A 70,338-nucleotide genomic window follows, 5' to 3' on the forward strand; every position below is an offset into this window, starting at 1 on the left:
ATGCAACGACATAAAGCCAAATATTTTATGCCCAACAATGCTAATTACGAGAATACCTGTGAGTGAGAGAGATAATCAATGTTGAACTCAGTGAACCGAAGATTTCAAAGTTGAACTCAGTGAAAAACTGCGAGAGAATCAAATGAGAAAACAATAACGATTTTTGAAACCCGAGAAATGAATGGCGCGCTCAATTTATAGTTGCCGATCCGACTCGAGAAGGGAATCTTGTTGATTTTCATCTAAACACGCGACAAACAACATCTTATGTTTGTATTAGGTATACAAATGAGTTCCATCAAAGTTGATCACCATACGGTGATAATTGAAGTCATCGACACACCGTGAACTTTAAAAAAAAATAATAAACTTTGTAAACTTGAATAAAAGTGAATGTCAATGGTAAAATTTAATATTCACGAATTACCTACTTACCATCTCATGTAAAAACAATGAATCATTTATTCATTATCAGCGTATGTTTGATCATGTTTGTATTCGGAATACAAATGAGTTCCATCAACTTTGATCCACGGATTATCAACACACCGTCAACTTTTTTTTTTTAAATTGACAAACTTTCTCACTTATATATATATATATTAATTTCAGAAAAAAAAATCCGAAAAATATTTGTGTTAATTTCCTAATTTTGAATTATCGAGTTATGTTGTAATTTTGGAATTTCATGAATCTTGGGACTCAAGTTAAAGGTCCTATTGGAAGAATGAAATTAGGGTGAATAGTGAATACTATTAATTTGCGTGCGTGTGTGTATTTTACGGTCGGATTGTGAAATTCCTTTTTTTTTTTCTCATCTCTCCTCCAAAATATAATTGAATAAGGTGAATGTTTTTCTTATGTATTTCTTTTGTGGCGCTTTCGATGTGAGAGAGAGAAGCATATGATGTATATGCCAGTTTTTGGATCTTATTTTCAATTCATTTTGAAGCAAGAAAAATTGGAAAAAGAAGGTAATTAATTAATCGTTTTGCTAAATTTACAAATCTTTTTTTTTTCTTTTTTTATTATCATTTTTATTTATTGATTTTATTACAAATTAAACAAGATGATAAATTTATTTTTAACAAAAAAATAAAAATGCTTTTAACAAGATGTACGACATACATTTGGTGTCTATATTTAGTGAAGATATTTAATCCCGTTTTTTTTCCCTTCTAATCTCTTTGTAGAGTCGAAACTGAAAAGTTTAACGAACGCAAATTCACTGCCTCTTTAATGAGAGAGTACTCGAATCAAATGCGTGTTTTCGCCCATGAAATCATGGCCGGTATCCCAATGCGGAGCCTAAAGTATCGTAACGGCAACCAAGTGAGTATCTGCAGCCTCCAAATGTGTTCATACGCATCGACATGATTTATTTGCGGGAACTTAGATACAGATTGCACCCCCGAAGCAAAGACCAAGGTTGAACGAATTAAACTCGAAGAAATTAGGGTTAATCTTGAAGAATGGAGGGTTAAGTTTGAACAAACAAGGGCTCGTATCGAACAACAACATCATCAACACGAGGATGAGGGGACGAAATTCACCAACACCCCCTTGTGTTAACAAAGTCAGGGCATCGAGACCCCTGGAGGCAAATCGTGTCACTCACTCACCGGTTTTGCGATTTTTTATGGTATTTTTACGGTGAAATGTCATAAATACCCCTTTATAAATTAAAAAAAAAAATCTGATTGGTTAAATTATGAATAACCTACATCCCGTGGACCAAATTATAATTTCCAAATTGTAAAATAATGAAAAAAAACATAGAAAAAGAAGAGTTATCGCGTCTTCTTCCTCGTTCCAGTCCGCCGGGCACTGCCGGCGTCTTCAGGGCCGGCTCTAGCATGCTGGGGGCCTAGGCGAAGCGAAAATATTGGGCTTCTATAATTAAAATATAGTTTTTATTTTTTTATTGATGCAATGCATTAATTAATGCAAAAAGAAAAATATAAAACAAAAATAAATTTTACCAAACTAAAATAGCAAATGAAATTATTCCTTATTGTAGGACCAGAAAATTATGTATTAGCGCACAAGTAAATTCACAAGGTTGCGGTTTTTGTAAAAATATTTACATAAACAAATTCAAATTCATCAACAATTTTTTTTTAAATAATAGAACAAATAAAAAAAATTGAAATTGATAAATTTTAATTCAATATTAGAAAAACGAGTGAAATTTTAGTAACAAGTATAAATTTTTGGGTGTTTATTGTATAATTAAGTAATTAACTAACAAAAAAATGTTTAGTTTTAGTAGTTTGGGTTTTTTCATCACATTCGGGTCGATCTTAGGATAATGGGTGTTGGGCGAAGCAAAACTTGGGTCCTAATATTATATACATATGTTTTATTTTGTATATTTTTTTTATAAATTATCAAAGAAAATTGAAAAATGAAATAAAGATCAAATGTGCCTACCAAAAAAAAATAGTATAAAAATCAATAAAAGGCAAAAAATAAAGAAAAGATTATAATATAGTACATTTTCACCTATTGGAGTGAGGTGGAAAAAAAGTGTTATAATGATTAAGCGATAATATTTAGGTTAAAGTAAACGAGGACCCACATAATTAAATAAACATATATTATTAATTGACTGTTATATTAATTAATTGAAGGACCTACAATAGATATAAAATTTATAATATAAAAAATTAATGTCTACTGTATACAGATTTTTTATATAATATATAATACATATTAGTATAAAAAAAAAGAGAAAAGAAAAAAGTGTACAGGTGGGCCCCCACTTAATGTGGGGCCCTAGTGGTTGAGCCGGCTCGGCGTCTCGCACCACCGCTATCCACTCCTTCAAATTTCTCTCACTCGACATCGCCGCCGTCTGGAACCACCAATTTTTAGCGACATAGATGAAGATGGTTAAAAAAAAAATCCTGCATTATTGCCCGCCGCCGTCGCCGCCTTTGTTCCTGAGATCGGGGCTGCCACCGGAAGAGTGAAACTGGGGAGAGAGGACTTCGCGAATTTTAAAAGCTTACGGTTGTTCGTGAGTTGCGGATCTGGAAGGAAATGTGGTGGTGTAGGAGGGGTGAGCTAGTGGTGGGGCAGCGGCAGGGCGACTATCTCAAGAAATGGTCGATGAAGTGTTTAGTTTGGTTGGGTGGGTTTTCGGGTGTGTTGTACGGGGGAGAGAATAAGACTTTTTTTGGGTCTTTATGCAATATAAATGTAAAATAATTAAAATTAAGAAAACATATAAAAAAATTTAATATCACAAAATTTAAAAAAAATGCTTATAAAATTAAAATTAATTATGTTATAAAATTTGGTGAAATTAAACTAATTACATATTTTTAAAAAAATAAAATAGAAATACATACTAATTGTGAAGAAAAAAAAACCTAGGGTATTTTTGTCATTTACTTACAGTCAACTCCTAAAAGCACAGTGGGCACGGGGGGTTTTGGTGAATTTTTTTGACAAGAAAGTATTTGACAATTAGAGATAACACAAATGTGGTATTTGCAATTAACCCGGTATTTATAATTGCTGAAATTACAAAGAGTGTGTAAGTTATTTACTCACACCTCAAGTATCCCCGTAATTTACCCTATTATTTATAACACCGGATTGTGGATATTTTTTTTGCTCTGTCCGAAGTATAATTGAATAAGGTGAGTATTTCCTATTATGTTCATTGTAAATTTCCTAATTTTGAAATATCGAGTTATTTTGTTATTTTGGAACTTCTTGAATCTTGGGACTCAAGTTAAAAGGCCCTATTCGATGAATGAATATTACTTATTTATTGCTCTCTTCTTTGTTCACTTTATTTTCACGCCTCTCTCTCTCTCTCTCTCTCTCTCTCTCTCTCTCTATGTGAATTCTTTATATTTTTCGTCATCTCTAACCGAAAGATAATTGAATAAGGTGATGCTTTATCTTTATTTTCTTATGTATGTGTTTTAGGTTTTTCTTTTATTTCTTTTGTGGCTTTTTGGATGTGGAATTACGTTTTAATCTTATATTTCTCGAATCGAATTTTGTGGTGTTTAAGAGATAGAGAAACATATGATGTATGGGACCATATTTTCTGAAAATATATTTTGAAGGGTCAAAAATAGGGAGAACATTATTTTGAAAAACAAGTTAATCTTTTCAAATTTATAATTTATGTTTTATTAATATTTTTATTTATTTCAAATAAGTTGGTAAATTTTACTTTTAACACAAAAAATAATATAAATTTTGAATTGTACAAAATAGATTGAATCTTACAAAAGTCACAGCAAATCGTAATAAATCGATAGACTTATGTAAAATTGAATTTGTCTTAAGATTGGGTTGTGAGGTTATTTTTTGGAGTACATGTTGAAAAGTTTAACGAACGCAAATTCACAGGAGAAATGGTGGCAAGGTCGTTACTAGAAGGCTACGTAAAGGAGTTCGAAAACATAGTAGAATCTAAGAGAAGTAAGTTGGGTGAATGTGAATGTATCGATCTCTCTGAGACAAAGTACCACCCGAAATTCATATTGACTCGTGAATTCAAACTACCGGACGATCTCCCGCATGGAGATTTGTGGGCCCAACTAGAGCATCATGTTGTACATATGCAGAAGATGATGTGGATGACTGCCTCTTTAATGGAAGAATACTCAAGTCAATTGCGTGTTTTTGCCAATGCAGTGCGGAGCCTAAAGTATCGTTACGGCAAGCTCGTGAGTATTTACGGCCTCCAAATGTGTTCATACGCATTGATAGGATTTAATTGCGGGATCTTAGATACGGATTGCACCCCCAAAGCAAAGACCAAGGTTGAACAAATTAATCTCGAAGAAATTAGGGTTAGACTTGAAAAATGGAGGGTTAAGTTCGAACAAGCAAGGGCTTGTATCGAACAACAACAACATCATCAACACGAGGATGAGGGGACGACTACTACTACTACTGCTACTAGTATCGGTACCTTAAAAAAAAGCGTTTTTATTTTTTTATTTTATTTAAATGAATGGTTAATTCTTTAAAATTTATATATGTTTACTTATTTATTATTATGCGTCGGGCGTTGACCGTTTGTTTGTTTGTTGTCTCTATGTTAGCGTTGCCGCCGCCGCCGCCGCAGATCCCATATGATGAAATCCTGGACGATGGTTTGCTCATGATCCGCAAATTGCAGTCCATTAAAATGGATTCTGGTTTTTTCTAGTCATCCTATATATATAAAAATTATTCAAGTAATTAATACTTTGTTTTATTCCTTTTTCCTTTGATTTTTCCACAAGAATATAATGGATGTTGGTTTAATTTTGCTTTATATTATATTATTCGTACACGTGATTTATTTTAATGGTTTATTTTATTAGTTTATTATGATTTACATATCTTCATGCACGTGATTAATTGATTACTTATATATGTGTCATAAAATATAGGGTAAATTACAACCAACCTCTGAGGTATGGTTAAATTACGAAAACCCCCTCATGTTTGGGTAATTAATTACAACCACCCTTTAACTATAAATCTTCTTCCACACCCACTCTTGCGGTTTCAAATTTAGTGGAATCTTCTAAATTATAGATAAATTATCACTTTTGTACCCGTTTTATCCCATTCGAGTTCCACATTTTGAACCAAGATAATCATAAGATGTGTTTTTTGTATTGGGTTGTATATATCAGATTTTGTGACGCAGAACGGAAGCATGGTAAAAATTTAATTTCTACGAATTGATCTTATAGAACAAAATAACATTCGGAATCCACCAGAAAATAGAGAAAACTCTAAAGATTTTATTAAAATTCGATTTTTTTTCAAAATAAAGTCGTAAGGCAGCTATTTATAATAATAAAACTGAAATCCCTAATTAAACTAAGAAAATACTAAAAATTATCAAAAACGGCAAAAACGAGTTAGATGCTGATTCTATTAGATCTCGTAATTTTGGGAACAACCCAATTTACGGAATCCTAATCCGATTTTTCTATGATTTGATATTAATTTTCTAAAACTTGCCTAAAATAGCAAAAAAGAACTTTTAGGAGTCTCAACGATGTTGGATTGCTGAAATTTGACGTGATTCGTGAGTTTCGCTCATGACTTTTGTTCCTTGCGCCGTTTCACTTGAGATAGAGTTCGTTTCCTACTCAAATACAATTTGAGTTCGTAGAAAACCCTTATTTTTCCATAATTTCTTTCGATATTTCCACCAATGCCCGCCGGCGGGCAACTTTATCAAGCACTCCTTTTTGCTCCCAACCACCACTTCCTCCACCTCACCACCACCTCCAGCACCTTATATATTTTACTTATATATTACTATATTTTTCCTATTATTTAATTAATTAGTTGATAAATAGCCAATTGAAAAAAAAAACAATTATGAAATTTCCACGGCCAATCAAACAAGCTTAAGTTGTTGAATTTTCAAATAAAAATAAAATATGTTTTCAAATATGCCACATGTAATATAGATGGCCATGCTTATTTTCACAATTAGAAGTATTTCTAGACTATATGGAAGTTAAGTGATAATTAGCAAAAAATCAAGACTATGTGCAATTTTATGGCTTATATTAATAGAGACAAAACTCGACATTCATCTGGGAAATTAGATGCTACATCTGATTATTTATACCAGGTGCTTGTTAATCGTAAATTTGTACATAATCACCACACATCCATGTGTATATGCGTGCTTACTTGGTGGTTATTTAAGTTCGTATACAATTAACAAGAACCCGATGTATATATTCATGGTGTAGCATCTAACTCTCTCATTCATCTGAATCGTAGTACAACAAAATAACACCACAATTACGAGCACGCGCACACACACAAAAGTCACATATTTAATTAACCAGCTAAATAGAAGAAACAAATAAACAAAAACCAGCTTCGAATCATCCAATCTCCCAAAACAGTAACCATCTTCAACTTATACGCTTCCATATTTAACTAGAATAAAATTTAGCAAATAACGATAATGCCATAGAAAAGCTTCAGACTTGCAAATCCTTCTCTTTGTTAAGATTAAGGTTTTTACTAATGAAGTTGAGTTTCGAAGAAAGTTCGGTGGAAGTCGACTTCAACTTTGCAAGCCGAGCTTGTACACTCTTGTGCCGAGTTTCTAAAACAACGTTTAGTTCATCTAGCGTATCTCCAACATTAGTAAGCGTGGCGACATCAGAAATTTGCGTAACCGGTAGTACACCTTCCTTATCAACTCCCATATCTTTCAGTTCGAAGACGAAGATTTATATCTACAAACTCGAATCAAGAAAAAAGTTCAAAAATCTATTGAAACCCTAATTAACTAAGTATGAAGAAAGAAGATACCTGGGATTTATTCAGAATCTGCAGAGAGAGACGACTAGGGTTTGTATGAAGAGAGAGAGAGAGAGAGAGAGAGAGAGAGAGAGAGAGAGAGAGAGAGAGAGAGAGAGAGAGACGGCTATGGTTTTTTAAGATTCTACGAGGTTTGTGATTCTGAACTTTTTAATTATATATAATCATTTAGAAATTAGCAGGAAAGAAATTATCAAAAAAAAGAAAATTACATATATGGCATTATGGTCTATTAGGGTTTCTAGTATTTATTACTTTGATATATAAAGATATTGATTTTTTTATTGTGTAATGAATATTTAAGGTATTTTATCTTTTTAAATACCGGATGAAACTATTTAATTTATTAAATATGTATATTAAAAATTAATATGTCCTATACAAACTATTACAAAAAGGCCCGAAATTAAATAGGGCTAATAAAGAAAGAAATAAAGATTACTAAGCCTAAAAATACTAAATCTCGAAAATTGCTGCAAGGCCCCCAGGCAACAATACAAAGAAGTAGGGCCGGGAAAAAAATACCGATTACATATACCATGGTATACCAACCAAGGATTACCGAAAAATTACCGAAAGAACGGTTACCATTGTCTACGGTACGGTATTAGTACCGTACCATTACAATATGGTACGGTATTGATATTGTATTTCTAATACCACGGTAATATCGTACCGTACCGCAATTTACATTTTAATCCGATTAATATATTTTTTTCGATATTATTTTTTGTAATTCTATTTTGTTACTTAGAATCTTATAAATAGCAACAATTATTTTTCCCTTAAGTTAGTGGTAGTGTATTGTTTTTTTTTTTTTCTTTTTTTCTACCAAGTTGAATTTTGCAATTGAACATATATGTTCTACTAAATTGTCTTTTATGTTCCCTATAGCCAACTAATTTTATTATATATGATGTATGAATATTTTATTTTTTTTACCTACATGTATGTATAGCATTGGTAAAATATTTATTGTATGTAATAATTATTAAGTACAATCAAGTTCCTAACAAATACCTAGTTGTTCCATTAAACAACATTTACATTATTATGGCATTTGTTCTTGTTTCAATGAAGCAAATTATGTTAATTATTCCGATTATACACCGGACCTTCTTAGAAAATAAAATACAACTCATACAAGAGTAACTAGAACTATTTCCAATTGGGATATATATGTATATTTTTAACTCAATTGTTCTTTAATCTTTGATGCATCACCAAGTACGGTAGAGTACCACGTACCGATTGTACCGTACCGAAAATAACGGTATACCGAACATTGGTATACCGAACTTTTTGGTACGGTAACGGTATGAAATTTTTCAATACCGCAATGTACGGTAGGTACACGGTATTGAGCCAAATATTTGGCAACCGTACCGAATCCACCCCTACAAAGAAGTGCCGCTCTCAAACAGCTGCCTCTTTGCACCAATTCCACAAATTGCATAATAGTCCCTAGGCGGGGTATTTATGCAAAAACCAAAAATATGAAAACCTTCATCTTGGACGAAAATTAGGAACTCCCGGCTTGTCTCCAATACAAGATGCCTTGGCCTCGAAAGGAGAAATATTCTTGTCGATTTGTGAGGATAGTGAATACGCCCAATTGGCAAGACGATCAACCACCGTATTCTTCTGACGAACAACATGCTGAAAAATTCGGCAAAATTATGAATACAACAAATAACTTGTTAACCTTGAACTAATTGACGATTGCTAGCACAAAAAAATATCCCACAATAATACACCACAAATTCGAAATTTGTAAACCCTAAAACACTGAAAACAAAACCACGAATTAATATCTTTCAAACACATTCAAAAGTACAAACAATTTACACATACAAAAAATCATATTTACCTCGAATTAATTAACGATTGCTAGCTTACGACCCCTGACACATGGCGACTTCTTATAAAGCGCAGGTAGGAATATAATACCGCGTTCGATTAATTCTGAAATAACGAACAACCCTATATTTGAAATAAATTGGTCAAAGTGTGTAAAAAACCATCAACTTGTGCTCTCAACTCGCGCCTATAGCTAGAAAATTAAAACATATGTAATTATTAAATCAAAATCTCAATTCTTTGAAAACTAATCTTTACCTAACTTTAATTTTCTTAATCTTGCACTTAATTTATTCCCTCATTGTTTAAAAAAAAAACGTGAAGCAGTTGATTTGTCACCTTCATGCTTCAACCAATCAAATAAATAAACTATGCTCAAGTGTGTGCACCTATAATACAATATACATACAATGTGATTGATATAGGTGGTGTTTGCAAAAACTTATTTAAAAGCAGAAGTTAGTGATAGTGAGTTGGGTGGTACGTGTTTGCAAAAGCTTTTAGAAATAGATTGTTAACGTTTTTTTTCTCTCATTAACAGTTTTTAGGTGTTTGTAAAATTGACTTTTGTTTTTGCTTATCTTAAAATAAGTTGTTTTAAGCTATAATTTAAAAAACACTCATGTATCTGTTTTTCCTATTTAAATTTATTTCCAGATTTTTTTCAAACACTTCCAACTTCTAGAATTAAGCGCTTAATATCAACTTAACTCACAATCACTAACTTATGCTTTTAAATAAACACCACCATAAGTGGATATTAAGTGTTTATTTCTAAAAATCTGAGGTGTTTACAAATATGCTGGAAAATCAATTTAAATAGAAAAAACAGGTCTATGAATGCTTTTTAAAAAATAGCTTAAACCAACTTAGTTTTAGAGAAGCAGAAGCAAAAACTAATTTTGCAAACACCTAAAAATGTTAAAAAAAGCTCAAAAGCTATTTTTAAAAGTTTTTCAAATACCACCATATTAAAATAAGGCATTGCTTAATAAAATGAAGAATGAATGAATAAGGAAAAGGGACACTTGGCTTGTAATTAGTTGCATAGTCGTTGTGCAACCTTATCAATTAAGCACTCCTCTTTTTTTTTTTCTTTTTTTTCCCTCCAACCACCACTTCCTCCACCGCAACCCCACCCACCCCCCACCCCCTCCACCATTATGTATCTTTTACTTATATATTTTCCTATTATTTAATTAATTAGTTGAAAATAACCAATCAAAAAAAAATTAAGAATTTTCCACAATCATATTGGTGGGATTTTTACCTCATAAAGCATCTTTAAAAATCAACACTTTTTTTTTATTCTCCACAATTTCAAGAATCTTTAAATTTTAATTCTTGAAAAGATGAAGAACAATTTGAGCAACAATGGCACAAAGCTTATACTTCTTCATCCTTACATACAAAAGCAAGGGAGCTCCAATCGGCTATGGCTTCTTGTTTTTGTTTCCTTTCTCACTCTAGCTTTTCTCGCAACCTTAATCTACACCCGCGAATCCATTTCCTTCTCCGCCGCCACCACCTCCGCCGTCTCGGTGGCGGCGGCGGCGGCGCCCCGGATGCCGTCGGCCGTGGCCAGGGCGCTCGTCCACTACGCGTCGAGCTCGAACAGCACGGATCACATGTCGTACACGGACATCAAGCAGATCTCCGACGCGCTCCGGCAGTGCCCGCCGCCGTGCAACTTCCTGGTGTTCGGCCTCACCCACGAGACCCTACTCTGGCGGGCGCTCAACCACGGCGGCGGCGGCAGGACGGTGTTCATCGACGAGAACCGGTACTACGCGGCGTACATCGAGGAGAAGTACCCGGAGATCGAGGCCTACGACGTGCAGTACGCCACCAGGCTGGCCGACATGCCGGAGCTGGTGGCGGCGGTGAAGGAGCAGTCGCGGAACGAGTGCCGCCCCGTGCAGAACCTCCTCTTCTCCGAGTGCAAGCTCGGCCTGAACGATCTGCCCAACCAGCTGTACGAGATTGACTGGGATATCATATTGGTGGACGGGCCAAGAGGGTACTGGCCGGACGCGCCGGGGAGGATGGCGGCGATATTCACGGCGGCGGTGCTCGCCCGGAGCAAAAAAGGCGGGAACCCGAAAACACATGTTTTCGTGCATGATTTTAATATGAAGGTGGATAGAATAACGAGCGATGAGTTCTTGTGCAGGGAGAATCTCGTGAAGTCGAAAGATATGATGGGCCATTTTGTTCTTGAGAGAATGGACGCCGCCGCCACCCAGTTCTGCCGGAGCAGCCATTCGCCGCCGGCTTCGTCATCTTGATAATAATCCTGATAATCGCGTGTTGAATTTTGGCTTTTCTTTTTTTTCTTACTTTTGTTAATGAGTAGTCGGTATAAAGATGAAGCTTGATAATTTAATTGATTTTCAGCCCAAATAATAATTTCTTTTCTTCATCTGATTCTTGTAGTACGCTTTCTGTACTGGTACAGTATAAAGATACGCCTTTCCTTTTCTTCTTTAATCGTGTTTCTTGTGTTAATTTTATTTTTTTTATAAATTTACTATATAGTATATACTTACACCGGTCGGTGGAAATTGAAATAGAATTTTTTTATTTTCGCCGATTCCAATCCGAAACTTTCCGATTTTGAAACAATATTTTTCAATCCGAGTTCCGAAATTATTTGGATAGGAATTGGAATATGTATGAGATTCTGATTTCCGATCCGATTTTAAGTTCCGATGTTTAGGTGACCAGAAAATAGAAATTTTCGAATTTTACCAATTCATATCGGAAATTTTCCAATTTTTTAACACAAGTTTTTTCATTCCAATTTCCAAAATTCCGATTCCAATTTTGTTTGGAACGGAATCGAAATTGGGAACAAGTTTTTTCACTTCCAAAGAAACATTAGAATTTTTCCAAAAGAGCTTATTCCGATCAATTCCATCCGAGTTACACCTCCGTAAAATAATTACCCAAAATTCAGAAGGCTAATCGTTTTAAAAGCAAAATTGAAATAAGAGATAAACCAAGATCTAAAATAAACATTTGACCAACATGCGTCTTGTTATACAGCCCAACTTTATAAAGATCATACTAGTACAAAAATCTTTGGGGTATAGTCTACACAGTAAACAATACCTCAGAAAAAATTAATAATAAAATCATGGGACTTCAATAAATATGCTAGAACTTAAACTCTCACACAACATCACTAAATTTTAACCACAAAAAAATAAGCTACAAATCAAGCCGAGTTTCCATTTGCAGACACCTCGATCGAATCGTTATCCTTGACATGAAGAGGAATCTTCACACCGAGATCTCTAAGCCTATCAACCAAGCCATAAAGAAACTCAAACGTAAGCTTATACTGCGAATTAAAATCCTCCCTCACGCTCGGATGAACCCTAAACCACTCTCCCAGCAGCTTATGCACGTGCGAACGAACCATTCTCCAAGGCACCGGATACTTCTCGCACATCCTCAAATACTCCACCGCCAGCTCAGCCTGGTCCAAATCCCCCTCCCTACACACCCCAGGCGGGGCCCACTCTGGAGTTCTATATCCGGCAAAGAGAGCTGGATTTTCGAGCAGTGCCTCTGCAGAGAGGACGCCTTCTGTACCTGTCTCCTCCAAGCACTGCCACGCGTCTTCTACGTACCTTATGTTGCCGTTGGCAATAACAGGGATTCTGACAGCTTCTCTCACGGCCTTGATTATTTGCCAGTTGGCGCGGATTTTTTTCCCGTCCTTTTCGTCTCGAGTTCTTCCGTGCACGGCTAGGAGAGAGCACCCTGCTTCCTCGAGCATTTTGGCGTAGTTTATTGTGTCATGTAGATCTGGGAAGATTCGGATTTTGCAAGAAACGGGGACTGTTAGGTTTTGGGATAGTTTTTCGACGAGGGATTTTACGAGGGGGAGTTTGTCCATTAGGAAAGCTCCATAATTTCCTCGTCTTGCTATTCGCTGTGGACACCTACACGAGAGATGTAGAATAAACCAAGATTAGTTTTGTTTCATATACAAGACAATTCAATGAACCGCTTGCTCACAAATAGGTCGATAGATTTTATTATGGGTGCATGTCGAGACTTTATACACTCCAAATTTTCCCTCAAATTACCATGGATGTTTCAGAAAAGCTAACGTAGGCAAATTGTCTCAGCACTAAAACCGAACAGCTGTGATGCAGCTAAACAAGATCAAGAATCAGAACATCCAGAAACACCAAAAATTACAATCACCCCTTAAAACATTACAGCGATCAAGCGCAAAAACCTAAGCAACTAATCTTCCGTATGGCACAATTAAGAAGGCTAACAAAGTGTAAAGACCAAAGCAATAAATGCGTACAGCATATTTCGTGATTGAACGAGGAATAAAAATAGCATCTTTTGCTTTAGTATTACAGTAACAACTTGCAAGTTGCAATTGTTGCTACTCGAGATACTTCAACGAGAAAATGTCAAACAAGTTCGGTTTTCATGGGGATTAAAGAAAAAACGAAAAGGGTGCAGAGCCTTCGATAATAAATGGAGAGTATGGATAATATCGTTAACAATTATCTGCCATTAAATTAAGTTCATAACAAAATTTGTACATGATTATCGTTAATCCATAGGCTTAATGAAAAGTAAACTGGCCAACGAAGAATCCAAGCATCAGTTTTATAAGTAACACATTCCAAATTTGCACACTATAGCCCAGTCAATTTAACAAACACCTTATTGGCATCAAACAAAATACAATAAAAATCATCGAACAATTACCCGAAATTAATGTCGACGTAGTCACAGTAAGGCTCAACCTTTCGTGCCGACTCCAGCAAAATATCTGGATCATTTGCACAGAATTGCACAAACAACGGCCTATCTTCCTATCATTTCACACAAAAAAAAAAAAAAAAATCAGTAAAAAAAAGTTAAAAATAACCAAATGCAAAATCCAAAAACAAAAACACAAACACACCTTACAGGTGGTGAATTCCTCTGAACGGTATTTTTCGCTTTCGCCGAAAATTCTGGAATGCAGCATCGGCGTGTAAGCGGCTTGCGCGCCGTACTTCCGGCAGAGCATCCGGAAAGGAAGCTCGGAGTTGTCCACCATCGGAGCGACGATGAGTTTAGGGCGGCCCAAACTGTTCCAGTGTGCCCATGCCCTCTCGATGTGGGCCTCTCCGGTCAAGTACCCAATCGGACGGCCCAAACTAGCGGCGGCTTCTGGCTCGGAGGGAAAATTGGTAATTACAGAAGAGCAGAGAGTGTCGTCGCCGTCGTTATCGCCGTTAGTGGCTGGAGTTTGTGAGGAGAGGGTTTGAATTTGGGAAGCCATGATGAACGTGTTGAAAGGGGAAAACGATGGCTCCGATTTCGGGTTCAGTTGGAACTTTGTGAATAGAGATGCAGATTGAAGTGGCTTGAATCTCATGGGCCAATGAAGGCGGTGCCGGAGGAGTGGCGACGGCGGAGATTCGAACCGCCGCCGTATAAGTTTTGAGAGGTGGTGTAATTAGGGGTTTGGGGTTGGAATAAGGCCTGAATCGTGTGTAGTTTAAGCGCGAGTGGTTATTAGGTTAAAAAAGTTTTAACTTTTAACTTCTTCTTTTTTTTACTGAGCGGTTTTTTTAACTTCCTTCACTGTGTGCGTGGGGTAACTGACTGTTACTCATTCTTCAGTGACAACTAACAAATTACTAACCAAATATAATTTGCATTTTACTAATACCGTTTTGACTTAGAATAGAATTTTGACGGTTTTCTAGTTCGATTTCGGCAAAATACAAAACACGAAAATTGTATTTCTTTGTGTTAGTTTTCTAATTCAATATGAGTCAGAGAATTTGGGTGTCGGGTGATAAAGTTATGCATGAATGAGTTACGTTTTGAATTTTAGGTAACTCAAATTATTAAATTCGTGGGAAGTATTCATTGATTCATGAATAACTTTATCATCCGATATCCAATCTTGGTGATTCAATTTGGATTAAAAATCTAAATCGAAGAACTACAAATTTTGTGTTTTGAATTTTGCCTACTTCAGACTAAAAAATGGTCAAAATTACGTTTGAAGTTGAAACGGTCTTATTTAAACTCAAACGACGTTTATAATATCCCGAATTTAACTTTAGGGGCTTTTTTTTCACATATTATTAATATATATATATATATATATATATATATATATATATATATATATATATATATATATATATATATATATATATATATATATATATATATATATATATATATATATGTGTGTGTGTGTGTGTGTGTGTGTTATAAAAGATTAAATTTATTTATGGATAAATATAAATATATTTTCACATTTTGTCTACACAATATAAATTTCATATTGATTTTACCATCACATTTAACTCATTTTATCTTAAGAAAAAATGATATTTTTTTTTATCAAATATGCGAGAATTGGTGTGAATAATTTGAGTATTGATCCAATCTTCATTTTTAGGTGAAGGCCCAAATTAGCAAATCCAAACATACCTCGGCCCATATCAATAGGTAAAAACCAATCAGGATTAAGATCACTAGAAACAAATTATTGGCTCATTCATAATTAAAAAAATAAAATAATAAATAAATAATAAAATAAAAAGCTCAAGTTGGTGGTTGAAAATTGAAGTTCGTCAAACTACTTTTTTATATAAATATTTTCAGAAAAGGTAATTGATGGGGACAAGAATGAAGCCCAAGAGAGAGGCCCGCTAAGGCCACCCAAATATTCGACCCAAAAGATAGAAGCCAACAAGACCCGCTAAAGTGTGCGACCTAAAAAATAGCCAGCGCCAAAGACCACTCATTGTCGAATATGACCGATCGAGAGGAGCGAGCTGCCTAGGACCGAGCGACCATATGGTTCTTGGGAAACGCCGCGATGGCTTTGTCCAAAAGCATAATGGCCTGACAAGTACTACATAGTGGCGCATTAAATGACTTTAGCTCGTGTCTGGCACGCCTACCAGTGAAATAAACGCACTAATACCAGCATTTACTGCCCGAATGATTGGTGTCAGTCGAAAAGAAGAGGAGAGTCCAAGGAAATGTGCGAAAAGGCTACCCACCTACGAATCATGCGAGGCGGCAACAACTGATTAAATGACAATGATTGGTCAAATTACCCGGAGAATATAGAAAGGGGATGCGGGGCCAACGATAGGTATACTTCCGCCCCGATTTTCATGGAGTGTTGGGGCTTGGATTGAAGTATTATAAATGGGAGCTCCCCTTTCCTAAAGAAGGTAAGTTTTTTGGACACGCATAAGTTGGTCAGTTTGTTTCTTTCTTAAAGTATATAAATTCATCCTTAAAACTGTCCATTGTCTTCCACTAACTTGATATCGTAGTGCTAACTCTGGCATCAGTCTAACCTTCTCTTTTTGACTGTACGATTACGTCCGATGGTTTGAGATTTTTGCTTCCAGAGTAACTGTAAAGTGACTTACAACGAGCAAAGTATTTGCAGCGCGAATTAGTAATTTATCATTAATCCATTTTAACATCTATGATTAAAGACATCTAATGTTTGAACTTGACACAAAACGTTGCTTGATTTAGAAGTAGATCGAATAAAATATTGAATGATGAATACTAAAATCACATTTGAACACATTTTTCTTAATTTTTATGCAGATGCTCCACCAATAAAGGAATGTTTGTCATGATCATATGCTACTCGATATACATTATTTAATGTAACATCTATAAAATCGATATAAAAAACTCCCCCAAAAAATATCATTTCTTCCATGTCGCCTTTTTATAATATAATTTCGATCTTTGAATATAAATCTATAGCTACTAAAATTTGGAAAATAAATTGAACTTTTTTTGAAAATGTGGAAAAACAGTATAAACTAGTTTTTTTTTTTTTTTTTTTTTTTTTTTTTTTTTTTTTTTTTTTTTTTTTTTTGATGCACAATATAAAATAACGATGTTAAAGTTTTCCAACCTCCCCCATAATTCGTGTGGTCTATTTATGTTTGTCTTGTATTTTTTAAATATGACGTCTCAACTCCACCAACCCTCATTAGGAGAGTTGGTACCTAGCCTTCACCAATAGGGTAAAGGTCTAGGGTTCGAGTCCTCCCCTCCCCTACTTCCCCTTGTAATGGACTTGAATTTACTCAAAAAAAAAAAATATGACGTCTCAACTCATTTGATAATTGACCTTTAACCTAATAAAGCAACTTTAAATAGTAAGGTGGTGTTTGCAAATGATTATTTAAAAACAGAAGTTAGTGATTATGATTTAAGTTAGTTTTAAGTGCTTATTTCTGAAAGTTTTGGGTGTTTGCAAATATTTCGAAAAATGAACTAAAATTGAAAAAACAGGGTTAGGGGTGCTTTTAAAAAAATAGCTTAAAGCAGATTATTTTAAGAGAAGCAAAAGCAAAAGTTGATTTTTTTTTTTTTTAAATGAAGCAAAAGTTGATTTTGCAAACACCTAAAAACAGATTATGATAAAAAAAACCGCATAATCACTTTCAAAAAGCATTTGCAAACACCACTTAATCCCAATACCTTAATCACTTAATTAACAAGTGTTCATTATATTGCAAATTAGTCCTTAAACCCACCGTAGTAAAAACCAGAATTACCCTTCATTTTGACCAATATTCCATCCATATCCGTAATTTCCCCTTTTAATTTAAATTTAAATCCATAATTACTATTTGGAGCCCCGATTTATACGGGCTTATGTAATTAATTAATTAATTAATTTAATGACTGTAGAAAAAGGATGAAAGAAGAAGAAGATGAACTGGAAATGGAAGCTGAGAGAGAGTTTAAACAATTGAATCGTAAAATCGAAGAAATCTTCTCAATTAATTTATACCCCACCTTCAACAAATCTCACCCCCAATTTCTTCAAACCCACTCCCATTTTTCATCACTTTCTCTCTCTAGAAACTGCATTTGGTAATCAATCAGTAGCAGTTGTTGGTTGGGGGTTTTTGTTTGACGGAGGAATGAAGCAACTGACGGCGTTGCAGCAGCAAGCCCGCCGCAGCAACAGCTTCCGCAGCGCTGCGTCGCCGTTGGACGCCGCAGTTGACGGCTCCGTTAAATCGCCGGCGAAGATTTTCTGGCTGGTACTCCACGGCATCTGCTGCTTGATTAGCCTAGTCCTCGGATTCCGATTCTCCCGCCTCGTGTTCTTCCTCCTCTTCGCCACCTCCTCGTCCCCTTCCACCACCACCACCACCACCATATACACCGCGCTCCGAGCAACTCTACCTTCCTCCACCGCCGCCGCGCCGCCGCCGGAGAGGAATGTCTCCGCCGCTGGGGACGGTAGCAGAGTGGTGGTCGGGAGGCACGGGATTCTGATTCGGCCGTGGCCGCATCCGGATCCGGCGGAGGTGATGACGGCGCACAGAATAATCGAGAGGGTTCAGTTTGAGCAGAGGTCTCAGTACGGACTGAAGAGCCCTAGAACTGTAATTGCCATCACTCCAACTTATGTACGGACTTTTCAAACCCTACATCTCACCGGAGTGATGCACACCTTGATTAATGTGCCCTACGATCTCATCTGGATCGTCGTCGAAGCCGGCGGCACCACCAACGAAACCACCTCCCTGATTTCGAATTCGGGATTGAAAACCATCCATATCGGATTCGACCGTAAAATGCCTGTTTATTGGGAGGATCGGCATAAGCTCGAATCGAAGATGAGGCTCCACGCTCTAAGGTATATCTTAATATGTGCCTTTCCTTTTTGTTTAATTCTTGCATTGATTTAGATTAAATTGCTTATGTTTTTCGGTGTTTCAAAATGCGCAGAGTAGTTAGAGAGAGGAAGTTGGATGGGATTGTAATGTTCGCGGATGACAGTAACATGCATACTTTGGAGTTATTTGACGAGATCCAGAAAGTGAAATGGATCGGTGCTGTTTCGGTTGGGATTCTTGCACAATTGGGAGGTTCTGAAGAAAACGGAGAATTATCGATTATCAACAATATAGATGATAGCCAAAAGGACGAAAAAAGTTCGAAACTCCCAATTCAAGGACCAGCTTGTAATTCTTCAAACCATTTGGTGGGATTGCACACTTTCGGCACACGGCCCTTTATCGATAGGAGCGCGAGGTATATTGGTGACAGGGCGGTTGTTCTGCCAAGAAAGTTGGAGTGGGCTGTGTTTGTGTTGAATTCGAGGCTATTTTGGGAAGACGTGACAGATAAGCCTGGTTGGGTTAAGGAGTTTGACGAGGTTGATAGAGATGGAGAGGATGTTGAAAGTCCACTGTCGTTTTTGAGTGATGATTCGGTAGTGGAGCCTCTTGGTGACTGCGGGCGAAAAGTCATGGTGTGGTGGCTGCGCGTTGAGGCGCGTGCAGACAGCAAATTCCCTGCCAGGTTTGCTTTCTACCATTTTATCATCAAGAATCTGCAGTGTTGCCGTTCTTTATATATCTAGTTTCCGAAATGCAGGTTGATTTATCATCTGAATTTGTGGATATAGTTGTAGGAATAAACATATGCGAAACTAGAAATCTATGATTATTGGATTGTGTGTAAGGTCGACAGGTCGTATGGGTATTGATTGGTAGACGGTATTTATCTAATTAGGTTGCATCTGGATAGGAGTATTTGAGGGATGGATTTAAAATCCGTAGTAACAAAATCGATTGAGCTTGTTTGGATTGATTTGGCGATGGATTTGAAGTTTTCAGCTTTCGTTTTTAACTATTTTTGAGCATATTGGAGTGGATTTCAAATTCTTGCCGTTTGGAGTCATTTTAATTACATTCATTTCAATTCCTTCAATCCAATTTAATCCAAATTTCGATTTGGATGTCAAACATAGACCCGGTATATTAACTTTGAGTTACGTCGAAGGAATGGTCTATAACAAAGAAAGCCGTATTGAAATGATCGTTCATGTTATATACTTTGTAAGGGTACATCATGTTAACAATGGCTTCCAAGAAACATAGGATTTAGCTACATGTAATGCTGAATTTCTCTTATACCCCCGTAATATGCTGCGTTCAGGTTTCTAGTTTATTTTTTTAACTTTAAAAAAAATAAAATTAAGTGATTGAACGGTAGTTTGAATTTCCCGTTCGCAGTAGCCACTTATTCATCATCGTTGATCTTCATCTCAATGCCCGATTCATTATAAATAAATATAAATGTCTAAATTGACGGTTACCTTTGGTCCGGCTCTAATTTCCGATCATGACTTATTGACCCGGTTATTCCTACTTTTACGTTTCAGTCATGCTTTGCTAGCTTTTGACTGATCTATTGACTAATCTAATATAAACCGAAAGACTACCTATGACATCCAAATTTAGGTTACAATTTTCGTTTGCATGTTATACTGATGATTCCCGTACTGAAATCACGAGTTTGTCTCGAATGTGCTAATTACTCTTATGGTTAATTTGTAATTGGTACTATGCACATTCATAAATCACATTTATAGTCTAATTATTAATAAATATTTTCTTGAAAAATGAATTTCTATATATTCTCATATTGCAGATGGATAATAGACCCTCCTTTAGATATAACTGTCCCTGCAAAACGAACTCCATGGCCAGATGCTCCACCCGAACTCCCATCTTCAGTCGAAAAATCAATCACCATTCAAGAGAACACCGAAAAACATTCAACCAATCGAGGGTCGAGAAAAAAACGCAGTTCAAAAAGCAATAAGAAGAAGCACAGCACTACTACTACCGCTAAAGTACTAGTAGATGGCGAGCTTGTTTCCACAAGAGATTCCAGAAGCTTCTAGAATCCTCGATCGACACAACCTCAGGATTTTATTACCACTCTGTGAATTCGAGATTATAAGCAAGCCCTCCTCAACATGGTAATAACACGAAGACAAAAAAAAAAAAAAAAAAAAAAAAACTGAGACGAATGAACCTTGTTCGGTAAATACACACATCTCGATTTTTCGTCACATCATTTTTTTTAGGATTGATCAGTTTATTTTGCTGTGAGGAATTTTTTTTCTTTATCAGTTTCTTCATTCTTGGTGGTATTATCTGAAGCATTACTTACATATTTGTTGTCCCTATTTTTTATTTTTCTAAATATATATTTGATTCTATGGAAAATTAAATAGAAATGAGAGATTCCATTAACAGTTGTTGCAACGAATCCGTGATGATCTGCTCTGAAAGAAAGTTGATATTATTAAATAAGAAATTTCAGAAAACTGTGTCTGGAGAGAGAGAGAGAGAGAGAGAATTCATAACTATGCCGCTTGTATTTGCCAATTGGGTGAAGTTACTCTCTGTGCCAACAGGTTTTTATGTGATTTACTGCTGCAGAATTTGCAGGCAAATCTCGTGCTTTTCTGGGAGTTTAATGAATTATATTTACCTTGTCTCGATGAAAAAATATTATTACGGTAATTATTTAATTTTCTGGATTGCAAATTTTCATCTCCAAATTGGGAATCAAATTGATAGTTATTTTGATATTCGACTTTCCGTAAATATAGAAGTGCATCCTAAGAAATATATTTATACTTATATTTAATTGATATACAATTATTGCTTATGGCTGAAGTAAATGTGTATCCAAATAATAAAACTAGCATGTCATGACATTAATATCTGATGATTCGTTTTAATATTTTATCGTTAAAGTTGCTCTAAGTATATTATGTGTACCCGTATGCACAAATTAAATGAGATGTTTAAACTGTACTGAACTGGTTTATTCTATGTTACACCTAGTGAAATACACCAAGTAGATTTTTACTGTTTATATGCTACATTGGTGAGCGTAGATGAACGTAAAAACTCACTCAATATAATTTTCAGCATAGAAATAACGAAACTGAAGTAATCATGTTAAATAAATTTACTTAAATAATTCGGAAAAGATATGATTGGATAATAGAAGAGGTCACATAAACTTTCGGTGGTCTAAATAAATATGATGACATGAATACATTATCTAAATTCTCAACAGCGGTGGCACTTACATCTATATACAGACATCAAAAATAGCTTCTTCCCGATACAAAATAAAAAAATGTTTTAAATATCCACGTGGCAGATTCTGATTAGTATGGTTTGGGGCTCAATAAATGTGCCTCCTAGATTGTAGGCAGAGCAAGTGGGAATCGGAATCTATGGGTCAAAAAAAGGATAAGTTAGTTTGGCGGTTTGGGCTTTCAACTACCTCATCAGGCCTGAAAACAGGCCAGGTTCGTTATTTCATTAATCATCATCAATTCATTACTTTCCTTTTTTGGTAATAACCAACCTTTCTTATGTGGTAAGTTTCTCTACCCAATTTAGAATTTTGTCCAACTTATTAATCGGTTTATTACACATATACATATTTAACCTGAAATTACGGTTACCTTTGAAATAACGTCAAATTACGAAAAAAAATCATGTTTTGATAGTTACAATTATTTTTACAGTGTCAAATTTAGGGGGGTCTTTAGATTATGTGTAATATTATCCAGTTTGTACCCGTTTTACTTCATTGGAGCTCCACATTTTGAAACAAGACGATCATAAGATGTGTCTCTTGGCTTGTAAATATCAAATTGTGGTGCATTAGAAACTGCATTTTTGCATAAAACGAGTACAAACTAGAGAACATTTCACGTAATCTAAAAGATTATGTTGGATTCGATACCATAAGGGTGGACAAGTAAAAAGATTCATAGTTAAGGAGTTGTTGTAATCACCCAAACACGAAAGTTTTTTTTTTAATTTAATCTTACATCAGGGATCTTTGTGGCATAATTTACCCTATATTTAAATAAAGATAGGGTCGAGTCTGATACATCAACACAAAAATAATAATTTCACCAACTACAAGTCTATAACATCACGTGATCGTGTTTAATTTTATAAGTTTTCTTAGTATGTGCGCAATGATCTCAGACGACACTTATTTGAAGAGTACTTTTGAGTGTTGGAAAAAATTATTAAATCATCATGTTAAAATAAAAATGCATCTAGAGTATATGTATGTGTTACTTTACATGTTAATAATGTGTTAATTGGACATATACTCAAAAGTATATTTATGAGTCCAAAAAATGGAACAATTATAAAAAAATAAAAACAGCCTTAATACGATTCTTTTACACGTTTACCGTCAAGTTTATTCGATGCTTCAGTCGATGAATTTCACATGTATAATCTTACCATACACTGTATTGATTTTTAAATACTTTGCACAAACCAAATGTATCTACGAGTGACTGTATTTACTATTATTTTTTTTTTTTTTGAGTAGGACTGTATTTACTATTAATTAGATGCAAAATTAACTCTAACATCTACTAATGCATAAAAAAATAATTAATTCTTCAAAAGAATATACTAAAGAAATAAATGCAAATAAATTATTTTTAGAGTAAATTACAGCCACCACCCTGAGGTAAGATCTATTTATAAAAATACCCCTCATTTTCACATAACTACATCAATCCCTCTGTAATTTGTAGATTTCTACATTAACACCATTTGTAAGGGGTTTGATGAAGAAATTCACAAACTCCAGGCGTTGGATGTAGTTTATCCAAAATGAGAGGGTTCTTTTGTAATTTACAAAATTTATAATATTTCATGGCTATATAAACCCCACCATAGAATCTCAAATTTCTTCAATCTAAAGCAAACAGATAAAAATATTCTCTCTCCAAAAAAAAAAAAAAAAAAAATCAGCCATGCCTTCAGTTACAGCCACCCTTCTCACCATCTTCACCACCGTAGCCCTAATCGGCGCCACCCATTCAACACACCAAAACGACGGCGTTCCAACGCACGGCCGGCGTACCGACGAACAAGTGAAGGGACTGTACGAAAGCTGGCTGGCAAAGCATGGCAAAGCATACAACGGAATTGGAGAGAAGGACAGAAGGTTCGACATATTTAAGGATAATCTCAAGTTCGTCGACGACCACAACTCCGGCAATCGAACGTACGAGGTGGGTCTGAACAAGTTCGCAGATCTGACCAACGAAGAGTACAGGTCCACGTACCTGGGTACGAGGAGTAACCCCACGCGCCGGTTCGTCAAGTCCAAGAACGCTAGCCGCCGGTATGCTCACCGCTCCGGCGAGATGTTGCCGGAATCCGTCGATTGGAGGGAGAGAGGCGCCGTCTCTCCGATCAAGAACCAGGGCACTTGTGGTGAGCTGATTTTAACTCTCTTCTCCGTTTTGATTGGGCCATTTTTATATTATATACATTTTATATAATTTAACAAATACCCCTATATTTTCAAAATATTTACATTTGCCCCTCTCATTATCACTTTTTCATTGATTTTCTTGACGGGAAAATTATAGTTTTCACCCCTCAAGTTTGCACTTATTCCACATTTGGTCCTCATGTTCACAAAAAACACATTTGGTCCCTCCTCATGTTTTAATAATTTAACACTTTTGGTCGTTTCCATCAATTTACCGTTAGTCTGTTAGTTACGACACTTATAGGCACAATTTCAGATATTTTCTTTTATTTCTCACCTATTTAACAACGTCTATAGTAGACTTCCGTAAAAAAATTGATCAACAGTTAATCAGAGGGGGATTTTGGTTATTACGGATATGTGGGGGTGTTTTTTGTTATTTAGCCAAAGTGCAGGGGATTTTTCATAATTTTACCCTAACAAGTAAATAGCAACATATATACATTTTATATAATTAAAAAATATCCACCTATATTTTTAAAATATTTACATGTGCTCCCCTTATTTTCACTTTTTCATTGATTTTCTTGATTGATGTTAAACGTTGTGTTGATTATTTATATATAACAGGAAGTTGTTGGGCTTTCTCAACTGTGGCTGCTGTGGAAGGTATAAACAAGATTACTACAGGGGAGCTTTTAACTCTGTCCGAACAAGAATTAGTCGACTGCGATAAATCCGAAAACGCGGGCTGCAGCGGGGGCCTAATGGACTACGCTTTCCAATTCATCATCTCCAACGGTGGAATGGACACCGAAGACGATTATCCTTACAGGGGTATTGACGGAAAATGCGATTTCGCTCGGGTTCGTATTTTACCAAGTTTTTTCTTTAGCCGATAAGAAAACATTAGATTTTTTTTACGATGATTTAAATTTGTTCGATATTATTTTATTGTTGCAGAAAAATGCAAAGGTTGTAAGCATAGATGGGTATGAAGATGTGCCTCAAGACGAGAAAGCCTTGCAGAAGGCCGTTGCTCATCAGCCCGTTAGCGTCGCTATCGAAGCCTCCGGGCGGGCCCTCCAACTCTACTCCTCGGTAAATTAATTAGGTTCTAATTATTCGTTTCCGTGCATCAATTAGTCCAAGAATCACTAACCAAGAATGATTATGATTTGACGTTAAATTTTGTATAAAATGCTAATAATGCAAGACTCAAAAAATTAGATCGAAATAGAAGAAATATCTTACATTTAAAAAAAAATGGGAATTTAATTTGGTGGTTATATATTTAGGGTGTATTCACCGGCGAATGCGGCAAACAGCTCGACCACGGTGTGGTGGCCGTTGGCTACGGTACGGAAAACGGGGTCGATTATTGGATCGTGAGGAATTCGTGGGGCCCGGATTGGGGTGAAAACGGCTACTTTAGATTGGAACGTAACGTTGCCGGTGATCCATCGGGCAAATGTGGGATTGTTGTGGAAGCTTCTTATCCTACAAAGAGTGGTCAAAATCCAGTTAAAAAGTCAAACTTTGGTTATTATGGTTATGCTGCTGAATGAGATATGGAGAAGCTTCTCAATTTGTACTTCTTTTTTATTTTTATTTTTTTTAAATTTAAAAAATGAAGAATCAGACTTAGTTTCAGTGTCTGGAGCAGTTTGATTTGTACATATGTTCTGAAAATTTAATTTCATGTATTGCACTTTGGTAAACAAACCAGTTTTATTTGAAGGTTTTTTCTAGCATTTAGCTTCCAAGGTTGTCTTATTTTATTTTATTTTTTTAATTTAGTAATAATTTTTCATACTCGGTCGTCTTTCGAAATATCAAGATCCAATATACAGCTAGTTATTTATCTAAAAAAAACCCGGATAAACGACACAACAAGCAGTATGATAAAAATTAGAGAGTATATAATATATATATAATGCTCTTAAATTCCAATTTTCACCGTTTCACGTTCATTCTCGCTCTTAGCATATGTCATATACCTTTTGAAAAAGAAAAAAAATCCTAGTAGGTGTCTGATATTTGTTCGATACGCTACGAAGCCAAACGAGGAATCTCCAAACTCAGCAGCTGCAAGTGTTTCAAAGCTTCGAATTAGGCAAAGATATTCGATATTCAAGAAATCCTTACAATTCGCAATTTAAAAAAAAAGAAAAAAAATCTACTAACCTCTAAACTTCAGACTAAGGAAGCAAGCTTTCTCTTCCTCTCACCTCCCCAGAAGATTCTCTGTTTCGATCGTACCGCTGAAAGAAATACACGATTTATATTAAAGTTGAATAATAAAGAAAATAAATAGGCATGCAACAACAATGTCAAAAAAAACTCGGAAGTATATTTCGGAAGAATACCTTCTTCCCAAAGGTAAATGGAACGTAATTATATTTGATCATGCGTTGAATTTGCTTCCTCAGAGTTAGAGTGCACAAGAAAATCCAGTATACAAGTAGAATTGGCCACAAAACAGGTGCATTGAATATTCTGAAGCATGTCAATAGTGTAGCAATGCACAACGCAGTTGTGGTCGCGAGCCTACACGTAAAAGACAACAAACAAAATCGAAAAATTTCAATTACATAAATATTTCTCACTCTGTTTTCCGAAAATACATCAACCAAACCTCAACGACGTTTAAGTTTTAATCCTAACTAAAAAAAAATTCTCGAGCTGTGCTCTATCAACGAAACTATACGATGGTTATAAATAACCGAATTTAAGCATATTGAGCCAACACACAAAAATAAAATTCCCAAAAAATATCATATTTTATTCCCTTGCACCCTCGGAATTAGCGCATAATTCGATCCGCGTCACCGTTTTCCGGAAAACTTCTGCCCGATGCAAAGACTTTAAAACCATATTTTCAAACAGATCATATTAAATTGGGGGGGAAATTGGAAGTGCCTTTAAATATTTCAAGTTTCATACATAGGTAAGCATGTTTTAATACTAAATTGAAAGTGAAAAATCAGAATCCTATCAATTGAAAAAGTAATTTATCAAATCAATTGAAAAAGTACCAATTCGGTGTTAAAAAAATACCAGGTTGATTTTAATTTTTTAAATCACAATGACCTAATTCGTAATTTGAGGCAACAATTGGAAATAGGAAAACGAACCAGAATTGGAACTCAGGGAGACGGCGGACGAAGGGGCGGAACTCGTCGGAGCTCCGAACGGGGAGGGTCGGGGCATCGGAGAGCTCCGGCGCTTCGCGCGGCGAGATGAAGAGGACGAAGAGGACGAGCAGGTAGACGCCGAGGAAGAAAGTAATCATGCAGAAACCCCTAACTAGGTAAATGCGAACCACGTACGTGAGCGCGATGCAGAGGAGCGCGATCCACCGGTAGAGCACGTACGGCGTCGTCCTGTCCAGTAGATTGTGGAAGCGCCGCGAAGTTGCGGAAATACGGTGCGCCGCGGTGGCGGTGGGCGGTGGTGCATCTTCCGCCGAGGAGGGGGTTATTGCGTTGGCGGGAATGTTCGTAGTGGAGGTGGAACCGCCTGCGGGGGGTTCCATTGGAATTACAGTGGAGGGAGCGTTTGGGTCAGAGTTGAGTTTCAGAAGTCGGTCTTATATAGGGTAAAAAGTTTATTTTAGTTTGGCCCTTGTGGTTTGCAAAAACTCATATTACGCGTATAAGTTTTCGTAAATTATAAATTTACCCCCCAAAGAGTTTTCTTTGTTGGGGGAGAAGAAGAAAATCCTTCCATAAACTCAAAGCTGAGTTTAAATTCTTCTATTTATTTTCTCTTCGAATTTAAGATAACTCGGATGTGCTATTGATGAATCCTAAAAATAATAATAAAATAGAATGAGCTTTGGGGGGAGGGGGGCAAGACGAAGGAAAATCTGACCGAGACAGAGACCAGTTGTTCTGAAATATATGCAAAAAGGAATGTCGGGGAATATTTTCCCAGTGTTAGAACTCCGATGGTCAAGTCAATTCTTCTATTTATTTTCTCTTCGAATTTAAGATAACTCTGCTGTGCTATTGATGAATCCTAAAAATAATAATAAAATAGAATGGGCTTTGGGGGGGGGGGGGGGGGGCAGAGAAGCCCAAGACGAAGGAAAACCTGACTCAGTTATCCTGGAAGATATGCAAAAAGGAATGTCGGGGAAGATTTTCCCGGTGTTAGAACTCCAATGGTCAAGTCAATCGAAATACTAAAAAACGATACATCTCTTAGGGAGGTAATTTTAACGAGGACATTGTGTACGTTCCCTTTTTTTTTATAATAAAAATTTCCAGAAAGAAAAATATTAATGCATTTATCAAGATGTTGTATCAAATAGAAAACTTAATTTTTTTTAATTAACAAATAAAAAAATTTATATTCAAATTTATGTAATAATTATATGCTAAGTTTGAATCAATTTATGATTATAAACTTATTATAAATAAGGGGTCATTAGCAATACACCCCTCTTATAGATAAAAAATAGGGATAAGTCCATACCATAAATCTTCCTTTGTGAAAATCCCCTAAAATATTTAATTCCCATCTTACCCCTCTAGTAGCATCTCACGTTTATTTTTTTTATTTATATATTATTTTCAAAATCCCTATTAATAAGGCACCTAATCCCACTATTTATGGTTAATTATTTAGTTTCTCTAATAAACTGCTCTTAATTAAACATTTAAAAAGAAAAAAAAAATTAAACCGCAGCATCCTTAAGAAAGGAGACGCACATATTGGGATTTTTCCCCAAAATCAAAAACTGGCAAAAAAACCAAAATACTCGTTGCGAATTTGCAGTCACATTCTAAAATCGAAGACAGTTGCTACAAAATCGTCCACCCACTTTCCCCATTCACAGTCGTGTTTTATTTCAGTGGTGTTTCGGTATTCATAATCCCGTGAATTTGAGTTGCGATAGTCATATACGAATCTGCTTTTTGAAATGAAGAAGAAAGCATCACAGAAGCGTAAACGAAGACCCAATCCTCAGGACATTATGCATCTTGATGCCGGTTAGTGTGTATACCTAAATCCTTTGTTTTTGCCAATCAATTTTTGTACCATTATTGCAAAAAATATAGTATTTTGTGCCCGTAAATCCAATTTAATTTCACTTTAGGGGTTTCTGGGGATGATTTATGGTTGCATCATGACTATATGTGACTATGCTACATACACATTGAATCTATAGTTGTTCGGATTTCAGTGAAAAGTGTTCTGTATGTATGCCCAAACTGCAATTTAACCAATGTTAATAATGTTCTGACTCGTTAACATTTGCAGCAAAAATATGCTCTGATTTGAGTATGTTATAAAAATTTGAAACTAAATTAGTGTATTGTTATAGTCGTTTTATGTAGTCATGTTGATATAATGTATAACATATGTCTGCATGTTAATGTAATTAGTTGTATTCCAATGTTAATAATGTTCTGACTCGTTAACATTTGCAGCAGAAGTATGCTCTGATTTGAGTATGTTATAAAAAATTGAAACTAAATTAGTGTATTGTTATAGTCGTTTTATGTAGTCATGTTGATATAATGTATGGCATATGTCTGCATGTTGATGTAATTAGTTGTATTCCAATGTTAATAATGTTCTGATTCCTTAACATTTGCAGCAAAAATATGCTCTGATTTGAGTATGTTATAAAAATTAGAAACTAAATTAGTGTATTGTAATAGTCGTTTTATGTAGTTATGTTGATATAATGTATGGTATATGTCTGCATGTTTATGTAATTAGTTGTATATGTCTGCATGTGTGATCGTAGATCCAGATTAGATCCATTTTGTTGTTTCAGATGGGATTACTTTTGTACACACAGAGTTTTTGGGGCAGCAGTCATGTTTGGTATGCGTTGATATATTAGTTCACAGCAATAGATGTTGTGGTCTATTCATATGGAGTCATGTTGTAGCCCTGTGTTTAAAGACCTCCACTGGCATGGATGAATAATGTTAACTAAGTTGGTAATTTGTTAATTACAAGACCGTTTCTGATTATGTAGTTACATAGTCACATTACCATCATAACTATATGTGACTAGGCCAGAATATGTAGTTATACAGCCACATTACCACATTACATGCTATAATTGAGTCATATTGAGTCCTATTCTGCCCATTTGTTAAATGTGTAGGGTCTACATAGTTGTAGTAATATATAGTCATGTGCTGATATATTGCTGATAACTCTGTTAATTAGTTATTATTAAAAAGTTTTTTATAACAAATTTACATGCCTCTTTTTACAGAAGAAATGCGAAAAATGGCGCAACAGACACGTAAACATGGTAAGTGGACTTCACAATTCAGAGGGAGTTTGAAGTCAATTGTGTCTTTCTTTGACGGCGTAAACCTTGCACCTGCCCATTACGAATGCCTACGACGTACGCCTTTCTACAACTTTGTGCTCCCATTCGCAAAACACAAAATAACAAAGCACATTGTGATGGGGGTGCAAAATGCAGCATTAATCATCCTCTGGACATATAACAAGGCTGATCGAACATACAACCTTGGTGGTGAGGCCATTAGAATCACACCCAACAATTGCCAACTGATATTCTAGTTTTTCTGTATTTTTTTGATATGTTGACAGCTACTTTTACCATCTATGAACCTTGATTTGTGCAAATACAGTAAGATAATAACTACAACGAGACTTCATTGTGACTACAAAATTCTCTTCCCCCCCCCCCCCCCCCCCCCCAAGTAGTTTATTTAACAGAACATGAATTAATACAACTACAGTGTGACTACTGTATCAACAATGTGACTATTGTGTAAACAATGTGACTATTGAATTTAATTACACTTAGACATTAATCATGCACCTTGCATAGTTTGAAGATTAACTGAGGCAGTAAGAAAATAAGTACAATGAGACTTTAGTATGACTAGCCCCCCCCCCCCACCCACCCACCCACCCTCCAAATAATGTATTTAACAGAACAAGATGAATACGACTACAATGTGACTACTGTAATAACAATGGTATATGGCTGGCCACAACAGATTCTTCTGTACATAGATACCCAGCCGAAGCACGTGATTCTGTCAAAGTATTCCAAAGAGGTAGTTCGTTTTATGCTGGCAATTTGTCGTTTTCAAGTGTCAGGGTTTCACTAGAAGGTTCCACGCCTGTGAGTAACTTTTTTTTTGGCGGAACTAAATATTAGTTGCATGCATTTTTTCTTAAAAATCGTGTCCAGCTAATTTTCTGATTCAGTTAATTCTTTTTTCTATTAAAAAATTCAGATCCTATTATGACTCCAAGGTCTGCTGTATAAATTTGTTAGAAGGATTATTAGGCAAATAAAGCAATTGACCAAATCACGCATGTAGATAAAGGAGAATCACGTCCGCCTATAATAAAGGGAAACGGTTATGGAAAGATATCGTGATTAAATATTTGATTTATTATAAAAACAATTAATAAGGGTACTTATGTCTTATTATGTTTAATTGAGGGGGTTTCACTAATTAAGTTTGGGATGTGGGTTTGTGCAAAAGTCTTAAAAGTCAATCGGATTTTACTCATAATATTTTCCATTTGAGGTGATTGCATATTTCCCCTATAAATAATTGTATGTAGGAAAAGAACAATTGGGTGCCCAAGCCATCGAAATATATGATTTGTCTCTTATATGGGCCGGGTCAGGTTATTTAGGCCCATTTAAAATAGTCATTGGGCTTTAGACATTCATATAGTGACTTCTAATATAATTTAAATATTTAATATAAAATTAAATAAATAATGAAATGAAAAATAAAAAAATGATGAAAGCAAACCAAACGGTAGGCGTTAACACCCATGTCATCAGTCTCTCTCCTCAAAAGCTCAAACGTCGCCCCACCCCCACCCCACCCTTTTTAATACAAGACAAACCCAGAACAAGTGGTGTCAAACGTTAAACCCACCTCCCATCTCCACGTTATGCGCGTGTACGCCACTCTCTAGATCTGTCCGTTCGTTTCTTCGCATCGACGGTCGGTGTGCCGAGCGTGGTTATGTGAGAGTGGAGTTTATTAGAGCATTTTTAGCACGTATAATTGCCAACGAGGTGGTCGGAATACGTATCTGCTGCTTCTTTTTCTACTTTGAGCAGTGTGTAAATCTTGGTGGTCCTCTCAATTTATTGCATCCCACTTGGAGATTATTAATAACCCAATTTTAATCACATTTTAATTATTTTCCAATTTTCTTTTTTACTAACCAAGAAATCTTTAGCTTAGATGCATTGAGTAAACCTACACTTTCGTATAATAATACGTAAACCATATCAGATATATGAACCACTATCGGTTAATCATGTGTGAAAATCCAAACCCAACTACTGCTGACAACGCGATTCGAACTTGGGCCAGTTGACACAAACTCTCTTGTTCTAATTGCTAATAAATAAGAGTATTCTGGTCTAACAATATTTAATTTCTTAAAATTCTTATACATTTATTGAAATTCTTAAGATTTGTGCAAACGATAGAGAATAAACAATACATGGAGTGTATAAAAACTTAAAAACTAAGTAATAACAATAATAAATAAAATAAATAGAGAAATAATATTTAATGAGCTATTATTCAAGTAATTAACTTCTTTTTAATAAAGCTCTCATTGAATTGGGCTAAATAATTGGACCCTAATTTAGCTAGGTCCATCATTATGATTAGGCCATGAAAAGTCATTACAAGAAAATTGTTGGTCATTACTTAGTAATATTTTGGGTAAATTACACCCACACCCTTGAGGTATACTTAAATAACTTTAAGGTCCCTATGGTATCAATAATTATACTCACCCCTTGAAACATAGTTTGAAATTCTAATGGGATAATGCATTGGATAATTTATTCCGAAAGAGTTCTAACGGAGTATTACTTTTAGCTAGTGGTAACTACAATATAGAGTTAGGGGGTGACATGGCTCCCCCACCATTTCTTAAATCACCCAAAGCTCTTTGTTGCCTCCACCGCTTCCTGAAACTAATAGTTCATTAAAACTCTATCGGAATAATGTATCCAATGCATTATCCCTTTAGAGTTCCTAACAATGTTTCAGGGGGTGAATGTAATTATCGATACTATATGGACCTTAAAATTATTTAAACGTACATAAGGGGTGTGGGTCTAATATACCCTAATATTTATTACAAATTCACAAAATATATTATTTCTATTTAATTAATACACAATCTAAATTGCTTCATCTACTCTGCGCATCAGCCTTCACTCCCAAAAAAAAAAACTCAATTAATAAAAACCCCTCCATTGCTGTGTTGGCTCCCCAATCCTCATTTTCTCTCTCTTCAGTACCAGAGAGAGAGAGAGAGAAAGTATAAGAAGATATGATCCTAAGCCCAAAGATTCAATCTTTCGAGCTTTACATTCTTGTCCTAAATTAAAAAGACAATGAGCAAACCTCTCCAAAATCCAATCTTTGACGCGCTTTTCTGCGACGAGGAGGAGCGTTTCGATGACGACGATGAAGAAGAAGCGCGTGGCGATTTCAACGAGATTCGCGAAAATCCCATTGATTCTCTGTTCGAGCACGACCTTTTCTGGGAGGACGAAGAGATTACCACACTACTATCCAAAGAAAAAACGCAACCCGGTGCAATAAATTCCGACATCCCTTTCAATACAGCGCGAAACGACGCCGTTTCATGGGTTCTTCGGGTGGTCACGCGCCACGGGTTCGCCGCCGCCACCGCCGCTTTGGCCGTGAACTATTTCGACAGGTTTATTACAAGCATCTTCTTTCAGAGAGATAAGCCATGGATGGGTCAATTAGCAGCTGTGGCCTGTGTTTCTGTAGCTGCAAAAATGGAGGAGACCCAAGTTCCTCTCTTACTAGACCTTCAAGTACGATGATGTTTCTTTTTTTTCGATTCGATCCCTTTTCGTGAATTTTAATGTTTTTCCGAATTTTAATTTGATTTTTTTGTTTTTTAGGTAGAGGAATCGAAGTACGTGTTCGAAGGAAGAACGGTTCAAAGAATGGAGCTTTTGGTGCTTTCAACCCTCCAATGGAGAATGAATCTTGTGACTCCAATCTCTTTCGTTGACCACATTGTAAGAAGATTTGACTTTTTCACTAATCTACATTTCAATTTTTTTCGGAGGTGCGAGCGTGTGCTTATCTCGATTCTCACCGGTACGTAGATCTCTAGCTATATAGCATCTTTGTTTTGCCGATGATTCTTAGTTTGATTAATTGAACTCTAATTCCATCGAAAAAAAATCAGATTGTAGGCTTGTGCATTATCTCCCTTCGGTTATTGCCGGCTCGATTATGAAATATGTTATCGGGGAGTTTGAGCATTGTGATGAATTGGGTTACCTAAATCAACTTATGAGTGCCCTTCGAACTACCGAGGTTAGCTTAATCTCGATTACATACGATTTTGTTTAGAAATTAAGATGGGATTAAGAAGTAAAGAATCTTGATTATATGAATTTTATTATTACAGGAAAAAATTGAAGATTGCTATAAACTAATAATGGAGTTGATGGATCATGATGATTATGATTATGGCGATAAGTTTTGCCACAAGCGTAAAAGCGGGGCCTACGTCCCGAGCAGCCCGAGCGGAGTTGTGGACGCGTATTTCAGCTCGGATAGCTCGAATGACTCTTGGGAGGTTGCATCGTCGATGACATCATCATCGTCATCGTTATGGCCCGAGCCTTTGTTTAAGAGGAGCAGAGCTCATTGATTCATTTGATATTGGAATTCGGTACTTCGTAATCGATCTTTTTTGATATGTTTTTTATTTTTATTTTTTTGGGTTAGGATCATGATTAAGTGAAATTTTTGCGGTGTATAAAACTGCGTTTAATTGGCTTCGGATCATGATTAAGTGATTTTTTTGCGGTGGATAAACTGCGTTTAACTGGATTAAACTTCTTTGATTATGGATGGAGAGTGAGATTAGTGGTGTTTCTTCATTGAGTAGCATACATAGGCATTTATGGTCTCTATATATATATATATATATATATATATATATATATATATATATATATATATATATATATAGGGGTGAAAGTCGGATGGATCGGATCGGAATTAGCCTTTTCGGAAAATTTCCAAAAAATTTCGGAAGTACAAAATCAATTCCAATTCCAATTCCAAAATTTTCGGAATCTAAAAATTCATTCCAATTCCAAAAGGACCGGAAATTTCGGAATTTCGGAAAAAAATCGGAAATCACATAAGCTTTAAAATTTCAAAACTTAGCCGAAATTTTCTAAAATGATCATAATTTTTCGAAAATAAGAGCATCTACGTCGATAAAAGTAAAACTAATAACTACTAAATTTCATTTCAAAAAAATAAATAAAAATAAACACATCATAATATCCAATAAAACTTCTAACAACACTTCACTATGTCAAAATCCTAAAACAAAACTTCTAGGTGCATTTTCCGGAAAATAAGTATTGTATAATATATACTATTTATAGGTGTATTTTTCGGAAAAAAATCGGAATTTTTCGGAATTAATTTCGGAATTAAATCGGATCGGAAATCGGAAATTCCAAATTTATTTTATATAATTCCAATTCCAATCCAAAAAAATCGGAAAAATTCGGAAATCGGAATTTCGGAAGTCGGAATGAAAAAATTGTTCCAAAATCGGAACTCTTCGGATTGGAACCGGCGGAAATTGGAAAATCCGTTCCAACTTGCACCCCTATATATATATATATATATATATATATATATATATATATATATATATATATATATATATATATATATATATATATATATATATATATATATATATGTTCAAGACAACATTTTAATGTGGGAACTATGTTTTGTTCATTTGCATACTCTAAATAAATAATGGCTATAGTATACATAGGTTTGATTAAACATGAATAGTTTAAGGACAATTAGTGAATATAGAAATGTTTTCAATGTAGTATTACAGGTTGGCTTAATAGATTGCTATTATTATTATTATTATTTATTTATTTTTATTTATTTTTTATTTTATTTATATAATGTTTGGTTGGATTGTAATGTGGAGCAATGCCGGGACAGATTGTCTGTCAGTGGGATTCAAAGTTGCGGTTTCATAGACTTTTTGCATAACCTAAAACTTCAATTAATTGCATTTTTAATCAAGACTTTTAGCATGTGAACATTTGGATATGATTTTTTAATCTTTATATTGTATTACATTTCACTAATTCACTGTAACAAATTTGGTTTGAGTTTTAATAATATTGTTTCAACTTCAACTTCAAATATGATTTTGAACGTTTTTTAGGTCTTTGAGTTAGCTTTCTTATCCAATTGAATTATCAAGATTTTGATATCGGGTGAAAAAGATATACATGAATGAATGAACATTGCTCACCAGTGTGATGTTTTGAGTTATCTAAATTTTAAAATATAACTCGTTCATGCATAACTTTGTCATTCGATATTCAGTCTAGTTGATTCAAGTTGGATTACAAAGCTATTTTAAAGCGCTAAAGCTTTCATGTTTTGAATTATGCCAAAGTCAAACTATAAAATGGTCGACACAGTGTTCGAATTCAAAACGATATTAGCAATATTGAAACGATATTTGACATTTCAGTGCACTAGTTGGTGGTTTATCTATGCACAAATTAAAACAAAATACATTTCAAATTAAAGTCAGCACATAAAATTAATCTCAAATATAATGAAATCAAGACAATTCTCTATCTAAACAATTTTTTTTTAATCAAACATCCATCGACAAATTATAGATACAAATTTTCTACAATCAAGATCCGTTTATCATCATCGCTACACTAATGACCGTAACAATACGGTGAAGATGGAAACCTCTCGAGTTCTTGAAGAACCTCTTTCATCGAAGGTCTCTTTTGCGGCACGTGAGACACACAACCGTACCCTAATTTCAGCATCGCAAGCAAGGCATCCTCGTTCCCCTCCACCTCAGCACGGATTGCCACGTCAGCCATCCTCAGCACTTTCCCCATGTCCTCGTCATCCGCTGACGTGGACGATCCGACCGCCGAAGCGGGACCGGCTTCATCAGACACGATGACTTTTCCGGTCAACAACTCGAGCAAGACCACGCCGAATGAGAAAACATCCCACTTAGGGCTCGGCCTGAGACTCCGGAGAGACTCGGGCGCGTGATAAGGCGATATGCATAGCGCACTCTGGGTCGACCCGGTTGAGTAATCGTGGAAGCTTTCATGCGAAGCGGTGGATCTCTTGCTACCGAAGTACCGGGTCGACCCGCCCGCTTTCGAGCTATGGTCGCCGGTCATGAGCCTTTCGAGCCCGAAATCTCCTATTTTGGGCTCCATATCCAGGCCAAGTAGAATGTTGGTGGGCTTTAAGTTTCCATGCACGTGCTTCTTTTCATGGATGTAACACAGCCCACGTGCCACGCCTTTTGCTATCTTGAGCCGCATTTCCCATGTTAAATGACAAGGTGATGAAGTGCCACCAGCTTTCCCTGCAAATTTCACACCCATAGTGCGCATGTTAGTATGTCTAATGCAATCTTAGATCAATTTCTTTTTTTTTTTCTCAACACACTTTCCCTAAATAAAAATATATTTGTTAAACTTTTCAATAATGATTCTAAATTATATACTAAAAATATACATTTATTGAAAAAACATATTATTTTATTTTTCAAATTCCTTTTCTAAAATATGTTTTCCCCAACAACTTCAAATTAATTGTATGATTTGACTGTTACAATATCTTCGGTACCCAAAATATAAACAAATATTATATATATATATATATCATGAAATTAAATGTCCCTATCCATGCAGAAGACTCATACAAGATGACATTTGACTTATATGATAATACACACATGCTATTTATTCTCAATGGGTCGAAGTTAAAGAAATAAATCCATGGGCTACAAGACAAGGTTGACTTGTATGCATTATCAAACCCTACAAATATAGACTAACAGATAAATAATACTCCATCCGTTCCCTATTAAGTATCGTTGTTGGCTTTGCACAAGGATTAAGAAGTTGAATAAATGTATCTTGATTTTAGGTAATATATATTATAAAGACTAAAATAACCTTTATTATTTAATGATGTGATAAGAGAGAGTTAATACTTCTAGTTGAATTACTAAGGTTAAAACAGGAAAAAATGCATTTAATGCAGTATTGGAAATCTAAAGTGACAGATAATATGGAATGAAAATATTTTAAAAAAGAGACAATTATTGTGGAACATGGAGTAATAAACAACAAAATAGAAACATCATAACTCAAATTAATTAATTATATTATAAATCATGTGTTAAAATTAAATTAAGGAAACTTACTGTTACGGCAATTGGCAAGGCTGCCATTGGGAACAAAATCATAGATAATTAATTTCTCTTCACTCCCCCAGTAGAAGCCACGTATCCGTATCAAATTCGGGTGGACCAATTTGGCGATGACCCGGACCCGGTTCTGGAAATCCCTGAACCGGTCCGCCCCATTTTCGCCGATCCGCCGAACCGCTAGGGCGGTTCCGTCTTCAAGAACCGTTTTGTACATTATGCTTGAACCGGACGCCCCTAAAATGTAGGCCGACGCTTTGAGCAGAGTTTCTAATTCGAGTTCTTTTTCTCCGTCCATGGTTACGAGGGCCCCACTTTTCTGCTCTTGGGGTTTGTGCTTTTCGTCGGAGTTCGTGGATTCCGAGGTTGTTGACTCTTCGTCGTCTGCCACGTGTCTTTGTCTCTTCAGACAGGTCCAGTAAACGTACACGAAGACCAAAGACAGGATTCCGAGTCCGGCGATGTCTCCGGCGACGATTCCCAGGATTGCTCCGGTTCTCAGCCCGGTTGATCTCTTTCCTTGAGGGGGTGGCGTTGTTGTTGGTATGACGGCTATCGCCGGAGGAGAGTTTGTTGCGGTGGCGTTAGGCGGAGTTGCGACGGAGGAATGAACCGGACACGGGTTTGTCAGCGGTTCGCCGCATAATTCCGGGTTGCCGGAGTACGACGTCGTTTGTTGGTTGGCGAAGAGATCGGTCGCCGGAATTTGGCCTGTGAGATTGTTGAACGAGAGATCTACGGTGGCGTTCGTGGGGATTTTACTTGCGAACTCCGGCGGGATTTCTCCGGCGAGTCTGTTGAAGGAGACGTTCAAGTACTCGAGATTAACGCCGCCGAAGTCCGGGGGCAATGTCCCGTTGATCAAATTGGAAGATAGATCCAAAACTCGAACCGAATTAAACCCGCCGGGAATCGAACCGGAAAAATAATTACTCTTCAACGAAACATCAGTCAAATTCCGAAGCAATGCCAAATTCACCGGCAGGTTTCCGACCAAAGAATTGCCGGAAAGATTAAGAACACGAAGATTTTGCAGATTTCCGACAAGCTCCGGGAGCCCGCCGGCAAGCAAATTGTCGGAGAAATCAAGAACCCGAAGCTCAAAAGCGCCGAATATAGAAAAAGGAATCGAACCATTTAACGAGTTGTTAGAGAGATTAATGCTTCGGAGGTTTTCGAGCATGCCAATAGTTGCCGGGATTGAGCCTGAAAGCCCGCAATTCGGGAGCGACAGGCTCGTCACCCAGAAATCGGCGGCGGCGGCGGCGGCGGCGCCGCCGGAGAACGGAGTCTCGCACGAGACTCCGTTCCACGAGCACGGCGACTCGTCGTTGTAATTCCAGGTCTGCAAAACTCCGTAGGGATCGTTTGTAATGCTGAATTTGAAGGACAATAGAAGAAGCCCGTCATTGTTGAGCCCGAAAGAGCGGGCCCGAAAGAGGAGAAGTGATGCGAGGATTATCCGCCGCCATGAATGTAGGAGATGAAGCTTTTTCGTGCTCATGGTTTCTTAGAGTGATGCCGCATTTCTGGTTCTAGAGAGAGAGAGAGAGAATGTATATATTAATAGTTGACTGAGATTTTATTTTGTGATATATACAAAGGGACCATGTGAGGGGAACTTAGGTGCTAGAATAAATGAATAGTAGGGGTGAAATTGGAATAAAATTTCCGAATTTCACTACTTCCGATATGGATTTTATTTTTATTTTTAGAAACTTAGATGGAGGTAAAAACAACAAAAAAAGAAAATGAAGAAAGAACGAGACTCCGATTTCTGATATGACAATTTTAGAAAATTATACTTACAACCTATGCAGCACGAAAACGGAAACGGCGATACGGGGCGACAAACACCGGGAAAAGACATGTCCCTAAAACGGTGACACATGAGCTTGGGGGAAACGTATAAATATTAAAAGTATTAGGGTATATTTATAAATATGATATATATATAAGTTTTTGTATATTTCATACAGTATATTCAAAATAAATTTTACAATAAACTATTAATTTGCAATTGATCATTGAATCTTGTGAATAATTACGGAAATAACAAAAGTATTTAAAAATTTGTTATTCAAACATGTTTTTTATGTTTTTAGAAATTGTAAAATAGCCAATAAGGTGTCCGACATGTGTCATTCGAGTGTTGGACACGAAAAGTGTCCAAAACGCGAAAACGTTAAAAAGTTGAAGTTCACGCTACGTAGCTTATAACATCTATATTGTTATTTATTTTACTTATAGGTGAAAAAAAAAAACTTGCGGATTTTAGAGTTTTTATTCTAATTTCAGAAATTCAACTTTGGTTTTTCTTTTTTCATTTTTTATTGAAATTAGAATTAGTATTTTTATTTTCAAAAAATAAAAGATAAAAAAATGATGGTGCAAAAAAACTGAACTTCAAATACCTTTTATATTATTTTGAAATATGTCGCTTTAATTAATTTATTTTATATTAATCTCATTTTAAAGTTTTAATGATGCATTAAATATATTTTTCTTTCAATTTTATTCTTAATAAATCAACTTTATCAAGCAATAATTCTTTCTTACCCCTTTTTTAAATAGCAAAGGTTATATAAAGAGGAGAATATGTTGGCCTACAATAGTAAATACAGCTTTAGGAGTTGTCTCAAGCTTAATGATTGGGATTAGGGCAGGTAATTAGTTGTTGATCTTGGATTAAAAGAGGAAAATAAAAATAAAGAAAGTCTAATCAAAGTATAAAACCAATTAAAAATTAGAAAATAAATAAATTGGATTTAAAGAAAGAACAAATGAAAAAAAATGAGATTTCAATTTCAGAAGTTAGTTAGTGAAGAGAAAAAGGTGACACAACTAAGACAATTTAGTATATCCAGATCAGATTAGCTATCTCCAGTCAAATACAGTGATTAAATGTTTATTAAAATTTAAAACCAAATAGGACCATAGCTATTATTAGCTGTACTGGTTTGAGAATTGATCTAATTTGACCCTAAATCGACGGATCATGTTTATTCACACTTCAATTTTAATTGCTATTTCCAGGCACATTTGCCTCGTACCAGAAACCTAAGTACAAGTATCCAATTTAAATATAGTACACAAAACACACCTTCTCTATAAATCCTCTGATAATGACTTTTTAACAGTGAAAATGTAATATATCGATAAATCAATGAATAATAAAGTTATAGTTCAATACTATTATTCATGGAATTAGAAATTTATAGTAACTCCAATTTATTAAATTGAATATTTATATTATTATTATATAAAAGTAATAAAGGTTGAGACAATCAAAGAAATCCTAACATCTTTTTACTTATTATTTTTAATTTTTTTATGTGAATCCTTTCGGCCTCAATCTTCTATTTTTTAGTTTTTTTTTCTTTAATTATTCAACAAAATCTTTGGCTCTATATTTTCATAGCAAATCGGATAGCAGATGATTATGAAATCATAATCTACTACCAAAAAATGATTTTTTTCCCTTCTTCTAATTGTACTTTCTTATTAATAGCATTAAACCAACGTAAAATCCTTAATCAATGATCAGAAAGACAAATTAATGTATTCTACATCGATACATTTTTTTCCTAAAATTCGAGAAATTTAATGTTTGAATTTTTTATTTTATTGTCGATATTTATATATGTAAGACGGTAATAATAATAAATAAATAAAACCCACGAGCTTCCTCTTGAACTATTACAAAGTGAACACAATTTTGTCTATTACAATTGCTATTGTCGTGTGTGTAAATATTTTGTTTTTCAATTTTGAAATGTTATTACGTACATCGCACGGGAAGAAATAATAGTTCAATTAATTTGGATTAGAGAAAAGCAAAATTGACCTAATAAAAAAGGAGTAAAAAGAAGGGGAAAAGAAAAAACAGAATCATCTCTTTAGATAAAAAGGTTAAAAACCAAAAAAATTGGCATATGGAATCTAATTCTTGGGCATCGAATGAAGAATAATATCATAAATAAAAGATGCTCAAACGCATTTATTTTTTTACTTTCAATCTTCTAAATAGGTTGGGGGTGGGGATAACACGAATTTATTTCATAAATAGTTTTTTTGTCCTTTTTTACTATTGATTCAGAATTATTAATTGCGGTGATACAGTTTATATATTATTAGATGATTTATTTAATTGTTTCTTTTGAAAATTACTAGTCGATACTTGGAGCTAAAATTCAGTTTAGAAAAGCTCTAATATATCGCTAAACCTTTATAAATTTACAACTAACACTACTAAAATGCTCATTGTGGATGTTTGTAAAATATGTTGGAGCTCGTTCGAGTTGAAGCTAAGTATGAGCCCGAAATGATCAACTGGATGGAGCATACAGTTAAGATCGCATGCACAATACGTGGAGATGTTGAGGTGGCATAAGTTGGTTGTCTAACGACTTGGAGAATCCAACTCATGAAGATTCTTCTGACGTGGGAACACTTAGTAAAGAGTGTATATATATATGAAAAAAAGTTGCGTATCTTTAAAGAGTTAGGTTTAATGTTGAGTAGATAATTGAGAGCAATATGAAAATTGATAAAATATAATAAATTTGAAGATGATAGTTCAACTGTAGAGCATTGTTTTTAAAGTGAAACTCTTAAAGCGACAATGATGTTAGATAATTTTCATTGACCTGTTTCAAAGCTATACTCCATGTCAAAATAATTCAAGGATGAGATTCAAGGTGACATCAACTCAGTGAGAAAGAAAAGGCGATAAAATCATATTTTTATTGAGAACTCATAGATTAATAAGTGTATTTTTAATTAAATTGTCGAGGTTCTACTATATATGTATTTAGGATACCAAATATAAATTTAATTACATATTTATGGGAAAAAAAAAAAAAAAAAAACACTAATGGATCGGACCAAAGTTTCAAATGTAATCGATCTAGGAGCGAATTGGTAAGGAGAAAAGCATAAGCCCAAACCGGGTGGGCCAACTCTCTACGTGGACACTTTATACTTCAAGCCCAATACTTTCAATTATTTATTTTTAATTTTTTTTATAATAAAAGTTTGGCTTTGTAGATTGACCTTCAACCGAACTCAAGTGAAATGCTTTTTGGGGTTATAACTTTGCTATTTTGCAGTTCCTATCCCATAAGCACTTCTCTCATTACAAACCCTCTCTCCTCAACTCCCCTCTCAAAACCGAAACATTTATAAATAAAGAATTCAAAAAATTCGAATTCAAGCAAAAATAAGTTAAATTCATCGAAATTTTAAGGTATCTTCAACTCCTAAAAGTTTTTGTTACATTGGGTAGGAAATTTCATGTTAAACAGCCCTACAAATCGATTTGTAGGGCTGTTTATTTCCAAAATTGCTTTCGGTGAATGCCCAAACCGGGCGTTCACTAGCATTTTTCACGTCCGGTTTGGGCGTGAAAAATACTGGTGAACTCCCGGTTTGGGCGCCCGATCTGCGCGTTCAGATACAAGTAGCATTAGGTTTGAACTACAAATAGCAATTTTTCAACCGTAAAGAGTATGTCCCCAAACTCAAACGGAATAAAACTATTTGACCTAACACTAATCTCTTCACTCTGATACTACTCGAGCAATGCCCTTACATCTTGCAATATAATTGTCAATAGGTTATACATTTAGCGTTAAAGAGAAGAGAAATCCCTCGAAGGAAAAATTACGGACAATCTATCGAAACAAAGAAAGATAGGGGCGAAGGGTATCGGAGCAGGTGGAAAAGCATGCATACATATTCCATCGCTCTACGACTACACCTAAAGATATGAAGACTAAAACAAAGTTCACAGTAGTGCAACTAAAAAAAGTTTACATTACGCTATTCGACTGTCTCTTCTAACTTCACATCAATATTTATGTAGTTTCAACAATATAAAAAAAAAATTATGGGAATGAATAAATTTAATTATTTCCCGTTCAAACCATTTTTACTAAAACTCCAATATTTTTTCGGGAAAATTCGATAAAAACCACATGTTGAAAAACTGATAAATTAATTAACTTTCAAATGAGATCTTGGTAAGAGATTGCTATTAACAAGATTTAAAAGATTTTGATAATTAATTCAAAGTATATAATATTAAAATCAATTTATTTTAGAAATACTAAAAGAGTAAAAAATTAGTTGGAAGATGACAAAATTAGACCGGGCGTGGCCCACAAAACAACCGACCCATTGATGTATTTGACCCGGGAAAAATCATTGCAACAAGACGATTCGTTGGCCGGTTTTCCCATTGACCACATATATTTATTTTTATTTTATTTTTAATTTGGATCAAGGATTGTGAGATGTGGATTATAAATTTATATACCTTGTATTAGTATTTTCATAGAATTTATTTTATGATAAATATTAAGTTACTAAATATAATGAAAAATATTTCTTTAAATCTATTCTATTTTTTTTTTGTTTCATAATATGTTTTTTTTAATGTTTGCAAATATACAACATGTTTTTTATAATAAAAAAAAATGGCTATATATTACACATATCTAATATATATTTGTGTAATTGTGTGTAAATTAAAAGGAAAAACCACATAATATATTTTCACCAAATATAGCATTTAAAACATTCTATTACATAAGCCCAAAGTATTAAAAAAAAAATTGGTAATAAAAGAACATGCGGTCAATCATATATGTGCGCTGGTAAACCTACACTCTTGTATAACAGCATGCAAACCATACGAGAGACGTAAACCACACTAGACTAACCATGTATGATAAGCCCGACGTAATGACCATTGACAAAAAAATTCGAACTTCGATCAATTGACACTAATTCACCTGGTCTAATCGCTAGATAATTCCTTGCGACATACCAAAATATTAAATTGCTCCAAAAAAAATCAAACTTCAATCACTTAACATTAATTCACCTGGTCCAACCGCTAGACTATCACTCCAATCGCTAGACCATCGGTTGCGACGTACCAAAATATTAACTTATTATAATGAGTGGTGGACGACCTTTTAAAGCAAAGACCACATACTTCAAAAAAGAATATAACCTAATTAATGAGACCAACTTAGCCAACTTGCCCTCAATTAAGAAATTTCAAAAGAAAAAGGCAAGAAACAACTTGCTATATGTTAGATTTGCTTTTTAATTTACAATACTTTATGCAAAGTTCAAACTATATAACCATTATAACTAATATATTATATTATAAATGCATGTTATTATTAATGTAGCTTTGAGCAAACATCATACAACATTGTATTATTAATATTATTTCACCATCATCTAGCCTCTTTATATATTCATGTGTACTCAACAATTATTGACCGAGACTAAAATTAGTAAACACACATAATTAAGTATGCATTCAACTCCTAAAACTATAAATAATATAAAAAATGTTTTTTGCCAAGGAAATAAAATAATACACAGGAAGTATAAATTTAAAACTATAAACGCAAATTACAGCCACTTACTGTGGTATAGTTAAATTACGAAAAAAATCTTATTGTTTGGGTAATTACAATCACCCCTCAGCTATGTATTGTTTCACAGAAAAACTCTTCATTCAGTAGGTAAATTTGATAATGTAAGGGTGGACGTGTAAGAAAATACAAAGTTGAAGGATAACTGTAATTACTCAAACAAAAGGGTTTTTTTTTTTGTAATTTGCCCTTACCCTCAAGTGTGGATGTAATTACCAATTCATAATTTGACCTTTTCTAAGGGTGTTGGCCGTAATTTTCCCTATTTATTTTTGGTGGAATAGCTAAAACATAAAATCAAAAGCATATTCCATTATTTTAGTATGGGATTATTTTTTTCATTTACTTTTATTTTCCCTCTAATTTTCTATATACATAAAGGAGTTAGTTGATTGGGCAAACACCATATGATATCATGTGTATGTATCTATACCATAAAACAATGGCTTCTTATGTCTGGTGGTTTGGGGGTATTTAAGGTGGATTATGACACTTTTGAATTAAAGATTGGCTTTAAACATTGTGCCACTACTTTTACATCACTAAGCAAAAATATTACCAAAATAATATGGATATTCCTATTACCTATATAAAGTTTAAATTTTGTAATATTTTTTACATACTTTAGAGATTACACATGTATGCAAATTGCAATTATCAACTAATTTAATTATTGGAGTACATTAACATAACCGGTGGCGAAATTACAGCCATCCCCAGAGTTATGGTCAAATTACGAAAATCCCCTCATGTTTGGGTAATTACAATCATCCCCTCAGCTATGTATATTATCTGACAAAAATACCCCTCAACTAAGGTAAATTTAGGAGTGATAAATTGGTAAAATCGAACCGAAATTTCGGTACGCCAACATTTCATACCGTTTACCGAACTGAATATACGATTTAGTTCCGTAAATAACCGAATTATATAAATTTTATGCAAATATATTTAAAAGGAGATGGGTCGCTGTAATTATACAAACAATAGAGTTTTTTTCGTAATTTGATCATAACTCAAGGATATTTAAATAATAATAGTTTGAATAATCTAGTTAGTTAAATAATTAAGTAGTCGACATTGAGTTAGTACATATTTCAATCAAAAATTGACCCGTGCAAACAAAACCACACGTACTAAAAAAAATTGTCGGGAAAATAATGGTGAGAATCGCCCAACAGCGGGAATCATGGGAGGGTGGTACCTACTGCTACATCATTTGTACCATTATTATATATTATATAGATATAACAAATCTGTATCTACATCTGCTCTCCTTTGTGTGTGACTTTTTAGTAGAACAAAACACTAATTATAATTGGACGTAGCTATTAATTATTTGCAGTATTAGCTGTCACACAATTCCAATTCCTAATTCATGGCGTGGTGTGGACCGTCACTTTGTTTTCTATATCTAATTATTGACGCTTCTAAATGATAGAGAGCCACAATTTTATTATTTTTTGTTTTCTTTAGGGCGAAAATAAATATATGAAAATGAACTCATGGGATTGTATCGGAATTTCAGTACTTCGAAAATTGTATCGTCTACTGTACCGAATTATTCGGTTCGGCACAATTTTTTTTACAGAATTAATTCAATTTTTCGGTTCGGTGCCGGTAAACCCGAAATTATATTTCAATATATATATATATTGAAATAAAGAATTAATTTGTTTCATTGTATATATTTTTTACAATTTTTCTTCTATTATCAAAAACTGATTATCAATAGATGTTAATTTGTCAATTCAAAAAATTATCAATCTAAAATTATTTATAATATGTTACAACCTTAAAGAATTTAAAATAAAATAAAATAAATAAATATTTGTTAAATATTTCGACATTCAGTACGGTTTGTTATACATGACATCAATACCGCATACCATATCGAATACCGGAATTCTAACAAATATTTACCAAATACCGAACCAAATTTTTGATTCGATATTTTACATATCCCGAATTTTCGGTTTAGTTCAATCGGTTTACCGTCCAAGTGAATCAATATAAACGAAATTGATGTGTCTAATTCAGCCAACCCAATGGACCAACAATTTTTTTATCTACTGGGCCACAAGGCCAATTTTGAAAACCACTACAACGAAGACCCAATTACCATTCAATAAGGTTTGGACTCGACAATCTCAACTAATTAACTTCAGCCCACTGAACAAGTTATAATTTATAAATAAAGATTTTAATTCATTTGTTAAGGTACGTTCTAATATTCGATCAGAACGACTTCCAGCATCCTCTCTACGACTTTTGCTATCCACATATGCCTGATTTGAGCGTTGGAGGGATTTTCGTCGGATCGATCCCCCAAAACTGAGTTTACGTGTTCTTTGATCAACATGTATCTCGAGACCATCAAGCTCGTGATCCAGTGATCCACTTTAGCAACATCAAAAATATATTTTGAAATAGAGATATATCTTGTTAATCACATATGTTAATTAATTATCAAAAAAAAATCACATTTGTTAATTAATCATTTTTCTTCCTCATGCCACGTCACAACAAAACGACAAAAAGAGTTGGGTTTGGGTCTAAATTTAACTACCAACGCTAAGTGGCGCTGAATCAACAGCGGTGGGCCCCAAAAACTGACTGAGGTGGACGGCTTTGTATAATGTTCAACAGTGTCAATCATTTGACACGTGGACATTCTAATCATCGGTCATCTGTCTTAAACCAACGGCTATACGACCGCTTATAGAAATAAATATAATATTATTAATTCGTGACGCCCGCCCATTTCTTTTCCTTTATTGGTGGAAAAGATGCTTGATTTCTTTCACGTGCTATAAATGTTTTTTCTTCAATAATTGAGAGGCGAAGATAGGAAATGGATATTACCAGACCATTTTTCCTTTTACCAGAACCAGAGAGTAGTGGATTTTCACAAATTTTTAAGAACATTTTATTGTGTGAAATTTCAAGCCGATATAAGAGTTGTAAACGAGTCGAGCTTACAGATTCGATGAGATCGAGCTCGAGGTCAGGTTGATTATATTTTTTTTACAATATCTTTTTTATAATAATTAATATTATTTCTTTATTATTTTATATATAAAAAGAAAGAAACGTTAAGATCCCCGTACTGTATATTGGTAATTATTTTTTAAATATTTATCTACTACTTCTCTAATTATAAAGAGTTCAAAATCAAAACCAAGCCGTGTAGAACCCTTTCAACATCAATCTCTTATTATTCGATCATACAACTCTAATTATATTTACAAGTTTCTTTCTTTTTTATTTTTTTCTCTAAATTTTGCTTTATCAATTGATTTATAATAAATTTTATTATAATATGGTAGTACATTTTCTTACTATAATTGTTATTTTCATATATTTAAATAATCATTTTTTTCAAATTTATATAATATTCCTTGTATTGCACGAGAAGTAATGCTAGTTAAAAATGAATTACGGAGTTATTTTTAGTTAGATATTGGTTTGGTGCATAAATTAATTTATAACAAAATAATACTACGTTAATCCCAACTTTATACTGGCTCCGCAACTATTTATAATCGTTTAAAAAAAAATATATATATCTTTATAATATATATATATATATATATATATTATTATATATATATTATTATTTGACAATTTCTTCTTTTAGAAATTCCTTTTTCTTTCAAAATGAAATTAAAAAATATGACAATGGTAGTTGGACAATTGCTCTCTTTTGTTTGGGATGGAACCGGCCCGGAACCGTGAACATGGAGTACCGTCCGGTTCTGATATCAGTATTCTCCGACCCGTGGAGTTACACACTCGAGATTATTAAGACCCGGACCAGCCCCGATATCAACATGATTAGCATATTAAAAACAATTCAACTTTTTTTTTTTCCTGAAATTGAAAACAAATTCAAAATTTTGAAACGAATTTCTTTTGTTTTTTTTCTCGGTATTTTCGGTAAAAACCGGCGACAACTTTGAAATTTTGAAGGGGAAATAGGAAACGAAGGAAATCTCGGATTACAACAACAAATGCCTGTTGATTTTAAGGTAAAAAAAAAGCCTATGGAAACTAACAATGTTGTTGCTAGTTGGTTCAGATAATATTCTATACCAATAATACACTTTGTGCTATTATAATAACCTGATATTATGGTACATAAATTCGGTAGAGTCAGTTATCCTTATTACCTTTGCTACTTCCCTCGGTTACTTTAGGGCCATCATATACAGCAACGAAGAAAGTGCTCTCGTTATTTTGCAGAAACCTAATATCGGACCATAAACCACAAGTTAGTTCTAATTCATCGGTTTAAAAATTGAAAGACGTAGTAGAGCCAAATTACTGTAGAAAAGTAACCGGTGTAAAGATTATTTTTCTGCATCGATCAATATATAATAGCCAGAACCAGAGGAATAGGCAATAAAAACATTTTAACAGAGGTTCATACTTGAGAAAATCGAGCAATTTCTGCTGCAACCGAATCAAAGTCTCCTCTTCAACTTTCACATATCCCAACAACTCTGGCAACTTCACTGCATACGATAAAACCAATAAACTAATTTCCACTATTGCAATAACAAGACAAGATATAAGGTTCATAAACGACACAGGTCCGTGAAAAACGCTATTTCCTAAAATAAAACAGAAGATAAAGCATACCAAAGAGGCGCAACAAATGTTCGGCTCCGTATATACTTGATGGAGATGTATTATCTGAAATTGCATCTCGGTATTGTTGCCGCTCTTTTTTGTACAAAAGAATGGTCGGTAATGCTTTGTCGAAATAGCCTCGTAACCCGTTCAAAATTTCCCCAACTGCCTCAGTCATCCTTTATTCATGGAAAAAATATTATCAAGGATCATCAATTATTAAAATATTAAGAGAAAATACACCGCAAAAGTTGTTCATATCCAGGAGAAATTTGCAAAAAGAACTTACACGCCATCCTTCTTGGACTTGAACTCGAGATATTTTGTCAATATATTATCAACAGTTGGAGATCTTGGGAGTTTCACAAGCTGCATTAAAAAGGGACATAAAAAATACCATTTAACTTGTGCTATAAGACAGACAAACTAATTTACAAAATCTAGGTTGGGGGAAGGCGTAAAATCTCTAGCAAATTAAATAAAAGTACCTTGTTCTGCTGAGTAATATGCTCCCAATCATCAACCAATTGCTTCTTCAGATTTGGTGGGATATGGATCTTGATGAGTTTATCTGTTGCTGGGTTTTCCTAACAAAGCAAACGCCAAAACATGGGCCATCAATACAACATAAGATTCTCGTTTTTAGCATTTGACAGCATCTTCAATGGACAGTATTAAATTAAAACTTCTGTTAGAGGGCAAATGATGAACATAACAGTTGAAAAAAAGAAAAAGAAAACCAGAATTTAGCAAGTGGGACGAAGCAGAAAAAACTACTAATTAAGCTGCAGATACATAGCATCATTAACCATATGGAGACAATTAGGCACTGTAGGGAAATCAACTTCCCACAGTTCAAAATATATATATATTACTTTCGTATAATAACTCTCTTAGCTTTTACCTAAGCCCTTATTTTTCAAAGTTAACAAATATTGATCGTGAGGAGGCATTGAAGAAAACTACGCATGAAAAAGATAGACAATTAGACAAACCTCAATGCCTGAATCAGCCTTTCGTTTCTTCCCCTTTGCAGCTACAGTATCACCAAGAAAAATATGTAAGTTCGTTTACAATACATGTTCACTAGAAAATATATATGGTTTATGACAAAAATGTTGTCGTCCAATCAAGACTATGCCTAATACTACTAAGTGAAATATGGCCACTAAAAAACAAACCAAGGAAATGTAATCATTTATGTCAATGCTAAGATGACCCCAAAAAAAACAAATAATCACTTGAATTTGCTAGATTATTGGTGCAAGTACTGAAACCTACATGTAGTCTTCGCCTCGTCTTTATCAACTTTAGCATCTGCAAAAAGCCCACAACACCAAATAGCGACTAAGTTAATACAAGAAATACCAGCTGTCAAGAATTGTACAGAGTTATTATCTGATAAAGACACACACCGGCTGAACTTTTTGGTTTTGTATGCGCTGAACGCCCAGATTTAGTATTCTTGTCCACACCGGCTTTCTTATCAACAGCCTGTTGCTTCAAAATATTCTCTTCAGTATGTTTCATCAAGCGATCCTTGCCTACCCATTCATCCCAACTAAGCGGCAACATATTAAAGTTAGTCTTTCTGTATGATTTCCAAAATAAGTACCAATCTCTTTCTTTGAAATTGTTAACTGTAAAGAGAGTCAAAAAAAAAAAAAAAAGATTAAATAAATGCTGCTACGGTGTACTCACTTTTTATTCCAGCCCTGTAGAAAATAAAGAATCCATTTAGATATAACCATACAACAAAATGAAAGCAGTAATGAACTACAAAAACCAGACGGTCTGTTGTTAAAAAAATGAAAAGCTGGTTATCACACTTACAAGGTAATGGACAAAATATCTCCATTCTTTCTTCCGGATTTCTGCCTTTTGAACCTGACATACAGCAAAAAGAAAACAATAAAAAAATTACTATTTTGAGCGAAGAATGTGCAGCGTAAACGGCAGATCAGTGTTCTAAATATCGGTTGTGGCGGCCGATATATCGGCCGCCATATCGGTGGCGGGCATAAACCTTTACGATATTTGTGTGGCGGTTTTGAAAATCGGTTTTTTGACGGTGAGGCGGTCCGAGGCGGTCTGGGGCGGGTCAAACCGATATATCGGGTCAAACTTCGAGCGATATATCGAAAAAATATTTTTTTTCTAACTTTTATTTATTTATTTTTTATTACAAGGAAAATAGGGTGTTTATTATTTTTTTTTTCAATTCCAACTCATTATCTCTTTCAATCAAACCCAAACTCAGCGACCCCGTAAGAAAAACCTAGCCTAAAAAAAACAAAAATACAAAACAATCCAGACACCGCGGCGGCATTCTCTATCTCACTATTAATGTTAAACTTTTGTTATGTGATTAGAATATATAAACGACGAGGAGAGAATCAAGTTCAATTTTGTTTTATACGTTTTAAGTATTTATAAAAAATATTTAGAAATATATTACACTAAATCAAAAAACCGATTTATTTCCGATATATCTCCGATTAATCATCGCCGCACCGATTTATCGTGTGGCGGTCCCGAACCGCCTCGGACCCGATAACCAATATTTAGAACCTTGCGGCAGATACATGCTGAAACAGAGTGAGATCCTCAATAATGATCCCATTAATAAATGATTCATAAATTGATATCAGTGACAAAGATGCACAAATCATATACCACGTTTAAGCCTATTTGGTGCTGCATAACATTCACACAAATTTCTCGCAGAATCACCTTCATGGCATTGGAATAACATCACATTGCACGAACATGTTTCCAAATGCTACGAAAAGGGCTTTTTTATCAAAGGGATAATACTTCAGAATATATGGACAGTAAACATTTAAGGGGATAAAAGTCACAGAAAATTGTTTTGGTATATATCCCTTCGAAAACGAGGCAGCATTAAATTGGATAAGTACATAGTATGGGCAAGGAAAATATTCATGTAAAACACCTATAAACACATGTCGGGGCGCAAATGCAGATGACATGCAATGCAGTCATAGATATACACAGATCATCGATCAATATATCCACATCCCCATTCACAAAATTAAAAGGACAAATATTTTCAAGTTAGAGATGCAAGTCTAATCCCCTTCCCTGTATAGATAAATCATATTGCTATAGTGAAACAAAGAATCCTAAAAAGAAACTCGAACATCTATTCCACACTCATCATTCAAAACATGCCGTGCTAACAGAATATCAGCCTGGAATTAGACACATATAATTCATAAAAACGTGCAGATTAACCTCGTTACTTAAATATGAATCTTTAGTTCATGGACCCCTCACATTTTTCTACACACACCAACACACATTCAAACCACCAGGCCGCACACCTAATACACACCCACCCGAACAAAAGGGCAATCGTCTCTGGATTGATATGTATCCCTCATTTTATTTTCTATGAACAAAAATCGACATCCAACCACAAAGGCAAGAACACTAGAAATAATTTCGTTAAAATGCTAATGTTAACATAAACAGAAATACAAATCCGACATTCGAAATCAACTAACCACTGAAAATGATTGCCAACCAACACATCAGAATCAAAGTTCCTAGTCATGGTGATTTAATTTCAAACAAACAAAACGAACGAATTTCCCCACGCCAGTAAATAAAATCAAAATAATTGAAACAAAAACAAACAAACTAGAAGTATCTTAATCAAACAAAAAAACCCAAAAAAAACCCTAAGATGAAAGCATAATTTAGGGCATGCCTTAGCTTCGTAGATGCGGGGACCGTGAAAGGCGAGAACCTTCTCGCCTTCGGTGAATAGTCTCTTGGAATCGGACTCTGGCGCATCACCGGAGGAATTCTCGCCGTCGCTCGCCGACTCACCCTTGGAACTGCTAACCATTTTCTTCGCCGGAACTTTTCTTCCTCAAATCCGGGAATTAATTTCTCTTTCTAGAAATTAATTAATTAATAGTAAAAAAAAATACAAAAACAGAAGCAATTGAGGAATACTGTGCAGATTTAGTAGGCAAAATTGTTGTGCTGTCGCATGTTTTGAGGGGAGATTTATTTCCCACTTATTTGCTGGTTTCAAAATCGGAAACGGGTCGAGCTGATGCTTTATATGCCATACGGGTTATACCCGAACCCGCTTCTCCGGATCTCGTTCATATTTTGGACCCAATTGTTTTTATTTTGAAAAAGTAATATCATATTTTTATGGATCTAAGTTTTCTATTCTTTTTTTTTTTGTTTTTTTTTTTAAATTTGGATTAGAATGTATATGAGATTCTGATTTATGATTTAATGTTAATTTTCAAAAAATAATTTTGAAATTTTGATTTTTTTTTCTTTCCCAAAACACGTTTATGATAATATTAAATATTTTTTTATTGTTAGAAAGGTTTTACATTCCAATTTATGAGTTTCTGTTTTCGATTTTTTTCGGAATTGAAATTAAATTATAATCTTTTTTTGATAAATATCCTAATATTCTTATTAGGCTCGTATAAATATACTAGTATTAGTGCTAAATTTAATATTATGGTGCCGAGATTCGAATTGATGGACTCGAATAGATTCAAACAACATATCTCATTTTGGACCAAGCTCCCATCTAGGCTCGGCATCTATTATTTAGTTAAATCGGCGTATGACGAACTATTTCGTAAATTGTGAAAAATCGAATCAAGTCTAATAGCATAGGCCGACATGAAATTAACGAAATTGAGAATAGGGTAAAACTTTAGGATTTCTATTTCATTAAAAGAACTCAATGTATTATTTATAACTCTAGATTACACAATATTCCCTTGAATGGGAGTGCATGTTTACATACAACTCCTAATTAAAAAAAAAAAAAAAAAAAAAAACTAGATGAAGAAAAAAAATTCGAAACGAATATATAGCTACATAACCGCATGCAGCTGGAAAATTAAATGTTACACCTGGTTATTTACAGTGGGATTTGAACCGTAGATCTACACATAAATCATACACACCTATGTGTATGTGTGCTTAGTGTATTTACGGTACAAATCCACTCAATGTAAACAATCAGATGTAGCACCTAACTTCCCAATCCGGCTGAAGATACATCTCCCATTAGCCCTATTATCCAATGAAGTAATATCTCCAAAGCATCAATGGCTCCCCCCAAAAAATCAACAAATTAATAAAGAATGAATATAATAAAAAACAATTAAAAAATATATATATAAATAGTAGTTAGGAATATCTAGTGACCCTCTCCAGGGCTTGGACCAGATTCTTTAACTCCACCAAGTGTTGTCTTAGTATCGGTAAGCTTATGTCCTTCCCCAGGGCTCGGACCGGACTCCTTAACTCCTCCGAGCGTCTCGACATTTGTAAACTTGTGCCCTTCGCCCGGGCTGGGCCCCGCCTTGACAGCACCTAAGTAGGAAAATCCACCAACAACTTCCGGTGCTGCATTGAGCCTACGGCCCTCCGTTGCTAAGAAAACCGAACCAATCACCAACAATACGATCAACAAATCAAGAACCCTCATATTTCTCATCGACATTATATATATAGACGATGCGATTTCGGAAGTTAATCGAATTTTTGTTCGAAAAGTAGAGGATTTTTATTTTATTTTTTATTTTGGTTGTTGGGAAGCTGAATGGATTATTTTGTTGGAGAAAAGGAGGATTTATTTATACTAGAGGATTTTTGTGGTGTCTATTTGCAACATTCAAACTGCAGATGACGTCAGAGTTGGAACGTGGAATATATATAATATATATAATAATAATATATACAAATGGAGGTATTATATATATATATGAAGTTGCATGGGAGGTTCTGAAATTCTTGAAAAAACAATGGTCGTGAGCTGAAAATTAATATAAGAGATTGCGAGTCTAAGTTGGGTAGCATTTTGAATTCTTAGAGGCTGCATGAATTTGTAATTCTTCATTCATGCACCATAATTCTATTTTTGGGACCACGATTGTATATTTATATATGCATGTGTTTGAATTCAACAAAGATTTTGTTATTTCAAGTTGTTTGCTTAGTTTAAATGTTTTTTTTTTTTTTCATTATTAAGGTTCAATATCATGACATCATTTTTAAGATTTATTTTTTATTCAATTCATTGGAATCAATTACAAAGTCAAATATTTCTTGTGATAAATTGGTCAATACATCTTTTAAGATTAATTTTCAACCTCTTAACAACAAATAATATTATATGCCCACTTGCCACGGGGAGTTAATTAGATATTATATTGGTTTTGAACCGTAGATTTGATCAAATAACTACCCACTGAGCACACATAAATTCTCAATCTAACATATCGAATTTGGTCGATTAAAAGTATTTGGCAAGAAATCATTGCCCTTACCTAATTAGAAAGGTCTTTCTTGACGACGGCATTGTCTAAAGTATATAGCGGTCGGAGTCTTTTTAGAAATTCGAGCGATTCAGTCGAGTGCTTTATTTGAGAGGTCGAGTATCTAATCAATGCCCAATTTCGTCAAACTCCGAATCCGACAGGTGAGACTCTTGTGTTGGTTGACCAGTCAAACTGTATTTGGATGAGGGATGCCTGCGACTAAAAAATATGTCGACCCGATCGAGAAGATCATTCGAAAGTTTGAAGAAGTTCGTCAAACGTCATCGTCTCCAAAATTCAGTCGGGTGGAAGTTCGTTCATCGGAGTCAACTTCGACCTCCCACCCCTGACGTATCGGGGTTCAGATTCCGATTCAGATTTTGTCGGAATCAATTATGGCCCCTCAGGGTCAGAAGAAGCATATTCAAGAATCGCGATTTTCTCATCGTAATGGCTTTAGGGATGAGAGTTGAGGGACTCAATGAGTCGATAGAATTCATCCAAATTCATATCGAGAAGTTCTAGAAGTAGGTTGATCGCAAGATTTCTTACAAAAGCCCAAAGCTCGTTCAAACTCGACTCCAGTTTTTTCTACGATCGTAATTTTCGGGTTATTGTTTTCTTGGTGATAAAAAATAAATTATGCGTACAATTTTCTTAACTTAAAAAACGTTCGGAATTTGGGTTATGTTTTTTTTGTCGGAACTGCTCCTTGAATCGGATTTGAGGGCGTCAATCAACCGATCATTGCACTAGATGTTGGACAATTTCAGAAAATACCACTCTCATTGTGTATAAAAAGTGTGCATCTTTCTATCTCTCTCGTACTCAATTTACTCACAATTTTTTTTTCATGGTTCCTCCTTAATTTTATTTTCCACACCCTAGAAATTTCACCTAAAACTTATGAATTTCTTTTATTTTGGATAAGATTTTTAAATTCTTTTTAAATTTCTGAAATTTTATAATTTAATTTTTCAGCCCAAAAATTCTCGATTTTAAAAATACTTTCCGTAGTTCTAATTCTCAAAATTCATTTCATTTTTTACATCCAAATGCAACCTGACATATTTTTCCAGAACCACTTGTCAATATAACCGGAGTGCTACGTAATAGTACGCAAGGATAGAAAAGTAGCTACACTACATAATTAACGGTGTTAGCAACTCGCGCGTTGCCCCTTAAGTTAAGGGGTCATTTTGTCACATTTTCTATTACATAGTAGTAATAGTAAGTGGGTGCAGTTTATATTTAAGCCAAATTAAAATGAATAACGAAAAAATCATTTGTAGTAATAAAATTGAATCAAACAACTAATTTTTCTTCCTTAATCCTACTTAAAACACCATGAAAAGCAACATCAAAAGCATCATTAAAATCCCCTAATCCAGCATTAAACAAACCATAAATTAACCTCGGAATAATCTCAATCACTTTCTCTCTCTTCCTCCTAATCTCCTCTTTGCTATACGTCATCAATACCTCCTTTATCGTACAACTCCCATTCCTAACTTTTTCATGGTCTATAAAAACCGAGTAACTCTCCGGTTCGACCGGCAAGAACCACCGATACTGGTCGTAAGCGGTTCTCTCCCAGAAAAAAACCGGAATCGAACCGGCCACCATGCAGTCGAAAACCGACCGGCGCGTGAAGCTATCACCCCTCGGCTGCAGGCAAAACTCCGACCCTAAAAGCGTCTCCAGAATCGCTGACGAGTCGGTCGAGCACTGAGTCACCGAGCAGTCAACGACTCGGCACGAACCCGGTTCGCTGTAGCAGTACTTAACCAGCAGTCCTCGAAAATCATTATCAACCCAGCCACGTGTCGCGCCTATGAAGGTGAAGAGGCTAGAGCGATTGTAGCCACGCGCAAAGTCCTGCCATTGGTTGAGAGTTTCTGCGGAGCTGGGGTGGAATCCGGTGGGGTAGGGTACACTGACGTCGCGGTCATCTGAGGGAGCTTTCTCTATGATGAAGCGCGTGACACCACGCATCTCTGGCATGTTGAGGAAAGTGGAGCCCCATATTTTACCCGGGTCGGTTAGTCGCCGGAAATCCCACGTGATTCTTCCGATCGTGGTGAAATGATCCGAGCCGTTGGATTTCCGCCAGTGATTCTGTTTCTGGACCCACTGCAGCATCTTCTCGCAGAGGCGGTCGCGTACGGAGGTGTCGTTCGTCCATAAGTACTTTCCGACGGCGAGTCCGGCGTAGAACGGGATGTAGAACGCCGTCGCCGATTCAGGCTCCGGCGTCCGGCACTTGTGGTTCAGCATACGGTGGTGGAAAATTAGCTCCAAGCTGAACTGATTCGTTCGATACCATGATTCTGCAAGATTCTCCGGCAGGATGCGGCGGAGCTCGGCGGCGCGTGCGCCGTAGCCGTGGTTGGTTCCGATGCCGCATTGCCAGTTCCATGGGTTTAAGTCGGTGCAGTTATGGAGTAGCAAATCTTCGTTGAGAGTGGAAGGGAGGTCGTAGACGTACACTTTGCCAGAGGGGCATTCTTCTTCTCCGGCGACGGCGGATGTACGGACGGTTGGTAAACAGAGGCGTGAACTTCGGGATACGAAAATTACGATAATTTGAATAAGGAAGAAAATTACGAAGAGGAAGAAACAAATTCGGGTCTGTAAAAAGTTGATTGTTTTTGTTGGTTTCTTCTCCGGCGAGTTTGCTGTAAACATAACTGAACTTTTTTCAAGAAATTTTTGCTTGGTCTGAATGAATGAAGAAGAAGAAGTAATGGTTCTTACAGAAGATAGATGATCGCCGACAGACGACAACGTGGGGTTTTATTATTTATTTCTTATATATTTGATCTGTTTATTGGTGGTGGAATTGAATTTTAACCAGAGGGAGATTGGTGCCGACGATTTTTTTATTTATTTTTATTTTTAATGAATGCGGTTAATTTGGAAGGAAATACTTTTTTGGAGCAATAAATGGAAGAATTATAATGGAAAATTCAAAAGTGCCAGATATTTATTCGGGTAATATTTTAATTTTTCTTTAATGATATTTATTTACTTTAATAAAGTGAAGAGAGAGGTAAAATTTCACTTTACCGTTGCTTTGTGGATGATTTTGAGGAAAAGCAAATTGATATCTTCATTAATTGCGTATCTTGTGGAATTTAATTGGATGTTCCAATTAAGGGTGTAGACGAGCCCGAGCCGGGCTTGACTGTTTCGGCGAGCTCGAGCTCGAATCCATTTTGACGAGCTCGAGCTCTTCGACTATTTCTTTTCTGAACTCGAGCCTGAGTCACTTTGTGTATTTTTTATTAATATTTTTAGAAATGTATTATTATAAATTATAAAAAAATGGAAATATTAAAATAACTAATTTATTTTTTTAATTATTAATTATTTTATATTAATTATATTTAAAATAAAAATAAAGGAATAAAATTAAATAAAAAAGCTCGCGAGTAATTATATTTAAAATAAAAACTAAAAGAATAAATAGAAAAAGGCACAACCGGCTTGCGAACTCACAACTAACTAAAAATGAGCTCACGCTCGACTCATCAGAAAGCTCGAGCTCGAACAATTCGAGTTTGAGTTCGAGCTTTTGTCGAGCCGGCTCGAATCATTTACACCCCTAGTTCATATTAATTGAGTTGTTTGGTTGGCCTTCATATATTTTTTTTTTTATTATAATTTATTTAAATCTTTATTTTATTTATTTATTTATTTGTCTTCAAGTGAAGAATATACAAACAAATACTGGGCCGTGTACCTCATAATGGGCCCATTGATTCAAACTTGCTAATGAGCCAAAGGGCCCATTACGGAGCCCATAATGGTGTTTGAATTATTATTAAGGGGGGTGCTAAATCCTACACTAAAAGTTACTAAATCCCGCACATAAATAAAAAATATTCTCTCTCTACCAAAAATATTCTCTCTCTACAAAATATTTTCTCTGACTTCTCTCTAACTTTTTCTAGGGTTTTCCACACAAAAAGTTACTAAATCCCGCACATAAAAAAAAATATTGTCTCTATACAAAAAAATTATTTTCTCTCTACGCTCTATTTTTTCGACTTCTCTCCAACTTTTTTGTAGGGTTTTCAAAATACTAAGAAGTCGTCAAAAGTCATTTTTGTTACGTAATAATCATCAACTAATGAGTTCAATACTTTCTAACGACAATCCATTTCAACCGAATGTACAACTTGGAAGACGAAACAGATAGCGCGCACATGTTGGGCGCGCAGTACACTGTATTCGCGTCCAAGGTGGGCGCCATCTTTGATGCTTCCGCTTCTACTTTAGATGCGATCCGGTGTTGTGTTTTTTTTTTTTTTTTTTTTTATATATGTATATATTTTTTTTTTATTTTTTTTTCAGGATAATGGGGAAGTTGATTATTCTGAATATTTTCGAGTAGTACAATTGTTTAATTGTAGAGCCAATTTAATACAGTGGGCGAGAGACACATTTGAAAGTCATGGCATTAAGCTAAGTATAGGTCATACTTTTTGTGATAGAGTATACGTCACTCTGATCGGTTTGGGAAAAAGCATGTGAAACGAAAGAATAGATGTGTAGAAAGTACAAAATGTACTGGCACAGAAAAATATGTAATTGTGGTTTCCAGGTGACGGGGGCTCTACAAGCAGAGGATAAATGGGAACTCTCTATAGTTTACGGGAAGCATAATCATCCTCCGGCTTCGAAACATGGTATTTATAAACAACTCTCGCAGAAGCAGTATGAAGTTACCGAGATGTTGACGAGAAGTCACGTGAAGCCTAAGAAGATTTTAAACCATCTTCGACATGAAGATCCAAATATTACCACTTCGTTGAAATACATTTCTAATGCAAGACTCAAAATCAAAATTAAATTGATGGGCGGAAAGACAGTTATTCAACATTTGATGCAGTGTATTGATGAGAGCAAGTATATAGAGCGACACCGCGCCGATTCAATGACGAATGAGGTTATTGACTTTGTGTTTGTTGATCCTCGAATTCCTGATATGCTCATCGACGAGGCATCTGTAAAAAAAAAAAAAAAAAAAAAAACAACTACAAAACATATTTATTAAACATTTAAAAAAAACATTTAACATAAATTAAGCATTTATTAAAAATTTGAAAGTTATTTAGTATTTATTAAACAAGTTTAAATATTTATTCAATATTTTTTTAATTATTAAATATTTATTAAACATGTATTCAATACTAATTATTTAATTCTAAAATATTTATTCAGTATTTATAAAGTATTAAAATTTTATTAATCATTAAATATTTATTAACAATTTAATAAATAATTGAATTAATATGAATTAAAAAAAAAAAAAAAAAAAAAAAAAAGAACGCATCAGCCCTTGGCTTCCAACCCAGCCGCGCCCCCCCAAAACCCCACACCTGCCATGACGTGAATTTCATGGCAGGCACCCCACCCCCTCCCCACCTCCCCCTCCAAAAACCCCACACTTGCCATGGACTCGAATTTCATGGCAGGCCATGAACGTGAATTTCATGATAAATAATAAAATTGAATTGAGTTTAAAAAGAAAAAAAAGAGAGAGAAGAGAGAAGAAAACTTTATTGTACCGTTAATTAGTAGAATTAATTTGAGATAGAATGATTACTTTGATTGTAGAATAAATTTGAGAAAATTTTCTTCAAGTTCGAATCTCGAATTATAGTATTGTTTTTATGATGTTTTTGTGCAAGCGTTGAGGGGAAAAGAACTTGTTTGGGGAGGAGAAAAAGACCGACGTTTGAGATTTTAGAGAGAGAATTTTTTTTTAGCAAAAAAAAGGGGCCCATTCTGAAAATAATTACTATTATATCTTAGGTTTAGCATATCAAATAATACTATTAAGACATAATTTTAGTATGGAAATACATCTATTGGAAACTAATTATAAAGAAAAACATTTAGGCTGCGGCTATATGCAAGGCTAAAACTACTTGAGCAAGATCAAATTAAATTTTTCAATGTATAAATACTATAATACCCCTAGTTGTTAAAAAAATAGAAAATTCCAAATGTGCAGGACCAAAATTCAAAAACATAAAAAACTCTATCACAAGACCACAAGACCAACTCTCATCTTCTCCATCTTCCAAAACCCACAAGACTTTTCTCCTTCCTCCTCCATAAACCCACAAAACCTAAACATTCAAAATCATCAAAACTCAACAAATCTTACAAAGATGGCAAGTATGGAGTCAGAAGACATCAAAATAGAAAATTCTATGGTGGAAGAACCCAAGAAGGTAAGCATTTGTGGGTTTTTAGCAAGAATATCGTTTTTCCAAAAAAAATCCCGCGCAAACGAATTCGACATGTACATGTCGAATTTTATGGGTAAAAATCGACATTTAGATGTCGATTTTGAGGCATACAATTCGACATTTGGCAATGTCGAATTTGTGCTATAAATTCGACATGTCAATGTCGATTTTTACCTATAAAATTCGACGCTTAAGTGTCGATTTGTAGCACAGTTTTTCGACACCTTGGTGTCGATTTTTACCAGTTTCGAATTTAATTTGTTTTTCCTTTTTTTTTTTTGTAAGGTTTAACAAAATGAGGAAGGTGGGCGTAGGTGGTGGAGCGGAGCTTGGGGGGCGGAGCTTTGACGGCGGAGAAGGTGGGCGTAAGTGGAGAAGGTGGGCGTATGTAGGGTTTGAGGACGGGGTTGTTTGTTTTTTCAATTCAGTCATTTTTTTTTCCACATTATTTGTATTTGGTCTTGCATGAGAAAAAAAAAAAAATTTAATTTATGGGTATATTTGTCATTTTATCTTAATAAAATAGAATCTTTTGGAATCTTTCTTTAATTTGGTCTTGCACAAGTGGAATTAGTATTGCATATAGCCGCAGCCAAACATTTATTCAGAACTCATATGTTATTTGATCGGTTTTTGTATTAAAAAAAAACAATAAAAAACTTATCGGTCTAGGGGATATGGACCCTCTGGGCGAGGGATTTCGGCTTTTCGGTGAAGGTATACTAAGTGAAGTCAAATATATAGTATTTGTATATTAAACAATAAGATCTCGTTTAACTGGTAAGTAAAATACATGGTTACAATTTGACTTTATTTGATATTTTGTAATTTTGATAACTTTTTGGGTTTGACCTGCAATTCTTATAAAAATATACTATTCTTATGGTTTATTGAGAAATTGTGAATTGCACCTGATTTCTTCTAAGATTGCATATTTGTATCTTCATAAATTCGTAAGTTAGTTTTATTAGTTCTATTTTTATTTTATTCTAATATAGTTAATACTATTTTTTTTAATTGAATAACTAATGAGAAATAAGTGAAATGTAGCGCCACATGAAGCTGAACTGTTAATAAAAAAAAAAAAATTGATCAAGCAAGAGATAGAATATGTTATCGGATCTAAAGCAAAAAACGACCGAAAACAGAATTTTAGTTACGTCCGGTAGATCCCGATGTAATCGAAACAATCATATTCTTTTTCGATCTTCTAGCATACTAAGGAAATATGAATTTTGTGAGAAAAAAAAATTCAACGTAAATAAATTTAATTAGAATTAGATCATCATATCATATCTACTTAATGATTGTTAATTATTCAAATTTGCAAGAAACTTATATATATATATATATATATATATATATATATATATATATATATATATATATATATATATATATATATATATATTTGAGATGTAAATTATGAAATGACCCAAAAAAAACTGCTGATGTTTACTTGCAAATTTTGTTGGCCAAATTTTGTGTAAGTTAGGTGAGTATTACTTCAAGTAATGATGCGATGCGTTGAAAAAGATTGTAGGCCTAAAATTGTTACATTCATATATTTGTTAGTTCGATTTAACTAACATTAGTTGTAGGGCAATAGAGACAAGCGATTTTCAAATGTCAAAAATTACTGCAACACCGGGACGGATTTCTCAATGTATAAGCTCCGACAATCAAGTCAGTAAAAAGCGTTTGAGACGCAAACTTTATTTGAAATCCTAACCCTTATAGACATGTCATGTCTTGAGAGGCAAAGCTTCATTAGGAATCTTAACCTAATCCACTGTTGATATGCCGTATTTAATGGGTTTTTTAAGGTTAAATACTGTTCAACTCGTTTAAAACGCAAACTCGAGGTCTCACCATGATATCTTATGGTTTTACCTCATCTCACTGTACGACGTAATGAGTGGATAATACTTTCTTGTTATTAAGGTTCCATATATTCTGTTAACATGCGACTGAAGCTTTAGTTTAATGTCGATTCTCCTTGAGTCTTTATATGATCTTTAATATAAAGATTTAAGATCATATCCTAAAACATCTTATCAAACGTGGGAGCTTATAAGATATTTTAAATATACTTAGCCAAACAGACCCTTACTTGAAGGGCGGGCAACTATGGCAACTATGTCAATTAATTACCGATAGGGTTAGTATTAGTGTCCTAAAACATTTTATCAAATTCTACTCACATGCCTAACACATGCACAAAGTAAAAAATGATCTAATTCGCCTTCATTTGTTATGTTAATTAATCTAATTGCACTCGACTAAACTTTTAAGTTTTAATGATCGATCTCAAATTATGTATCCAGTACTTTAATTTGGTTTTCAATCCTAGTTCTGCGAGCCAACAATAAATCGTGTAACTTTATCGTACCACCAAATAAATAAATAAATAAAGTTGTATTCACTATTAATGTCAAGACATCATATTGCATCCATGTGAAACAATAAATTTTTTTTAAAGAAAATGAAATTCAAATTGAATATATGACACTAAATAATTAAGAGGGCAACTTAGAGACTTTGTACATGTTACACTTATGAATAGGAATGTTAATAGGATTGTTGGCAAAAGTGGTTGGATTAATGAGTCAACTTTGTTTCCCTAAGATTGTAGCATCTTATTAATTTTAATGAAAGGGATTTATTTAATTTGGTAGTATACAACATCAATGTATTGTATAGCTATTAGTTTACAGTTGCATTAATTTGTCATTATAGCAAAACCATTTTTTCTTTCTTTCTTTATGTTATCCTTTGAATTATATAATAATTGCATTTATTTATTATACACTAGTTTTCATATTTTCATTTTACAATAACAAGGATGTAAAAGAGTTGACTCAGCTCATCATCAGTCTCGTGTCCCGATTTGACAAAAGCTCGAGCTGAATCTTGAAAATTTCCAGCCGAGCTTGAGTTTTTCGATAAACAGAACTAAAATTGTGCTTGTTTTTAATTGTTTTGAAAGCTCACGAGCCATTTCGTATTTTTTTTTTTTTTTATATTATTAATAGATAGAAAAATATTAATAATAACTTATTTCATGAGCAATTTTGTGAAAAAAAAATATTTTAATAAATAGATAGTAAAATATCATGAGCTTGAGAGCACTAAAAAATTATTTTAGCTCGATTTGAACGCAACTCGTTCACACCCTCACATAGGAAAAAGAAAAATTGAAATTAATACAAATAAAAATATTAAAAAATAACAATTTTCATTTATTAAAAAGAAAATAAAAAAAAAAAAAAATATCGCCCCCACACCCCCAAGACACACACACACATACATGCTTACCACGTGCAAAGATTAGCATCCACAAGTGTGGCAAAAAAGAAATTAATCTGGCAATAGTAGTCCATATTCGAAACGAAGACGATTACTTGAAGAGAAAACTAGTTTACGCAAAACGAATTGCTATTTCCCATCTGGCAAACATCAATGCCAAACGCGCTTATCATTAAAAGTTCGTTGGGCAGTTGCATTGGATCCTCACCCCTTTCAGTCAAAACTTTTCATTGCATACGTATAGCATGACAAATCACCCAATAATATATTGGATTAAAAATAAATAAATTAAAATCTTGTAAATATTAATTAACTAAAAAGAAAAAAAAATAATTCAACTATTTTACAATGATCTCAACTCGTATCTTATGATTTAAATGAAACCTAAACCGTCTAATAAATTAGTTGGGCATGCAAATATTGTCTTATACTTTAACTTCCATTTGCATGCGGATTTTGCGATTTTATTATATGCCACGTGTGGGGTAAATTATATTCAAGGTCGTAAAGGACGGGATCAGGTTGTAGGTGATTAGACAGGCGGCAGCGCATCACGATTAATTAGCACGGCGGTGATAAATAAGAATAAGTTGCCTTTTCATATTTAATGTAATATATATAGATATTATTTGTAAATACTCAAAACTTATATTAAATGATATTTAAACATGGTTCTATCACATCAATTATGTATTCTAATCACATAATAAAAGTTTTAATAATAATAATAGTTAGATTATAACACAATAAAAAATTAAAAATCATTACAAAGTACAAATAAAACGCAACTTATTTTTCTATTAAAAGCTCAATTGTATTTTTATTCAGAAAAAAATACACTAGATTAAACCGATTTTTGCGCCACAGAGGCCGGAATTCGAATTTTCAGACAACTACTGAATTTTCAGACAACTACGCCAAAATCTTAAAGGTATTTGATCGCCTTCGTCTCATAGACCGGTTAATCTGATGTCTCAGCCGATTTTTTGAACACTAGATAAATTTAATCCGGTTACATCAAAATTGATTACTAAAATTAGACTTACGTAACCCATCTATTTATTTATTGTCAATTTTATATTAAAAAACTTGCGAAAAACTTAACATGTCCAAAATGTTTAAAACTTAATTATGCAGTCACCACTTGTTCTAGTTTGTTCCTTAAGTTTTGCCATTTTTATTAATAAACAAATAATAGCGTGTTAAGAAAAATAAATACATTTAAAAAATATATCTTAATTAACTAAAGAGATTAACCCACAAAGCAATTCATCTCCATACTTCCATTAATCTTTGTTGACCAAACTTAGAGTCAGGTAGTTGAGAATTATTACACACACGTCGCCCCTCTCATTAATTATTATTAATAAATATAATGTGACGCATTTATTACATTGTGGTATCATTACATTTTGGTAGTTGGATCCACCCGTTTTTACATACCCAAATACCTCTCTTTAAATACTTATATCTACACTTCCCTCCACTTTCATCAATACTTACAAACCAATTTCACCCACCCACACACACACATACTTGATCATCATCATCATCTAATTCTTGATTGATTTTTTTTTTTGGTCGATCAAGAATGGGGAACGGTGACGATCGAAAAATCGAACCCGAAACGGGGCGAATTTCGGTCGAAAGAAAACTCCCGAATTTCCTCCAATCGATTAGGCTCAAATACGTGAAACTCGGTTACCATTACTTGATCTCAAACGCTATGTACTTACTACTAATCCCCTTACTAGCTATTTCCTCGGTTCATCTCTCGACTCTCACAACGCAAGACCTAACCCTATTGTGGGACCAATTGAAGTTCAACCTCGTCTCGGTTCTCGTTTGCTCCACGCTAACGGTCTTCTTGTGCACGTTGTATTTCATGACGAGGCCTAGGAAAATTTACCTAGTCGACTTCGCGTGCTACAAGCCGAAGCCCGACGTCATGTGTAGCAAAGAAATGTTCATGGAAAAATCGAGGCAAACCGGTATCTTCACGGCGGAGAATCTGGAGTTCCAGAAGAAGATTCTGGAAAGGTCCGGCCTGGGCCAGAAGACCTACTTTCCAGAAGCCCTCATGCGGGTCCCGGCCGAGCCCAACATGGCCGAGGCCCGCAAGGAGGCCGAGTTGGTCATGTTCGGCGCGATCGACGATTTGCTGGCGAAGACGGGGGTTAAGGCCAAGGATATCGGGATCCTCGTGGTGAATTGTAGCTTGTTCAATCCGACGCCGTCTCTTTCGGCGATGGTTGTGAACCATTACAAGCTTAGGGGGAATATCTTGAGCTATAATCTTGGTGGCATGGGTTGTAGTGCTGGTTTGATCTCCATTGATCTTGCCAAACAGCTCCTGCAGGTTAGCTTTTTTTTTTTTTCTATTTATTTATTTAAATTCACCATTATAATATAATTTTGTGTAAATTACGAAACCCCCTGAACTTAGACTAAATAACGAAAAAAACCTCACCTATTTGTAATTACCAAAAATCCACCGATTGATGTTTGTTTCCGTCTTAAACCAACCCCTTACAGTGTGACTTTTCAAGGATTTTTTGGACTAGACTTTATACAATTTCAGATATTTTCTTTTATTTCTGACCTATTTAATATAAGGTATAATAAACTGTACACATTTTCTTTTAAAAAACTCGATCAATAGTTAATCAGAGGAGGATTTTGGTTATTACAGATAGGTGTGGGTATTTTTCATTATTTAGCCTAAGTCCAGGGTTTTTTTGAGTAATTTACCCTAATTAATATAATTTTTAATTAATTATTAATTTTTAAATTAATAATTTGCAGGTGCAGCCTAATTCGTTAGCCCTAGTAGTAAGCATGGAGAACATAACCCTAAACTGGTACTTCGGCAATAACCGCTCCATGCTCGTATCCAACTGCATCTTCCGTATGGGCGGCGCCGCCATCCTCCTCTCCAACAAACCCTCCGACAAGCGCCGCTCCAAGTACCAGCTCATACACACAGTCCGCACGCACCGAGGCGCCGACGACAAGAGCTACACGTGCGTCTTCCAGGAAGAAGACGACACCAAACAGGTCGGCGTCGCCCTTTCAAAGGACCTGATGGCCGTCGCCGGCGAAGCCCTTAAGACAAACATCACCACCCTGGGCCCACTCGTCCTCCCCATGTCGGAACAGCTCCTCTTCTTCGTGACATTGGTCGCGAGAAAGGTGTTCAAGATGAAGACGATAAAGCCGTACATACCGGATTTCAAGCTGGCGTTCGAGCATTTCTGTATACACGCCGGCGGGAGGGCGGTGCTGGACGAGTTGGAGAAGAATCTGGAACTCAGTGAGTGGCATATGGAGCCTTCTAGAATGACGCTGTACAGATTCGGGAACACTTCGAGCAGCTCTTTGTGGTATGAGCTGGCGTACACTGAAGCTAAAGGGAGGATCCGGAAAGGGGATCGGACCTGGCAGATTGCTTTCGGGTCGGGTTTTAAGTGTAACAGTGCGGTTTGGCGGGCTTTGAAACGGGTCGACCCGGCTAAGGAGAAGAATCCTTGGATGGATGAGGTTCATGACTTTCCTGTTGAGGTGCCCAGAGTGGCCACTATTTCTTGATTCTTTACAAATTAATTTGTGTTTTTTTTATATTTTATAATAATTATTTTTCATGTGAATTGTAATTTAATTTTAGTTTTTAGTTTTTTTTTTTTTTTTTTTTTT

At 34.8% G+C, this 70,338-nt stretch overlaps 10 protein-coding genes across 12 annotated transcripts in view; 5 read left to right on the plus strand and 5 right to left on the minus strand.

Moving 5' to 3' along the window:
* Positions 1-10,415: 10,415 nt before the first annotated feature.
* IRX15-L (IRREGULAR XYLEM protein (DUF579)) lies at positions 10,416-11,676 on the plus strand. Its single transcript, XM_012985329.2, has one exon. It carries the CDS (start codon positions 10,539-10,541, stop codon positions 11,472-11,474), a length of 936 nt encoding a protein of 311 aa, XP_012840783.2. The 5' UTR covers positions 10,416-10,538; the 3' UTR covers positions 11,475-11,676.
* A 517-nt stretch (positions 11,677-12,193) lies between these two features.
* LOC105961113 (FMN-linked oxidoreductases superfamily protein) lies at positions 12,194-14,728 on the minus strand. Its single transcript, XM_012985354.2, has 3 exons — positions 14,132-14,728; positions 13,933-14,039; positions 12,194-13,139 (listed from the first exon to the last, which is right to left on the minus strand). The coding sequence occupies exons 1-3, from the start codon at positions 14,588-14,590 to the stop codon at positions 12,407-12,409; spliced, it is 1,299 nt and encodes a 432-aa protein (XP_012840808.2). The 5' UTR covers positions 14,591-14,728; the 3' UTR covers positions 12,194-12,406.
* A 3,110-nt stretch (positions 14,729-17,838) lies between these two features.
* Positions 17,839-21,290, plus strand: LOC105961109 (putative beta-1,4-xylosyltransferase IRX14H). The gene is made up of 3 exons (XM_012985349.2): positions 17,839-18,877; positions 18,970-19,545; positions 20,680-21,290. The coding sequence occupies exons 1-3, from the start codon at positions 18,153-18,155 to the stop codon at positions 20,933-20,935; spliced, it is 1,557 nt and encodes a 518-aa protein (XP_012840803.2). The 5' UTR covers positions 17,839-18,152; the 3' UTR covers positions 20,936-21,290.
* A 2,496-nt stretch (positions 21,291-23,786) lies between these two features.
* LOC105961110 (cysteine proteinase1) lies at positions 23,787-26,072 on the plus strand. The gene is made up of 4 exons (XM_012985351.2): positions 23,787-24,317; positions 24,949-25,184; positions 25,282-25,419; positions 25,617-26,072. The coding sequence occupies exons 1-4, from the start codon at positions 23,852-23,854 to the stop codon at positions 25,884-25,886; spliced, it is 1,110 nt and encodes a 369-aa protein (XP_012840805.2). The 5' UTR covers positions 23,787-23,851; the 3' UTR covers positions 25,887-26,072.
* A 148-nt stretch (positions 26,073-26,220) lies between these two features.
* On the minus strand, positions 26,221-27,915 carry LOC105961112 (protein RER1A-like). The gene is made up of 4 exons (XM_012985353.2): positions 27,456-27,915; positions 26,688-26,868; positions 26,506-26,582; positions 26,221-26,406 (listed from the first exon to the last, which is right to left on the minus strand). The coding sequence occupies exons 1-3, from the start codon at positions 27,854-27,856 to the stop codon at positions 26,520-26,522; spliced, it is 645 nt and encodes a 214-aa protein (XP_012840807.1). The 5' UTR covers positions 27,857-27,915; the 3' UTR covers positions 26,221-26,406; positions 26,506-26,519.
* Positions 27,916-33,583: 5,668 nt separating this feature from the next.
* Positions 33,584-35,230, plus strand: LOC105961111 (cyclin-D3-2). Its single transcript, XM_012985352.2, has 4 exons — positions 33,584-34,177; positions 34,268-34,469; positions 34,561-34,691; positions 34,786-35,230. Exons 1-4 carry the CDS (start codon positions 33,725-33,727, stop codon positions 35,029-35,031), a joined length of 1,032 nt encoding a protein of 343 aa, XP_012840806.2. The 5' UTR covers positions 33,584-33,724; the 3' UTR covers positions 35,032-35,230.
* A 1,790-nt stretch (positions 35,231-37,020) lies between these two features.
* On the minus strand, positions 37,021-40,254 carry LOC105961080 (putative LRR receptor-like serine/threonine-protein kinase At4g37250). Its single transcript, XM_012985318.2, has 2 exons — positions 38,641-40,254; positions 37,021-37,794 (listed from the first exon to the last, which is right to left on the minus strand). Exons 1-2 carry the CDS (start codon positions 40,145-40,147, stop codon positions 37,115-37,117), a joined length of 2,187 nt encoding a protein of 728 aa, XP_012840772.2. The 5' UTR covers positions 40,148-40,254; the 3' UTR covers positions 37,021-37,114.
* Positions 40,255-50,064: 9,810 nt separating this feature from the next.
* On the minus strand, positions 50,065-54,892 carry LOC105961108 (MRG family protein). 3 transcript variants are annotated; one of them, XM_012985348.2, is made up of 11 exons: positions 54,472-54,802; positions 52,569-52,622; positions 52,437-52,450; positions 52,151-52,296; positions 52,017-52,052; positions 51,731-51,771; positions 51,224-51,322; positions 51,025-51,104; positions 50,745-50,914; positions 50,533-50,617; positions 50,065-50,349 (listed from the first exon to the last, which is right to left on the minus strand). In XM_012985348.2, the coding sequence occupies exons 1-11, from the start codon at positions 54,610-54,612 to the stop codon at positions 50,256-50,258; spliced, it is 960 nt and encodes a 319-aa protein (XP_012840802.2). In that variant the 5' UTR covers positions 54,613-54,802; the 3' UTR covers positions 50,065-50,255. The 3 variants fall into 3 exon arrangements, with proteins under 3 accessions (XP_012840802.2, XP_088682750.1, XP_088682751.1); XM_088826624.1 differs by lacking the exon at positions 52,437-52,450 and having other exon boundaries at positions 52,565-52,622; positions 54,472-54,892; XM_088826625.1 differs by lacking the exon at positions 52,437-52,450 and having other exon boundaries at positions 52,565-52,703; positions 53,321-54,796.
* A 3,439-nt stretch (positions 54,893-58,331) lies between these two features.
* LOC105961107 (xyloglucan galactosyltransferase XLT2) lies at positions 58,332-60,121 on the minus strand. Its single transcript, XM_012985347.2, has one exon. It carries the CDS (start codon positions 59,756-59,758, stop codon positions 58,376-58,378), a length of 1,383 nt encoding a protein of 460 aa, XP_012840801.2. The 5' UTR covers positions 59,759-60,121; the 3' UTR covers positions 58,332-58,375.
* A 7,925-nt stretch (positions 60,122-68,046) lies between these two features.
* The window catches only part of LOC105961105 (3-ketoacyl-CoA synthase 20), a 2,425-nt gene continuing 133 nt past the window's right edge, over positions 68,047-70,338 (plus strand). Inside the window, exons 1-2 of the mRNA XM_012985345.2 lie at positions 68,047-69,004; positions 69,451-70,338. The exon at positions 69,451-70,338 is cut by the window's right edge and continues 133 nt beyond it. Of these exons, the coding sequence (XP_012840799.2) occupies positions 68,237-69,004; positions 69,451-70,233 (1,551 nt within the window). The 5' untranslated portion in view covers positions 68,047-68,236 and the 3' untranslated portion in view covers positions 70,234-70,338. The remainder of the gene's footprint in view (positions 69,005-69,450) is intronic.

This window comes from Erythranthe guttata, chromosome 12, assembly GCF_056151865.1.
Source record: "Erythranthe guttata isolate IM_541 chromosome 12, IM_541, whole genome shotgun sequence".
NCBI lineage: Eukaryota > Viridiplantae > Streptophyta > Magnoliopsida > Lamiales > Phrymaceae > Erythranthe > Erythranthe guttata.

Excerpts from the sequence above, each read along its gene's own strand:
- LOC105961080 (XM_012985318.2), bottom strand. The coding sequence starts at position 40,147 with ATGAGCACGAAAAAGCTTCATCTCCTACATTCATGGCGGCGGATAATC. Across the intron at positions 37,795-38,640 it reads CCTTGCCAATTGCCGTAACA|GGAAAGCTGGTGGCACTTCA; the intron begins GTAAGTTTCCTT and ends TGAAATTTGCAG.
- LOC105961111 (XM_012985352.2), top strand. The coding sequence starts at position 33,725 with ATGAGCAAACCTCTCCAAAATCCAATCTTTGACGCGCTTTTCTGCGAC. Across the intron at positions 34,178-34,267 it reads CTCTCTTACTAGACCTTCAA|GTAGAGGAATCGAAGTACGT; the intron begins GTACGATGATGT and ends TTTGTTTTTTAG. Across the intron at positions 34,470-34,560 it reads GCTTATCTCGATTCTCACCG|ATTGTAGGCTTGTGCATTAT; the intron begins GTACGTAGATCT and ends AAAAAAAATCAG.
- LOC105961113 (XM_012985354.2), bottom strand. The coding sequence starts at position 14,590 with ATGAGATTCAAGCCACTTCAATCTGCATCTCTATTCACAAAGTTCCAA. Across the intron at positions 14,040-14,131 it reads AGGAATTCACCACCTGTAAG|GAAGATAGGCCGTTGTTTGT; the intron begins GTGTGTTTGTGT and ends GTGAAATGATAG. Across the intron at positions 13,140-13,932 it reads TACGTCGACATTAATTTCGG|GTGTCCACAGCGAATAGCAA; the intron begins GTAATTGTTCGA and ends TCTCTCGTGTAG.
- LOC105961112 (XM_012985353.2), bottom strand. The coding sequence starts at position 27,856 with ATGGAACCCCCCGCAGGCGGTTCCACCTCCACTACGAACATTCCCGCC. Across the intron at positions 26,869-27,455 it reads CTCCCTGAGTTCCAATTCTG|GCTCGCGACCACAACTGCGT; the intron begins GTTCGTTTTCCT and ends TTTTACGTGTAG. Across the intron at positions 26,583-26,687 it reads CATTTACCTTTGGGAAGAAG|CGGTACGATCGAAACAGAGA; the intron begins GTATTCTTCCGA and ends TATTTCTTTCAG.
- LOC105961108 (XM_012985348.2), bottom strand. The coding sequence starts at position 54,612 with ATGGTTAGCAGTTCCAAGGGTGAGTCGGCGAGCGACGGCGAGAATTCC. Across the intron at positions 52,623-54,471 it reads CCCGCATCTACGAAGCTAAG|GTTCAAAAGGCAGAAATCCG; the intron begins GCATGCCCTAAA and ends GCTGTATGTCAG. Across the intron at positions 52,053-52,150 it reads AAAACCAAAAAGTTCAGCCG|ATGCTAAAGTTGATAAAGAC; the intron begins GTGTGTGTCTTT and ends GGCTTTTTGCAG.
- IRX15-L (XM_012985329.2), top strand. The coding sequence starts at position 10,539 with ATGAAGAACAATTTGAGCAACAATGGCACAAAGCTTATACTTCTTCAT.
- LOC105961109 (XM_012985349.2), top strand. The coding sequence starts at position 18,153 with ATGAAGCAACTGACGGCGTTGCAGCAGCAAGCCCGCCGCAGCAACAGC. Across the intron at positions 18,878-18,969 it reads ATGAGGCTCCACGCTCTAAG|AGTAGTTAGAGAGAGGAAGT; the intron begins GTATATCTTAAT and ends CAAAATGCGCAG. Across the intron at positions 19,546-20,679 it reads GACAGCAAATTCCCTGCCAG|ATGGATAATAGACCCTCCTT; the intron begins GTTTGCTTTCTA and ends CTCATATTGCAG.
- LOC105961107 (XM_012985347.2), bottom strand. The coding sequence starts at position 59,758 with ATGTTTACAGCAAACTCGCCGGAGAAGAAACCAACAAAAACAATCAAC.
- LOC105961110 (XM_012985351.2), top strand. The coding sequence starts at position 23,852 with ATGCCTTCAGTTACAGCCACCCTTCTCACCATCTTCACCACCGTAGCC. Across the intron at positions 24,318-24,948 it reads CAAGAACCAGGGCACTTGTG|GAAGTTGTTGGGCTTTCTCA; the intron begins GTGAGCTGATTT and ends TATATATAACAG. Across the intron at positions 25,185-25,281 it reads GAAAATGCGATTTCGCTCGG|AAAAATGCAAAGGTTGTAAG; the intron begins GTTCGTATTTTA and ends TTATTGTTGCAG.